Source organism: Scyliorhinus torazame, chromosome 16 (assembly GCF_047496885.1).
Source record: "Scyliorhinus torazame isolate Kashiwa2021f chromosome 16, sScyTor2.1, whole genome shotgun sequence".
Lineage (NCBI taxonomy): Eukaryota > Metazoa > Chordata > Chondrichthyes > Carcharhiniformes > Scyliorhinidae > Scyliorhinus > Scyliorhinus torazame.
Window position 1 is genome coordinate 143,999,142 of NC_092722.1, and position 72,089 is coordinate 144,071,230.

The following is a 72,089-nucleotide window of genomic DNA, read 5'->3' on the forward strand; positions in this document are numbered from 1 at the left end:
CCAACAGGGTGACCTCTCCTCTCCTGTTTCTAACTTCAGCCCATACTACCTCGGAAGAAGTGTCCCCATCTAGCATCCTCTCCGCCACCGTAATACTGCTCTTGACTAGCAGCGCCACACCTCCCCCTCTTTTGCCTCCTTCTCTGAGCTTACTAAAACACCTAAACCCCGGAACCTGCAACATCCATTCCTGTCCCTGCTCTATCCATGTCTCCGAAATGGCCACAACATCGAAGTCCCAGGTACCAACCCATGCTGCCAGTTCCCCTACCTTGTTTCGTATACTCCTGGCATTGAAGTAGACACACTTCAAACCACCTACCTGAACACTGGCCCCCTCCTGCGACGTCAAATCTGTGCTCCTGACCTCTATACTCTCATTCTCCCTTACCCTAAAACTACAATCCAGGTTCCCATGCCCCTGCTGCATTAGTTTAAACCCCCCCAAAGAGCACTAACAAATCTCCCCCCCAGGATATTTGTGTCCCTCAGGTTCAGATGTAGACCATCCTGTCTGTAGAGGTCCCACCTTCCCCAGAAAGAGCCCCAGTTATCCAAAAATCTGAATCCCTCCCGCCTGCACCATCCCTGCAGCCACGTGTTTAAATGCTCTCTCTCCCTATTCCTCATCTCACTATCACGTGGCACGGGCAACAACCCAGAGATAACAACTCTGTTTGTTCTAGTTCTGAGCTTCCATCCTAGCTCCCTGAAAGCCTGCCTGACATCCTTGTCCCCTTTCCTACCTATGTCGTTGGTGCCAATGTGGACCACGACTTGGGGCTGCTCCCCCTCCCCCCTAAGGACCCGGAAAACAAGATCCGAGACATCACGTACCCTTGCACCTGGGAGGCAACATACCAAACGTGAGTCTCTCACGCTCCCACAAAATCTCCTATCTGTGCCCCTGACTATAGAGTCCCCAATTACTAATGCTCTGCTCCTCTCCCCTCTTCCCTTCTGAGCAACAGGGACAGACTCCGTGCCAGAGGCCCGTACCCCATGGCTTACCCCTGGTAAGTCGTCGTCCCCACAAGTATCCAAAGCGGTATACTTGTTTCTCAGGGGAACGACCGCAGGGGATCCCTGCACTGACTGTTTTTTCCCAGTCCCTCTTACAGTTACCCACCTATCTCCAATCTTTGGTGTAACTAATTCCCTGAAGCTGCTATCTATGACCCCTTCTGCCTCCCGAATGATCCGAAGTTCTTCCAACTCCAGCTCCAGTTCCCTAACTCGGTCTTGGAGGAGCTGGAGATGGCAGCACTTCCTGCAGGTAAAATCAGCAGGGACACTAACTGCATCCCTCACCTCAAACATCCTGCAGGAGGAACATTGCACTCCCTTCCCTGCCATTCCTCTAACTTTCTACCAAGATCTGGCTAACAACTAAATTAAATTTTTATAAAAAATAATAATAATATAATAAAATATGGTACTTACCTCAGACCAATGGGTTTTATTATTAGGTTAGAGGAGGAGGGCGGGTGGGAGACACTACACGTGTAGTGTCTCGGGTTTCCTCTCCACCAGAATTTATTGGTGAGGGTCTTCCCAGACGTCCGCGGGTCGACTTCCTGTTCCCGCCTAAAAAACTAATTTAAAAAAAAAGAAAAATTCTCAGCTCCTGCTGAAATTGACTAACCAGCCAGCTCCACTCCCGCCGAAATCGACTGGCCTGCCCCTGCAAAGACAAGTGCTTTTAAAGGTTGACTTACCTCCCAGCAACCTCCTTCCGCAATGCTCCCGTTGAAACTGACTCACCAGCTGTTCTCACGCCGCCGAAATCGACTGGCCTGCCCCTGCAAAGACAAGTGCTTTTAAAGGTTGACTTACCTCCCAGCAACCTCCTTCCGCAATGCTCCCGCTGAAACTGACTCACCAGCTGTTCTCACGCCGCCGAAATCGACTGGCCTGCCCCTGCAAAGACAAGTGCTTTTAAAGGTTGACTTACCTCCCAGCAACCTCCTTCCGCAATGCTCCCGCTGAAACTGACTCACCAGCTGTTCTCCCGCCGAAATCGACTGGCCTGCCCCTGCAAAGACAAGTGCTTTTAAAGGTTGACTTACCTCCCAGCAACCTCCTTCCGCAATGCTCCCGCTGAAACTGACTCACCAGCTGTTCTCACGCCGCCGAAATCGACTGGCCTGCCCCTGCAAAGACAAGTGCTTTTAAAGGTTGACTTACCTCCCAGCAACCTCCTTCCGCAATGCTCCCGCTGAAACTGACTCACCAGCTGTTCTCCCGCCGAAATCGACTGGCCTGCCCCTGCAAAGACAAGTGCTTTTAAAGGTTGACTTACCTCCCAGCAACCTCCTTCCGCAATGCTCCCGCTGAAACTGACTCACCAGCTGTTCTCACGACGCCGAAATCGACTGGCCTGCCCCTGCAAAGACAAGTGCTTTTAAAGGTTGACTTACCGCCCAGCAACCTCCTTCCGCAATGCTCCCGCTGAAACTGACTCACCAGCTGTTCTCCCGCCGAAATCGACTTTCTGGAAACAGGCAGTCCAGCACGTCATCTGCAAAGGCTGCTAATTGCTCAACAAATGTATCATGCAGGTTTGCATCGAATACCTCGGAAGCGTCCACATTTGTACATTCTCAATAGGTCTCAGATTTCTGACATCTTCGAGGGACCACAGAGGATTCAGGAACAAACACAGAAAATACTGGATAATCTCAGCAGGTCTGACAGCACCTGTGGAGAAAAAAGTTTCAAGTCTGGGTGACTCTTTGTCAAAGCTAGGATTCAGGGTTCGCTCCTCGAGGACTAGGGCTGCTTGTAAAGGATGTGGACGTGGCCCATGTTCTGGCCCTGACTCATGCCGAGAGAAGCAATAGCAAGGCCTATACTGCAACCTGAACATTGGTGGAAAGCATCAGAGGGATACGGAAAATGTAGTTCAGATGCCTGGACCAATCTTCTTGAGTGCTCCAGCATACTCCCCAGAGGGTAACATGCATAATTGTGACTTGCTGTGCCCCACACAATCTAGCGGTGAAAAGGGGAAGGAGGACTTGCCAGATGACGAGATTGAGGAGCTGCACATCTCCTCCGATGAAGAGGACCTTGAAGGAGAAGTAATGATGAGTTCCTGGAATCTGAGGATGCCATTGCAAGGGCCAGATGAGACAGGCATGCTTGTGAGGCCCTCATTGTCAGAACATTCCAGGAGGAGAATGACAAGATGCACAGAGGATTACCCCGAACAACTGTCTGCTATCATGCGCCAGCATGAACAGCAATATTGTTACAAGCAATGATCACCAGCATGACCAGCATCATTGCTACCAGCAATGACCACCAGAATGACCAGCAACATTGCTATCAGCAATGACCACCAACACACCCAGCAACATTGCGACCAGCAATGACCATCAGCAATGACCAACAGCATTGCTATCAGCAATGACCACCAGCGTGAGCAGCAGGATTTTTTTATTCAATAGGACAGCATTTGTTGCCCATCCCAATTGCCCTTGAGAAGGTGGTGGTGAGCTGCCTTCTTGAACCGCTGCAGTCCATGTGACCTACTGTGCTGCTAGTAAGAAAGTTCCAGGATTTTGACCCAGCGTCAATGAACAGAGATATGTTTTCAATCAGGATGGTGAGTGATTGGAGGGGAATCTCCGGGTGGTGGTGTTCCCATGTATCTGCTGCCATTGTCCTTCCAGATGATAGTGGTCGTGGGCTTGGAATGCGCTGCCTAAGGAGCCTTGGGGAGTTCCTGTATTGCATCTTGTAGATGGTACACACTGCTGCTACTGCGCATTGATGGTGGAGAGAGTGAATGTTTTTGGAAGGGGTGCCAATCAAGTGGCTGAGGGTGAGCCACAGGGCAGCCAGTGCTGCCTGGGACAAAGTGGCAGCGGTGGTCAGCTTGGGAAATGTGACCAGGAGGACTGGCCTCCAGTGGCACAAGAAGGTCAATGACCTACACCAGGGCGAGTTGACACCAACGCTGCCCTCCCCCTTCCCCTGAGACCTTTCCGCCCACGCGAGCATCCACCCCCGACTTTCCATGCGGCCCCCAACTCACCTTCATATCCCCTCTCCCACAACCCGCCCCCCCCGAACCCGTCCTTGGAAACCCCACCCCACCACTGGGAACCAAGCGTGCAGCTAACGATGCCTTCTCGGTGTCTGCAGGAAAAGCTCTCCCACAATCGCTGGGACAGAGTCCAGACTGGTGGAGTGGTGCCGGACATAAGAATCCTCACGATCTCTGAGGAACGAACCCTGATGGTGATGGGGTGCCTGAGTGCAGAGCGGCCAACAATGTAGAGGTCGGGGCAAGTTGCAGAGGTGAGGATCCACCGGACCCTACCCAGATGGACTGTCACACGTGAGTTGTCTTTGCCATACTGAATGACCATCCCTCCCACTGAACACATGTTCATTCTCCTACAGGTCCTCCAGCCAACCGCAATGGCCCATCTGGGAGGGCTCCCTCCCCTGCCTCCTATGAGACCACCTCGGGAACGCCAAGATCGACAAGTTACAGTTATAGTCCCCACCCTCCACCAATGCAGAGACACGCACCTCGGTGGGAGACGTTAGTCAGGTTTCTGGGGCAATAAGGTGAGCACCACACAGTTGCTGATGGACATCAGGTGGAGGCAGTAACACCTAAGCGAGACAACAGTCTCTGGGTCCCAGCCAGATGCTGAACCTATAGAATATTCTATCCCAGAGCTGCTGGAAACATTAGGGTGTGACCAGGACATTTCGAGGAAGATGGCAGCGACACTCCAACAGGTCCATAGCCAATTGGAGAAGTCCCAGATGCTACTGGCGCAGGAGATGTCACCGGCAATGTGTGGCACCGAGACCAACACTGCGAGGGTGGCGACCGCAGTGGAGAGCCTGGTTCACGACATCAGCAGCAGTGGAGGTGTCCAAGGCTTCACGCATTCGGTGAGAGTCATGGCTGAGGGCTTCGGCAGAATGTCTGACTCGCTGGAGGATGTTGCCCAGTATCAGGCTGACCTTGATGAAGTGCTCTGGTAGATGTCCCGCTCTCAGATGGGAATTGTCAGCGTTGCGGAGTTTTTCCTAGTCGAGGTGTGTGTTGCCAAGGCCCCGCAGAGCATGGCCCAATCACTGAGCAGCAGCGCCAAGGGCATCGACATTGGGTAGCTGTGAGGGCTGGCAGAGCCGGATGGCGCGGGGCAGCCGGGGCTCAAACCAGCTGCCCCATCATCCCGAGGTGAACCCCAGGGCCCTGTGGGCACCGAGCAGGAGGAGGGGGCGCCGGGTGCCAAACCGGACCCGTTCTATGGAGTGGGGACGGTGGCCACCAGCTCCCCCGAGTTGCACCCCTCTGATGAGACCACATCTCACAGCCGGCACATGGGACAGGGTGGCACGGCTGTGCATGTGCTGCCAACAAGGGCCCCAGAATCCCCAGAGAACACTTGCCAGGGGCAGCTGGCTGCTTCCACCTATGATCTGCATCCTGGGGGCACATGTAGACATAGCGGTAGAGCAAGGAAGGCTACGCATGTTGAGGATCACTGAGGGCACTGGAGGGGGGAGATAAGTGGGGTGAGGGGGCTGTAGGTATGGGGTTAGGGGGGTGAGGGGGTGGTGTGGAAAGTGGGGTTGCACCATCGGGAGAGTGGGGCATTGTTGGACACCTGTGAAACATTGAAAACCTCCACCACAATCAGTATGATGCCTCTGTCACCTTTTTCCGCAACGCGGGCTGCCTGCCGAACCCCTGGCCTATCTAACTGGCACCTTTTTCCGCAACGTGGGCTGCCTGCCGAACCCCTGGCCTATCTAACTGGCATCTCACAACCCACTCCAGGTGAATGATTTGAGCGAGCACTCAGCAGACAAGCAGTGGTCAGACTATGGCACAGATTGAGGAGAACCTGGCTCTCAGCTCTCTGGGTTATTATCACCACCCCTGCCCTCGACAGTGACCTGCTGATGGTGCCGACGCAATTCCATCACCCTGGAGTGATGTCACACATACCCTGGGAGGTGGGGACGGTAGCGATTACAGACCAGGCCATGTTCTAAGTGAAGTGGGTGAGTATGAGGGCTTCCCTAATCCTCCGTGCTTGCCGGACCTTCGCCACTTCCCCTGTCCTGCAGCCTCCAGCTCCATCTGGGTCAACCCCGGAATCGTCCTCCAGTACTTGCTGGTCGGGAGCTTCCCCATCCTCATCCTTGTCCTCCTCCCCCTCCTCGGAGGTGGGCACGTGTTCCTCATCCCCAACCTCCAGCACGGCATACCGCTGCTGTGTCAGGTTGTGTAGGATGTAGCAGACCACCACAAAGCAGGCGGCTCTCCGGGTATAGACACCGCATTTTCAGCAGTCCGATGCACCACTCAATGACAGCAGGATGGTCACATGGGCCTCATTGAATCGGGTCTCCACTTTGGTCTCTGGCCTCCATACTGGAGTCTTTAGCCAGGTCCTCAGCGGGTACCCCTTATCCGCTAAGAGCCATCCTGGGGTTGTCCTTGAAGAGGCCGGGGATGTCTGACTGCCCCAGCATGTAGCTGTCGTACACACTCCCTGGGAAGTGTGAACATATGCGCATGATCTTCATGTAGTGGTCACACTTGAGCTGAATGTTCAGAGAGTGGACACAGCCTCCTGTTAACGTAGGGCACTCCCAGATGGCCTGGTGAGTGCGAGGCAACATGCTTTCAGTCTATCAACCTCTGGACCTGGGGCATCCTGGCGATGGCAGAGAATCGAGCTCCGCGAGCATCTTGTTGGGCTTGGTCCATGCCAAAACATATAATTTTCTGCCTGGGAAAACAGGGCATCCATGACCTGTCGTATGCACCTGTGGGCTGTGGCCTGCGAGATTTCCGCACGGGTCCCCGCTCGAGCCCTGGAATGATCCTAAGGCGGATTCAAAGCTGCGGTGACCTTGACGGCCATCGGGAGCAGGTGTTCTCCTCCACATGGTGCCAGGTCCCCAAGGATATAGCACAGATGCCGTCCATCATCTTGTTGAGGCAGACCCTCCTGCGGCACATGCTGTCCTTCATTTGTTCAAAGGACGATCGATGCTTCTACATCCTGGGATGTCGCAAGCCTCCCTTTCAAGGTCACTCCCTGGCCCGATGGGCCGGCGGGTCCTCAGGATGTGAAGCGGGGTCCGACACATGGGCGGCTGCCTTAGCCTCTGCAGAAGCTGCTGCTGCCGCTGTCTCCGGCGTCTAGTCAACCGGCCTACAAGCAGCTCCACTATGGCCTGTTCTGCGGAGTCCAAAATACCGTCCTTACTGTTCAACTCTCTGTAAGGAATTGGGAGAGGTAGTCCCACCCCGAGATCCTCAATTTCCCAATTAATCTCCCCTCCCCCTCTCCCCCCATACCCGGAATGCCCTGGCCATGATTCTCGCCACAGTGCCCCCCCCCCCATCAACGGACGTCAGACCTTATACCCCAAACACACGCACATATCTTCACCTGGTCCCCTCCCGTAGCACTCACCCAACCCCCAGCCCTAGACATGTGAAATCAATAAGTAGGCATCGTGAATACTCTTCAATCAAACTTTGTTGGCTTAAGCACAAGGAGAAGGGGCGGCAAGGTAGCACAGTAGTGAGCACTGTTGCTTCACAGATCCAGGGTGACAGGTTCGATTCCCAGCTTGCATCACTGTCTGTGCAGAGTCTACACGTTCTCCCCATTTCTGCGTGGGCTTCCTCTGGGTGCTCTGGTTTCCTACCACAGTCAACGATGTGCAGGTTAGGTGGATTGGCCATGATAAATTAACCCTTAGTATCCAAACAAAAAAGGTTGGGTGGGGTTACTGGGATAGGGTGGAGGTGTGGGCTTAAGTAGGGTGCTCTTCCCAAGGGCCGGTGAAGACTCCTTTTGCACTGTAAATTCTATAATTCTGTGAGAACACAGTGGGATTCTGCCGAATCCAGCAAAACAATGATACTTATAACATTTTCAAACAATAGGTTTACAGTCGCAGTCTAATCGCTTATTTGCATGTCAACATGCCAATAATATCATAATTAAATTTTCATTTTAAATCAATGAAAGGACAGCATTTCTAGCCAATAGAAAACAGGGTAAGTGCACCAATAGAAAATGAGTATGTATGGAAGTGCGGCTTAAGTGGTGATAATTGGCTTCTGGCCACGCTAATGCGGGATCCCGATTTCACCTATGGAAGCGGGCCGGTTGCATCACAAACTGTTTGGCATCTGGAATGGTTCTCGATTTCGGCCTCTGCCGCTATTCACCAGCCTTGTTTCTCTCGAGCGAGTGCGCAATGATGCAGGATAATCGTGCCCTTTGTTTCTTGTGAATATAAATTTGCTGATAGTTATTAAATATCTCCTTAATTATCTGTTACTGCTGATCTGCCCTCTTATCCATTAACCCACTTTCACAGTTAAGTTCAAGACACTAGTTTTAGATCTAGGTTTCTTACTGTCAAACTGAATCTGAAATTCAATCATGTTGTGATCAATTTTGACTAGAGGATGGTTTATTATGAGATTATTAATGAATCTTATCTGTGACAGAGTATCAGGTCCAAAATATGTTGTTCCTGGCTGGTTCCACAAAATATTGTTTGAGAAAAGCTAACTCAAATACACCCTGCAAACTCATTGTTAAGGCTACTTTTGCCAATTTGATTTGTCCAAACTATCTGAAGAATTAAATTGCTTACATTTATTGCAGAACAGGCCAAACAATTAGGGGGGAAGGTTGAGATATGACTTAGTACTCAGGACTACGGAAAAATCATGGCTGTTTGGAGAGTGCAACTTATGGAATATCCAGGCAGGGTACTTTGCTGAGGGAAAAGCACCTTTAGCCATTTTTTGTCAATGCCAGGATCTTAGTAGATTCATTCATGATGCAATTATAGTAAACGATGAAAGCAGTGTGAAGTGGAAGGAGAAAATGGGCAAGGAACATTGAGAAGTGGAGAAGGAATGATCAGAACATGACTCAGAAACTTGTGAAAATTCAACTTCTATTTTTCCTTCCAACTATTGTTCTACAGCAAATTCATTATAGGAAAATATATTAAAGAAGATAGCAATGATAAAGGGCTAATTTGTCCACTGCAGCCCATTTTCGAGGATCATTTATGCCATCTTTATATTACAGCTTTGGCATTCTCTAGTCCCTGTAGCTTTCCCAGATTTCTAGGCACATGAGGATTTCCATTTGTCTAGGGTTCCAGTGGTATGGTAATGACATTTCTAACTACCATTCTCAACCATACAACATTTGTATATATGTTTATACACACTTCCTCACAGCAGTGGCATTGGTCATGCCTTCTTCACCCTGGCCTGAACCCACAGGGGTGGGCCGCTATAGAATGGGGTAGGGAGTCCGCTAGAGGGAGGGGGGTCAACCGCACGTGGCTCCACCATGCCAACCCCTGACGGCATGGTAGCACAGTGGGTAGCACTGTTTCTTCACACCAGAGTCCCAGGTTCGATTCCCGGCTTGGCTCACTGTCTGTGCGGAGTCTGCACATTCTCCCTGTGCCTGCGTGGGTGTCCTCTGGGTGCTCGGGTTCTTCCTGCATCCAAAGATGTGCAGGTTAGGTGGATTGGCCATGCTAAATTGCCCTTAGTTCCTAAAAACATTAGGTGTGGTTAAATAGATACATAGAAGATAGGAGCAGAAGGAGGCCTTTTGGCCCTTCGAACCTGCTCCATTCATCACGATCATGGCTGATCATCCAACTCAATAGCCTAATCCTGCTTTCTCCCGATAGCCTTTGATCCCATTCTCCCCAAGTGCTATATCTAGCCGCCTCTTGAATATATTCAAAGTTTTAGCATCAACTACTTCCTGTGGTAATGAATTCCACAGGCTCACCATTCTTTGTATAAAGAAATGTCTCCTTATATCTGTCCGAAATGGTTTACCCTGAATCCTCAGATTGTGACCCCTAGTTCTGGACACATTGGTAACATCTTCCCTGCATCTACCCTGTCTAGTCCTGTTAAAATTTTCTAAGTCTCTATGAGATCCCCCCTCATTCTTCTGAACTCCAGCGAGAACAATCCCAACCTAATCAATCGCTCCTCATGTGACAGTCCCGCCATCCCTGGAATCAGTCTATTAAACCTTTGCTGTACTCCCTCGAGAGCAAGAACATCCTTCCTCAGAGAAGGAGTCCAAAACTGCACACAATACTCCAGGTGTGGCCTCACCAAGGCCCTGTAGAATTGCAGCAACACATCCCTGCTTCTATACTCGAAACCTCTCGCAATGAAGGCCAACATACCATTAGCCTTCTTTACCGCCTGCTCCACCTTCATGCTTACCTTAAGCGACTGGTGCACAAGGACACCCAGGTCCCACTGCACACTCCCCTCTCCCAATTTACAACCATTCAGGTAGTAATCTGCCTTCCTGTTTTTCTTCCATAGTGAATAAACTCACACTTATTCAAATTATACTGCATCTGCCATTGATTTGCCCACTCACTCAACCTGTCCAGATCATGCTATAGGATCCCTGCATCGTTGTCACAATTCACCCTCCCACCTAACTTGGTATCTTCTGCAAACTTTGAGATGTTACATTTTGTTCCCTCATCCAAATCATTAATATATATTGTGAATAGCTGGGGTCCCAGCGCCGATCCCTGTGGTAGCCCATTAATTACTGCCTGCCAATTTGAAAAGAACCCATTAATCCTTACTCTTTGTTTCCTCTCTGCCAACCAGCTTTTTATCCACCTCAATACATTTCCCCCAATCCCATGCGCTTTAATTTTGCACAATAATCTCTTATGCGGGACTTTGTCAAACGCCTTCGGAAAGTCCAAATATACCACATCGACTGGCTCCCCCCTGTCAACTGTACTGGTTACATCTTCAAAGAATTCCAACAGATTTGGCAAGCATGATTTTCCCTTCATAAAACCATGCGGACTCTGGCTGATCCTACCACTGCTTTCTAAATGTTCCGCTATAAAGTCCGTGATAATGGATTCAAGCATTTTCCCCACTACCGATGTTAGGCTTACTGGTCTATAATTCCCTGCTTTCTCTGTACCTCCCTTTTTGAATATCGGAGTGACGTGAGCTACCCTCCAATCGGCAGGGACAGTTTCAGAGTCTATAGAATCCCGGAAGATGACCACCAATGCACCCACTATTTCCAGAGCCACCTCCTTAAGCACTGTGGGATGCAGATTCTCAGGCAGATTTATCCGCCTTCAACCCCATCAATTTTCCCAGCACCATTTCTCTACTAATGTTGACCTCCCTCAGTTCTTCCCTCTTACTAAACCTTTAATTCTCCAGCATTTCAGGTATCTGATTTGTGTCCTCTTTTGTGAAGACAGAACCAAAGTATGTATTCAGTTGCTCAGCCATTTCTTTGTCCCTTATTATGCATTCCTCTGTTTCTGTCTGTAGGAGGCCTACATTTCTCTTTACCAATCTCTTTCTATTCATATATCTATAGAAACTCTTAGTGTCAGTCTTTATGTTCCCCGCAAGCTTCCTTTCATACTGTATTTTCCCCTTCTTAATCAATCCATTTGTCCTTCTTTGATGAATTCTAAACTGCTCCTAATCCTCAGACCTATTATTTTTCTTGGCCAATCTGTATGCTTCTTCCTTGGATCGGATACTGTTTCTAATTTCCTTTGCAAGCCAAGGATTGGCCCACTTACCCCCTTTGATTTTCTGCCAGACAGGAATGAACAGTTGCTGTAGTTCCCCATGCATCCCTTGAATGTTTGCCATTGTCTATTGTTGTTGAAAACTCACCACTATTCTTAGAAGTCCCCCTATACCAAAAAGGGCCGACATTCTAAATGGTGAACAGGGATTCTCACTCCCTGACTCCGATGCAGGCTTCAGTGGGTGCTATTCAGGTCAAACTATGTTTTCAAGTTATCCCCCGGTATAACCCATACATTCACTGAAGATTTCATCTACTTACCACTTAGTAGCATCGATCCTGGGTCCCGAATTGCTAAGTAAGTAAAGTAGACTTTGGAATAACCACTATTTCAGGTTAAATTAAGTTATTTTATTATTATATTTTTTCTTTTAAAAGCTGCAATTACTGTCTTTACCGAAAGGTACAAAGATCTTGCTTCTGGTCTTCTTTAGATGTATTCGCAGATGAGCTCGGTTGCTGTGTCCTATCTTTCCCACAAACCGAGCTGTGAGAGCTGGCTCTGTTGGCTGTCTCTGAGCTGACTCTGCCTACTCTTTAAATTCTAGTCTTCCTTATATGTATTAGCTGTTTTAGCTCGGCTGCTATGCCCTGTCCCTTCCCCATGGCCGAGCTGACTGTAATCTGACTCTGAGCTGCTTGTTCCTTCCCTGCTCCACCTCTCTGCCTCTGAGTTCTGGTTCTGGTAGTTCCTGCTTTGGTCTCTAGGTTTATAATCTCTTTCTAACAGTTGTTAAGTTTTTATAACTTTATTGTAAAGTAACTCTTATCACTTTGATTGTAAAAAGTATCTTTGATCTAAACATTCTAATCCAACTAAGTATTCATTTTGACATGACCTGACCTCTCAGGTCTCTGATTACATTGTTTCCTTTGTGATGTTCAAAGTTCCTTGTGATATTCAAAAATGCTTTGGTTTCAAGAGGTGTGAATTTTGGTTTGATTCCTGTCATTTCTATAGTTTTATTTTCCCATTGTGTCCTCAGCTCATAATTTTGACGTTGATTTTGGCTTTGAATTATGTTTCTCATAAACTGATAGTCTCCAGTTTTCTTTAATTTACCTGGTATTAGCAAAATTTCACACCTAGAATTGTCACCAAATTAAACTGAACCTCATCCTTTCCTTTCCAGCTTCTTACTAAGATAGTTACTTTCAATGAAGGTGTGAGCCATTGTTTTTGGCTTCATTCAAAATCCTGTGTGTTTGCTAAGCCTGCTTGACCAAGGATATCTGCATTTTACAATCCTGCTCTTTGCAGCTGCTGTTAACCCTTTGTGGGATCTTTCCCTGTATCCTCTCATGTTTCTCTCAGACCAGATATTGCCAGACTTCCATGTTTCAAATTACACATTTTTCCATATTTTCCATTACACTATCCATTGTCATCCCTTTAAGTAACTCTCCCCAATCTATCAAGGCCAACTCACGCCTCACATCTTCATAGTTGCATTTATTAAGATTCAGCACCTTAGTCTCCGAATGAACTACTTCGCTCTCCATCTCGATAAAAAATGCTATCATATTACGGTCGCGCATCCCCAAGGGGTCTCATCCAGCCAGATTGGCAATGATTCCCTTCTCATTACACAGTACCCAGTCTAAGATGGCCTGCTCTCTAGTTGGTTCCTCCACATATTGGTCAAGAAAACAATCCTGTATACACTCCAGGAATTCCTTCTCTACGGCATTGTTGCTAATTTAATTTGCCCAATCTATGTGAAGATTAAAATCACCCATGATCACCGATATTCCCTTATTACATGCATCTCTAATTTTGTATTTAATGCCATTCCCAACCTCACCACTGCAGCTTGGGGGTCTATATATGACACCCACTAATGTCTTTTGCCCCTGGTATTTCTCAACTCTACCCATACGGATTCCACATTGTCAGAGCTATTACACTTTCTCACTACTGTCATAATTTCCTCTTTAACAAGCAGTGCTCCGCCACCAGCTTTTCTTTTATGCCTGACCTTCCTAAATACTGAAAACCTGGGACATTCAGTTCCCATCCCTGGTCACCCTCCAGCCATGTCTCCGTAAGCCCAATTATATCATACCCATTTATATGCGTGATTAGTTCATCCACTTTACTGCAAATGCTCCATGCATTAAGGCACAGAGCCTTTAAGTTTGTCTTTTTCACATTGTCTTGCTCCCAATATTTTTCTCTATTTCCCTGTTTGAATTTTGCCCTTGGTTTCTCCACCTATCACTTTTCTTATTCACTTTTCTACCTTTGTTTTTGTCTTTGCCCCCTCTTTCTCTGACTCTGCATAGGTTCCCATCCCCCTGGCACATTAGTTTAAATCCTCCCCAACTGCTCCAGCAAATAACCCCCCTAGGACATCAGTTCCAGTCCTGCCCAGGTGTAACCCATTCAGTTTGTACAGGTCCCACCTCCCCAGAACCGGTCCCAATGCCCCAGGAATCTGAAACCGTCCCCCTGACACCATCTCTTCAGCCATGTATTCGTCCTATTATTCCTGTCATTTCTACTCTGACTAGGGATAGGGTGGAGATGTGGCTTAAGTAGGGTGCTCTTTCCAAGGGCTAGTGCAGACTCGATGGGCCGAATGTCCTCCTTCTGCACTGTAGATTTTATGATCTATCTATGATTGACACACACCCTCAATAGTCCTGCCTCATGACAGCAATATTTGGGCTCATGTGCAACAAAACTATAAACTTACTTATAAACATTCTGCCACATACAAAGCATGAGTATATAAGACTGCCAGAATTGGTTGTACACACCTTGGTTTTTGTGCATTTCTGTCAGCAGCAGGACAGATGGCTTTGTTGATTTTGCTGAGGTAAGTTGTATTTTCCAAAAGCTCTCTGTAAAGTGCGCAGGGAGACAGACCTATCATGCGTTTGGTTAGGAGGTGCAGAATTGACCAAGGCAGCAGCTTCTAAAGCACTAAACATCATTGATGAGGAGCAGACTATTCTTTTGTAATTGAAGCTGGCTGTAGAGAATTATAATTGCAAGGAAGAAGCACATTGATTGTGCATAAATGTCCATCAACAGATAAGTTATGGAGGTGATTATTTTACTTTGGTACTCTTTAAGACCTGTGGGCTCAACAGATTTCCTATCCATGCAGTGACTATTAGAGCACCTGGGCTTGCTGTATTCATTGCACATGCACAAGAAACCTTATTAAAACTAGAAAGTAAACCAGTCACTTGCTTTAAAAAGTCTGGACTTCAAACCAGCTTATCTGATAGATGTTCCCAGTGGTGGACTGGAAGGATACTGCTGCAGAGAGGTTTGACTCTACCGTGACCTTCATAACCACAGAAAGAGCTGTCCCAGTCTTAGAAGTGATCTGTGAATCAGCCAACAGCAGGGTCCATAGCTTAATCATAGCCTCGTTCTGAAGTAGTGCCAGCAAAGATCGGTCTCCTTTGATGTACATTGGTAGGAGCAATAAGGTCTATAAATACAGATCCTTGGGTACTGATGAGAGAAAACATATCGCCAGAGATATTGTGGTCTACGATTTTGGCCCTAAAGGGAATTATCATTTTTATCTAATTCATTTAACATATTGACAACACCCAAAAGAATTTCCATCTTCATAACTTTTTTAGATACACTTATAATTATACAACAAATGTACAGAAGGATATTTCTAGCAAGGTGAAAGCTTTTGCAAAATGCAGTCACACAAGGAAATAAGGACCTACAAAATATTAAAGGCAGGATAGTGCAAAATTAAATACAATTCACCATTAATTTCAATAACTTTGCTTTAAAGATTATGTAAAGCATTCCTAGCCTGCAGAGATTTCATGTATCCATTTTAAATGGGTGAGGTGTATGCCTGGGCAGATCTTCACAGAAAGCACTTTAATTAAGTGTGCAACCTGATTCAATTGCACAATATAAATGAGGCTTCCACCCGCCTGACAATACCAGAAGTGGGCTAACTTTTTTTGACACCTTTTTTTGTCAGCGAAGCCACAGGAAATCAATGCTACAATACTGAATGAGAACTGTTCCTCTATGTTTTGCATAGTGTAGACAACTTTAAACTGCATATGCCTTATTATACCTAGCTGAAGAATGTCTGACACTGACAGTGAGCAGGAAGGTAAAAAAAATTGTTCCATCTATTTCTATCGGGGATGTCTTATTTTCTCTTTTATTTAATAGATTTAGAGTACCCAATCCATTTTTTCCAATTAAGGGGCAATTTAGCACGGCCAATTCACCTAGCCTGCACATTTTTGGGTTGTAGGGGCAAAACCCACGCAAACAAGGGGAGAATGTGCAAACTCCACACGGACAGTGACCCAGAGCCAGGATCGAACCTGGGACTTCGGCGCCATGAGGCAGGAGGGCTAGCCCACTGTGCCACCATGCTGTCCACAGGGATGTTTTTGACCTGACCACAGAAATACATTGTTGCAATTAAAGTCTAGAGCAACTTAAATTATTATTCTTGAGAATCTAACTGTGATAATTCACTCAATTAGTCAGTTTGATTGTCCTTAAAAAATGCTGCATTACCAAATGATCCATTATACTGATAGTTTTTCTGGTGCAAAGTTTGGGGTCAGTTCATGCATGCTGGGCATTTGTTGCTGGGATAAAGCTGTATCAATTGAACTCAACTGCGCATGCATGTCATAATTGCATATAATTTGCCTTGTCCTTTTAAAAATGCTCATTCTGAACTTTATCACATGCCTACTTTGCGAAATTCTTCTGACCATTTTTCATACAAATTAGTTTTTGTCACCTGTTGTTTAGTAATTGAATCAAATTTATAATAATTCAGGCTATTTAAAGAACAACTCACAAACTAATTAACAATGTGGAATTCATTATCTGCAACACAGGCTTACTTTATTAACCTCTATTTCTCAATTTAGAAACATGTTTAATGACACCTGATTAATACATTCCATTAAACAATCGATCAAAAAAATCATAATTTAGAGTGATCCTGTATCTGTCAGACTCAGGCCTTCAGTGCGGCATCAGCTTGATATGCAAAATATGTGTCATTTCTAAACCTGACTGACTCAATTTCTATTTGTTTAAAGGTAACTACTATTATAGTCATTTCATGCATAAAAATAGCTTTTAAAAAGTTAAATCCTTCCGTTTGAACGCTTTCCGTTGGAACCTTTGCAGACAATACTAGTTCCCTGGAGATCTTTGGTTTGTAGAAAGTAGAAAGTATGATGTTTATCCAGAGGAGCATAGAATTTGGGTTGGAATCCACGAATATCTCCCCATTTAATGCTCAATTGAAGGTAGCTAAACGTTTCTCTTTTGTGTAAATACATGTAAGCCAAAGTAAAGGCTGATTCTCTCAGGTAATTGGCTGGTAGTTTATGAATGCCAGCAGTAATACATTTTATGTACTGGCAGATTTCTCATGGCATTATGCATGAATAATCTGGGCTTCAAATGTCTTTCTGCTGTTGGTGTGATTTTCATAAACCTGGAAATGACATGGTGGGAAGAGGACAGAGAAAGGAGTGTATCAGGGACAGGGGAGTTGAGGAACAGAAGATAGTAGAGGGAAGACTGTGGAGATTGGGGAGCAACATCTAAGAGGGGTAAATAAGAGGCACTGCTGGGCCTATTGCAAGGAGACAAATGAGGAGTTAGGGTGGGTGGAGAAAGGGAGTGGGGCACAGCAGGGAAGCAAGATGTGAAGGCTAAGTGGAGGAGAGGCTAAAAAATAGAGTAAAGGCGTAGAGTTATAGAGTAGAGCACACCAGGAAAACAAGGAAACAGTGTGGAATACATAATTTGAAAATAAAAGCCACAAGTGGTCAAGAGGAACATTACTTTCTCTGCCAAATAGTACCTGATTCAGATGGAATGGCAATGTCACCTTTTGTGAAAATGTTATTTTCCTGGATCTAATTTTCAATTAGAAAGCAATATCTGAGGGAAAAACCAAAGGGTTGCCTTTTTAGGCCATGGTTCAGGAGTAAGAATGGAGAGGGGCTGGTGTGTAAATTCATGCTGCAGGTTTCCCAGCACCATCGTGCCCATGAGACATTTTCCGAGTCAGGATCATGGAGCTACTTGCCTTCCAGGTGCCAGGGGGCAGCTAATTCAGCTGGGTAAAGACCAATTTAAGATTTTCTACCTGCCCTGCTGTAACCTCTTTAATACCAGATTCTAGTATTTTTCCTATGATAGATGTTAAGCTAATGGGCCAGTTGTTTCTTGCTTTCTGTTGTCCCCCTTTCTTAAATAGAGGAATTATATTTGTTGTTTTCTATTTTCCAATTTAATGAGACAGGTCATGAAAAGTAGAGAGAGAATTATTGAAGGATAAAGAATAAGTAGAAGGATATTGTGATTGAGGTATACAAGAAGCAATTCATATGGGAAAAATATTCAGAAAGAGTGTGAAACCATTTGATGGAAAAGTGATAACAGAATAATGAAAAGAAAAATGCATTTAGTAGAAGCATATGCTTTGCTGGGTGGGTGCCAGGGTGGCAATGCCAGATTGACACCACCCTGTCCCAAGGGCATGCAGCCTGGTACCTCCGATCCCGTTGGAAAGCCCCACGGCTGCTGTTCCATCTGGTCCCCGTTTGTGGGGGTCAGTACCAAACAGTGCTCGCCCGAGATCTCTGAGGCAAAGCGATTGAATCCCAAAGCCTCAGGAACTTTGGAAATCTGCACATTAGAGTAAGGCTTACCACCTCGCTCTAATATGCAGATTTGTCAAATGGTGATTCTCCTTGCAACGACTCGCGAGATTGCGTTGAATCTTGCAAGCCATTGGTAGCCGGGTGGATCCTGGCAGTGAGGTCTCCCGTCTTTCACCAGCTACGCCGCACAGCAATGAGCTTCTTTTCCGGTGCAGCGTGGCCGGAAGATCGTGCCGTAAGTGTGGCCTAAACCAGTGAGAAACTCCCCAGGGCCAAAAAAAGTGACAAAGTGTCATTGAATAGCGGTGGGGAACTCCCTGAAAAACCTGCCACAAATTAACTTAGTAATTTGGGGGAGAATCGCACCCAAAGACTATTCTACCATAACATAGTAGAATTTAGCATTCAATTTGAGAGTGAGAACTGTGGGTCAGAAATAACTGTGCTACACTTAAATAAGGGTAATTATAAAAGAATGAGGGTAGAGGTGGCTGGAGTGGACTGGGAAAGGAGTTTATCAGCAATGGCAGATATTTTTAAAAATGGTTCCTGACTCACAGCAAATATATATCCCAGTGAGGAGGAAGGATGCTAAAAAGGTGAAAAAAATCAACCATGGTTGACCAAGGAAGTGAACGATTAAACTGAAAGAAAAAACATATAACATGGGAAAGATTAATAGTAAGCCAGAGGATTAGGACATTTTTAAAAAACAATAAAAGATGACCAAAAATAAAAAGGAGGAGGGTAAACTAGCAATCAAAATATAAACAGACAGCAAGAGTTTCTTTAAATATATAAAAAGGAAGAGAGAGGCCAAAGTGAACATAGGCTGCTTCGAGAATGAGACTGGGAAAATAATAATGGTGAGCCAGGAAACGGCAGAGGAATTAAACAAATGCTTTGCATCAGTCTTCACGTTGGAAGATACTAATAACATTCCAAAAATTAATAAGGGGCAGAGGGGGTGGAGGAAATAAATACAATAAAAATCACTCGGGAAGATGTACTGGGGAAACTAATGGGGTTAAAGGGTGGATTGATGCGTTGCATCCCAGTATATTAAAGGAAGTAGCTACAGAGATAGTGGATGCACTGATCGTTGTCGTGTTATGTACTCTGGGATAACACAGGCTGCAACTGGATGCAGCTTTAACCAAAAGATACTCCAGACCTTGAAGTTAGTTCAATCTGATTTATTGAACCAGTAGCACAGTTAGCACGGTTCTCTATGAGGTTGACTCTCTGCTAACCTAAGTGTGGTTACTCTGTCTGATTGAACCAGACTAGCTCTTAGCCACGTGCTGGAGGTATGATACTGTAAATACACCCTGACTCACTCTGTAGATGTTCATCAGTGGAAAGAGGTGGAGTGTGATTGCCTCATGCCTTTTATAGTGAGATACCACCCCTGAGTGTGCTGCCTGCAATTGGTTCATTAGCTGCTTGTCTGTGCCTGTCTGTATATCATTATCTGCATGTATGCATATCATGACAATCGTAACCTTCCAAGAATCCTTAAATTCTGGACAATTCCCAGAGGAAAACTGCCAATGTAACACCTTTATTCAAAAAGTAGGGAGACAAAAAATAAGTAACTGTAGGATGGTTTAGCTCAGTGGGCTAGACAGCTGGTTTGTGATGCAGAACAAAGCCAACAGCACGGGTTCAATTTCCGTAATAGCTTACCCAAACAAGCGCCGGAATGTGGCGACTAGGGGCTTTTCACAGTAACTTCATACTTGTGACAACAAAAGGTTATTATTATTAACTTTTGTCATTGGGAAAATGTTAGAGTCCATTGTAAAGGATGTATTGGCAGAGCATTTAAAAATGCACAATGTAATCAAGCATATTCAGCATGGCTTTATGAAGGGGAAATCATCTCTGTCAAATTCATTAGAATTCTTTGAGGTGGTAAAAAGCACAGTAGATTCAATATATTTGCATTTCCAAAAAGGGATTGAAAAGGTACCTCACAAAACGCTACTTAATAAGATAAGAGCCCATGTTTTGGGGGTTAGTATATTTGCATGGATAGAGGATTGGCCAACTGGTAGAAGACAAAGAATTGGGATAAGAGAAACATTTTCAGAATGTAACCAGTGGAGTGCCACAGGGATTGGTTCTGGGGCCACAAATATTCACAATATATATTAATGACTTGGACGAGGGAAGTGAATGCACTGGGCGCGATTTCCGGCCATGTTGTGCTCTCACTTGAGCGCAACGCGGCCGGAGAATGCCGGGAAGGGCCTCCAGCGAGCCACCCGATAGGCTCTGCGCCTCAAGGGATTCTACGAAGTCCCGCAAGACGTCGGAGTCGGTACCCCGGCCCAACTAAGACCATAAGACATAGGAGCAGAATTAGGCCACTCGGCCCATCGAGTCATGTCTGATCTCGTGTGGGATAGAATAACGCTAGCAGAAATACGTCGTAAAACTACTTAAGTCCTACCTGCGCGGGATTCACCGGCCTCCTTCGATTCTTCGGCCTCCCCAACAAGGCTACAGCCGGGTGCCGATCAGTGCTGGTCCACAAAAATGTGGACCAGATGGAATGGCACCTTGGGTGCGGTGTCTCCCGGGCCACCGGAGACCCAGGGTGGTCAGGGTTAGTGCAGGGTGGCCCTCCCCCCTGGAGCAAGGGAGGGGGTGCTGTAAGGGGGCTTGCTGGGGCCTGAAGAGGGGGAAACCCCATAGCTGGGTGACCTTACTTGGGGAGAGGGGGGGGTGTGAGGTAGTGTTAATATGTGTGGAGGGTGTGGGGGATCCACAAGCTCACCTAGAGATAGGGGCACCCTTTCAAAATGGCGGGCCGATCTCTGAGTTCAGCTCCCTAGTGCTAAAAAAAATTCTAAATGTGAGCGAAACCGGTGAGAAACCCCCTAGGGACCAAAAAAGTGACTAAGTGTCATTGGGGAACACGCTGGCAAAGCCAACAGGTAACTCCCTGCAAAAATACCCCACAAATTAACTGAGAAATCTGGGGGGGGGAAATTGCGTCCAAATATTTTCAAAGTTAATCGACGGGTAAACGTTCATAACAGGGCCAGGAAAATTATGAGAGAGACTTGCATTTTTTGCTTTATTTTATAAAATTGAAGAAACAGATTCTTGAAAAAGCAATTTTGTTATTCATAATGAAGAAATATCAGCCAATCAAGATGCAATAATCATCTTTTAACACTACTCAAGCACCTAATGAGCCACTTAAAATGTATAAATCTCCAAAATGCAATGCAGCTGTGGAGTATGGCACAGAAGGTTCAATACCTAGAATGATCTCATTTTAGTGATGATCCACTTCAAGCTTGTGCAAATGCTGTAATTCTGCAATTTGGGTGAGTGGGGAATCTTCAGAGGAGGATGCCTGCATGGGAGTACTTTACACGGATGGTAAACAATCATCTCAAGAACCTAATTACAGTGAGGGATACTTAACAGAAGTTATTGCTGAAAGTTAAACAGCACAGAGCATATAGACATCTGATGACAAATTACAGTTGCAAAGGATAGTTGTAAAGCATCTGCATTGGAAGTGCATTCTAAGAAAAACATAGCAAATGAACCTTTGCCGAATTGTGCAAATTACTTTATCCATATCTTGATGAGATAGAGAATGCACTTCAAGAAGCAATCACCATAGGTTCACCTTGCTTCAATCTTCTCTGATCTTGTATTTAAAGCCAAAACTCCACATAATAAAAGGATGCAAAATGCAATCGACTGAAAAGCTCCAGCATAAAAAGTCATTTTATTTTGGAGATTAGAGAAAAGTGAAAAACATAAGGGGCGAAATTCTCCTACCCGCCCCGCCACATTTCTGCGTCGACCGGCCGGCGGGAGTCTCCGTAACACCGGCCGGTCAATGGGGTTTCCCATTGTGGGGCAGCCCCACGCCGTTGGGAAATCCCCCGGTGCCGGCAGAACGGAGACTCCCGCCGGCGGAGAATGACGCCCCAGGTATGCACCATATTATTGAACTTTATATGATTTATACTGTATGGTGTATATCATAATTGTCAGTACTTGTAACAATGATGCACATTGGCTGATAGCTTCCACACATAATATAGTGTTGAATCCCAAGGCCTTTTATGCCCTGAATGTACAACAAAATTCATAACATAACTGTAATGACTTAGACCAGGCCTTTGAGATTGGCTAATTGGAATACGAGTTCCCTAATTAGTGGGCCAAACAGGGAACCTCTTCTTTGTATATAACAGGGAGTGTCAGATCCTCTGCACTTCCTGTGTAGGTAGCAAGCCGAATGCACCCAGTTGTACTGCTGTTTGTTTCGTTAATAAAAGGGTTTCTGGTGAAGGGACGTCTGCTTCCGTGGTCTTATTACAATAACCACAAACAACTCTGTTGTGTCAAGCCAGTGTATCCTTTGTGCACAAGGCTTGTTACTCTGTTTCATATGTTATTAATTAGGGATTCCCCAAAATGTATTTAATAATAATAATCTTTATTATTTAGAACACAGGACTGGCTTTCCAAATGTTTGGTTCCTAGAGAAAATGAGTGTGACATATGCATACTTCTTCACTTCAGTTATGTGCATTGTTATTAAATGGTAGAATAGCAATAATGTTACTGGACTAGTAATCTACTGAACTAATGCTGCAGAGACCTGGGGTGAAATTCTCCCCCAACGGCGCGATGTCCGCCGACTGGCGCCAAAAATGGCGCCAATCAGACGGGCATCCCGCCGGCCCAAAGGTGCGGAATGCTCCGCATCTTTGGCGGCCTAGCCCCAACATTGAGGGGCTAGGCCGGCGGCGGAGGGATTTCCGCCCCACCAGCTGGCGGAAATGGCGTTTGTTGCCCCGCCAGCTGGCGCGGAAATGCGGCGCATGCGCGGGCGCGTCAGCGGCCTCCGACAGTTTCCCGCACATGTGCAGTGGGGAGAGTCTCTTCCGCCTCCGCCATGGTGGAGGCCGTGGCGGAGGCGGAAGGGAAAGAGTGCCCCCACGGCACAGGCCCGCCCGCGGATCGGTGGGCCCCGATCGCGGGCCAGGCCACCGTGGGGGCACCCCCCAGGGTCAGATCGCCCCGCACCCCCCCCCCCAGGACCCGGGAGCTGCCTGGTCCCGCCGGTAAATACCCGCTTTGATTTACGCCGGCGGGACAGGCAATTTCTGGGCGGGACTTCGGCCCATCCGGGCCGGAGAATTGAGCAGGGTGTCCCGCCAACCGGCGTGGCCCGATTCCCACCCCCGCCCAATCTCCAGTACCGGAGACTTCGGCGGGGGCGGGATTCACGGCGGCCAACGGCCATTCTCCGACCCGGCGGGGGGTCGGACAATGACGCCCCTGAGTTCAAATCCTACCACAACAGCAAGGAGACATGTTCAATTAATTAAATAAATCTGGAATGAAAAGCTTAGTAATGTTTATTCATGTGAGGAATGTGTGCTTAGCTGGCTAGGCCAACATTCATTGCCATTCCTAATTTTCCTTGAGAAGGTAGGGTAAGCTGCCTTCTTGAACTGCTCCATATGGTGTACCCACAGTGCTGTGAGAGGGAGAGAGTATCAGGAATTTGACCCGGCGACTGAAGGAACAACAATATATCTCCAAGTCAGGAGTGGCTTAGATGGGAACCTCCACTTGGTGGCATTTCCAGGTATCTGCAGCTCTCGTCCTAGAAAGTAATAAGAATACTCTTTATTAGTGTAACAAGTAGGCTTACATTAACACTGCAATGAAGATACTGTGAAAATCCCCTAGTCGTCACACTATGTCTGTTCGGGTACACTGAGGGAGAATTCACAATACACCTAACAAGCACGTCTTTCAGGACTTCTGGGAGGAAACCGGAGCACCCGAAGGAAAAGCAATGCAGATATGGGGAGAAAGTGCAGACTCCACACAGGCAGTGGCCCAAGCCACAATTCGAAAAGTGGTTGTGGGTTTGGAAGGTGTTATCGAAGGAGCCTTACTACATTCTTGCAATACATCTTGTAGATGGTACACACTGCTGCTACTGTGCACTGGTGATGGAGGGAGTGAATGTTTGTGGAAGGGGTACCAATCAAGTGGGCTGCTTTGTCCTGGATGATGTCAAGCTTCTTGAGTGTTGTTGAAGCTGCACTCATCCAGGCAAGTGGGGATTATTCCATCACACTCCTGACTTGTGCCTTGTACATTATGGACAGGTTGGGGAAAATCCAAAGGTGAGTTACTGGCTGCAGGATTCATAGCCTCTCACCTGCTCTTGCAGCCATAGTATTTATATAGTTGGTACAATTGAGTTTCTGGTCAATGGTGAACCACCAGAATATTGATGGTGAGGAATTCAGTGATGATAATGCCGTTGAATGTCAAGGAGTGATAGTTAGATTCACTCCTGTAGGAGATCATTGCTTGGACTTGTGAGGTGCGAATGTTCCTTATCAGTTGCCAACCCAAGATTGGCTGTTGTCCAGGTCTTGTTGAATTTGGCATGGACTGCTTCAGGACCTGAACCTGAGCGGCATGGTGGCACAGTGGTTAGCGCTGCTGCCTCACAGCGCCATGGACCGGGGTTCAATTCCGGCCTGGGGTGACTGTCTTTATGGAGTTTGTACTGTCTCCCCGATAAAAAAACAGTTGTGGCTCAGTTGGTAGCACTCTCACCTCTGTCTTAGGTGTTTGTGCACTCAACGTGAATTCCAGGACATGTCAAGGCTGACATTCCAACATAGTACCGAATGAGTCTGGCATTGTATGAGATGCTGACTTTCTGATGAACAGGCAAGATTTTTGGGCTGTTCAGGGTTTCGGTATCTCCTGGTCTCGCCAACGGCGTGCCTCTGCCGCATCTTTCCTGGTGGCATGAGGTAGATTCAATGAGAAATCCCATTGAGAGAACCGTGACCAGAAGATCCCATCTTTGGACAATGGCAGGCCGCCTCCTGCCACCCGCAAACATTCCGCGGGGTAGACCAGAGAATCTCACCCAAAATATTAAACTGAAGCCATATCTGCTCTTTCATGTGGACCTAAGGGATCTCGAGAAATAGCAGGGGAGGCAACCTCAGTGCCCTGACTAATGTATTCCTTGCTTAACAACACAAAAAGAGAAGATTGTTATGTTGTCTTGTCATTATCACATTATTGTTTGTGGGAGCTTGTTTTGTGAAACCTTTGAAATGTCTTGCGGGACGGTAGCGATATATAAATGTGAATTTTTCTTTTATGCTGAGTAATAATTTCATATTTGACTGAAATTACCTGTGAGTTTATCTTATGTATCCCTTAGAGACCTGGGGCGGGATTCTCCGATATCGGCGCGATGTCCGCCGACCGGCGCCCATAACGGCGCAAATCCCACCTGCATCGCGCCTCCCCAAACATCGCAAAGTCTCCGGCCCGGAATAGGCTAGCAGCGACGTGACGCTATCCGCGCTGGCTCAGGTGGTTCACGCCGTGCGGCATCATGCACGCCGCTCGGCGTGACGGCTCATAAGACGCGCTGCTCCCCCCCACCCGACCAGAAGACCCGACCGGATGGCCGCCCGCCGCTCAGCCCCGAGGTTCCAGTCCCGCGACATTGAGGCATTCCTAGATGCAGTGGAGCAGAGGAGGGAGGCCCTGTATCCCGGACATGGCCGCAGAGTCGCCCCACGCCACAGCCGGCGTCTGTGGATGGAGGTGGCAGAGGCCGTCGCCGCTGTGGCCCTGACACCACGGACAGGCACCCAGTGCCACAAGAAGGTGAACGACCTCATCAGGGCAGCCAGGGTGAGTCCCCCCGCCCGATATCCATATCCCCCATATCCCCCCTCCCCCATATCCCCCATATCCCCTGTCCCCCATATCCCCCTCCCCCATATCCCCCTCCCCATATCCCTCTCCCCATATCCCCCTCCCCATATCCCCCATATCCCCCCTCCCCATATCATCCCTCCCCCATATCGCCCCATCCCTATATCCCCCCTCCCCCATATCCCCCCTCCTCCATATATCCCATATCCCCCTCCCCATATCCCCCATATCCCCCCTGCCCCATATCCCCCTCCCCCATATCCCCCATATTCCCCCTCCCCATATTCCCCTCCCCCAGATCCCCCTCCCCATATCCCCCCTCGCCCATATCCCCCATATCCCCCTCCCCCATATCCCCCATATCCCCCCTCCCCATATCCCCCATATCCCCCCTCCCCCATATCCCCCCTCCCCCATATCCCCAAGTGAATCCAGCCCTAACCTTAACCTCTGCAATACACGCGCAGCCGATGGCGTGCATTCATATACCTGTCTAACACTGTTGCCTTTTACCCCTGCCACCACCCCCCACAGGAGAAGCGCAGACAACACCAGGGAGCATGTGAGGACTAGAGGAGGCCCAGCTGATGAGAGGCCACTGACCGAACATGAAGAAAGGGCCCTGGAACTGGCTGACGAAACTGAGGACCGGGAGGTTGCTGATGCAGAGGTCGGGGGCCCACCAGCAAGTGAGCCACCGACAGCCCGTCCCCATATCCCCCCTCCCCCATATCCCCCCTCCCCCATATCACCTGATCACTGCCTGCGTGTCTAACCATGCATGCTTCATTGTGTATCGCAGGAGCAAACGTCGAGGCACCCATCCCCGCAGATGCAGACCGCCCGCACGATGCCCCTCGGAGACCACGGGAGACGGAGAGACCCGGACCCTCTGGCATGCGACGCCCGCACGATGCCCCTTGGAGGCCACGGGAGACGGAGAGACCTGGAGCAACAGGGAGACGGCGCCCCCGTCTCATGCGGGTGCGGTGACGCAGGCGTGTGCCACCCAGCGACGAGAGGGGCAGCCACAGGCCCCCGTCACAGCCGAGCCAGGACACCACTCCCCAGGACACCCCTACCCAGGAAACCCCTACCCAGGTAACTGAAATACAGGACAGTGACACAGATTGGATGGGTGGAGACGAACCGCCACCCCAAAGTGCCTTGGACTCAGAGTCGGACGATGCGCACGACACAACGCCACTGCTGTCACCAACACCCTCCACCATCGCAGAGACGCTCACCTTGGTTGGGCACTTTAGTGATGAGGCGTCTGGTACACTCACTGGTGCGCACAACACAGCTGTCCCGGTACAGCAGGTGGAGGTAGGAGCAGCAGAGGGACCGGGCGGTCGGAGGGCAGCCCAGCCCAAGCGAACATCTGCCGCCCAGATGGATCCCGGGTTCCTGGAGTTACCACACCCACCCATAGGTCCGATGCAACCACCGAACCTGGGACGAGCGAAGAGGGTGACGGCCCGCTTGCGGCGGCTGCAGTCGCAGGTGGAGGAGTCCACCCCCGTCCAGGAGCTGGCAGTGGTGCCGGTCATGCGTGCCACCCAGGCCGACACCGCACGGGTGGCGTCCGCGGTGGAGGCAATGGGTGCGACGGTGTCAGACATGGGGAGCGGTTTGCGAGGCCTGGGGCTTTCCGTGCAGGCGGCGTCTGTGGCCCAGGACATGGCTGCCCTCTCATAGGAGGCCATGAGCCAGCGCCAGCGGCAGATGGCAGAGGGGCTCAACTCCGTGGCACAGTCTCTGAAGGCCATGGCCCAGTCTCAGCAGGCCATGGCCCAGTCTCAGCAGTCCATAGCCCAGCCTCTGCAGGCCATGGCCCAGTCTCAGCAGGCCATGGCCCAGTCTCAGCAGGCCATCGCTGAGGGCATCGGCGCCATTGCCCATGTGCGAGCCGGCGTCGCACAGTCACAGACAGGGTTTGCCAACCCCCTGAACTCCATGGCTGCAAACCTGCAGACTCCTGTCGATACCAGCACGGGCCTCCAGGACTGGCAGCGGCAGATGTCAGGGGGGCGTCGGATGGCCAGTCCGTTCGCATCCCCCACCCATGTAGAGGCCTGGGGGCCATCGGGCACCCCGAGGGAGGAGGAGGTGCTGGGGATGTTCCGGGTCTCATTGTAGGGACCCCCCTCCCGTCCCAGGTGCATCGGGTGGGCAACGGGCTGGACAGGCTGGCAGCTCGCCATCCCAGTCGCCCGGGCCGCAGCCTGGCCCATCTAGGCCAGGACGCCCCAGGAAACGGCCGCCAAAGGGATCCCGTGTCAGAGGGCAGGAATCGCAGGAGTCCACCTCCAGCTCTGCTGTACCGTCTGCGGAACCACCTAGGCGTAGTCAAAGGGCCCGTAAGGCCAAACAATTAGATACTGAGTAAGTTGGCACGGGTGCAGGGCACAGATGAGTTTTAGGGGCTAGGGCACGTGCATGAACTCCTTTCGTTATTAAAGTCAATGTTACACCTACAGAAGCTGCCTTTATGCTCTGTCCAAAGCATGCGGGGGTATCATGTACGTTGAGCGCAAGTGTGTGTGTGAGGGGTGGTCTTACCTCAGCCCCAGGTGAGTCTGCCCCCTTCCCCCTGGGCCACCATCAACATCCCCCCGGGCAGAGGACGGGACAGTGCGCTGCAGTGTCACAGCCGCATGCAGGGATGGTCCGGGTGGATGGTGGTACTGTGGCCATGGGTCAGACATCGTCCAACGATGTGGAGCTAGGAGCTCATCGCAGAGCGGGTTGTCATCATCCTCCATGGCCTGCAATAGACACGCGTCCACTGGCAACTGTGTGAGCCCGACCGTTGTGCCGCAGGTGGATCGGCAATGGGGTGGTGGTGTGCATGCGGGTGGGTTGGGTGGGGTTGGGGAGGGGGGTGAGGGTGCTGGGTGGGTGGATGGGTGGGGGGTGTGCGTGGTCGGGTGTTGCCATGGTGTGCGGTCTGTGGCCATACTACCCGATTCCCACGCCCATCTAGTCAGTGAAGCGGGCGTCTATCAGCCTGTCCCTTGCCCGCTGGCCCAGCCGGTAACGGTGGACAGCCACTCGCCCATGTCTAGCCCATCTGCCGTGACCATCCCCCTCATCTGGGGAGGACTGCACGTCTTCCTGCTGCTCCTCCACTCCGCCGTCCTCTGCCTTCGGCACATCGCCCCTCTGCTGGGCTATATTGTGCAGGATGCAGCACACCACAATGATACGGCCGACCCTATCTGCCCGATACTGGTGGGCGCCCCCAGAGAGGTCCAGGCTCTTCAGCACGCCAAAGCACCTCTCTATCACTCCCCTTGTCGCTACATGGGCATCATTGTAGCAGTTCTCCTCCTCATTGCGTGGCCTCCGTACAGGCGTCATCAGCCACGATCGCAATGGGTAGCCCCTGTCGCCCAGCAACCAGCCCCTCAGCCGGGGATGGCGTCCCTCGTACATGGAGGGGATGTATGACCGCGACAACACTTATGAGTCGTGTACACTACCCGGGTAACGGGCGCAGACGTGCAGGATCATCATGCGGTGGTCGCAGACCACCTGTATGTTCATCGAATAGGTCCCCTTCCTATTGGTGAACACGGCCCTGTTATCTGCAGGTGGCCGCATGGCGACGTGCATCCCATCAATCGCACCCTGGACCATGGGGAACCCGGCCACGGCAGAGATGCCCACGGCCCGGGCACCTTGGCTGGCCCGGTTCACAGGGAAGCGGATGTAGCGGTGCGCCATGGCATATAGGGCATCTGTCACGGCCCTGATTCACCGGTGCACCGATGTCTGCGAGATGACGGACAGGTCCCCACTCGGTGCCTGGAATGACCCCGTTGCATAAAAGTTCAGGGCCACCATAACCTTGACGGACACGGGGAGAGGGTGTCCCCCGCCAGTGCCACGCGGTGACAGGTGTGCAGATGTGTGCCACGGTTTCCCGGCTCATCCGGAGTCTCCTCCTGCATTCCCGGTCCGTGAGGTCCTGGTACAACAGCCGGGGCCGGTACACACGGGGCGTCCTCGGGTGCCTCCGTTGCCGTGGGGCCCCGACGTCCTCCTCCCCGTCCTCGTCCTGTCGGGCGGGTGTCCCTTCAGCCTGGTCGGCTGCCGCCTGCCCCTCTGCGGCAGCCTGCGCCGCCTCTCTGGCACGCTCCTCCTCCTCCTCCTCATCCAGGGCAACATGGACATTAGCAGCTGCCGCCACGGTGGCCAACATCGCTGGCTGACCGGAAATCATGACGGCCTGTGGGTGGGGGGGGGGGAGGGGGGGGGGGGGGGGGGGGAGGGGAGGGGAGGGAGGAGGGGGAACGACGACATGTCATCATTGCCCATACCCCCCTCCTCTCCCCAGCCAGGTGGCATGGACCGCATGGGTCCGACTGTTGGAGGCTGGCACCTGGCCAGGTGGACCAACTCACTTGCCTTCGCATCCCCCTCCCTGGCACGCACCTCCCCATCCCCCTCCCCGGCACGGACCCCCCACCCCCCGGCACGCACCTCCCCGTCCACCTCCCTGGCACGGACCCGTCCCCCTCCCCGGCACGGACCCCGTCCCCCTCCCCGGCACGGACCCCCCCCCCCCATCCCCCTCCCCTGCACGGACCCCATCGCCCCCCCGTACCCCGGCCCCCCCTCCCCGGCACGCACCTCCCCGTCCACCTCCCCGGCACGGACCCCTCCCCATCCCACTCTCCGGCACGGACCCCCCCCGTCACCCTCCCCTGCACGGACCCCCGTCCCCCCGTCCCCCTCCCCGGCACGCACCTCCCTGTCCCCCTCCACCGCACGCACCTCCCCGTCCCCCTCCCCCGCACGCACCACCCCGTCCCCCCCCGGCACGCACCTCCCCGTCCCCCTCCCCGCACACACCTCCCCGTCCCCCCCCGGCACGCACCTCACCGTCCCCCTCACCCACACGCACCTCCCCGTCCACCCCCGGCACGCACCTACCCGTCCCCCTCCCCAGCACGCACCTCCCCGTCCCCCTCCCCTGCACGGACCCCCCCCCCCCCCCCCGTCCCCCTCCCCGGCACGCACCTCCCCGTCCACCTCCCCGGCACGGACCCCTCCCCATCCCACTCCCCGGCACGGACCCCCCATCCCGTCCCCCTCCCCGGCACGCACCTCCCCGTCCCCCCCCGGCACGCACCTCCCCGTCCCCCTCCACCGCACGCACCTCCCCGTCCCCCTCCCCCGCACGCACCACCCCGTCCCCCCCCGGCACGCACCTCCCCGTCCCCCTCCCCGCACACACCTCCCCGTCCCCCCCCGGCACGCACCTCCCCGTCCCCCTCCACCGCACGCACCTCCCCGTCCCCCTCCCCCGCACGCACCACCCCGTCCCCCCCCGGCACGCACCTCCCCGTCCCCCTCCCCGCACACACCTCCCCGTCCCCCCCCGGCACGCACCTCCCCGTCCCCCTCCCCGCACACACCTCCCCGTCCCCCCCCGGCACGCACCTCCCCGTCCCCCTCACCCACACGCACCTCCCCGTCCACCCCCGGCACGCACCTACCCGTCCCCCTCCCCAGCACGCACCTCCCCGTCCCCCTCCCCTGCACGGACCCCCCCCCCCGTCCCCCTCCTCGGCACGCACCTCCCCGTCACCCTCCCCGGCACGGACCCCCCGTCCCGTCCCCCTCCCCAGCACGCACCTCCCGCTCCCCTCCCCGGCACGCACCTCCCCGTCCCCCTCCCCTGCACGCACCTCCCCGTACCCCCCCAGCACGCACCTCCCCGCCCCCCTGCCCGGCACGCACCTCCCCATCCCCCTCCCCCGCACGCACATCCCCTTCCCCCCCCCCCAGCACACACCTCCCCGCCCCCCCTCCCCGGCACGCACCTCCCCGTCCCCCTCCCCCGCACGCACCTCCCCGTCCCCCCCGGCACGCACCTCCCCGTCCCCCTCCCCGGCACGCACCTCCCCGGCACGGAGCCCCGGCCCCCCCCCCCGTCCCCTTCCCCGGCACGCACCTCACCGCCCCCCCTCCCCGGCACGCACCTCCCCGCCCCCTCCCTGGCATGCACCTCCCCATCCCCCTCCCCGGCACGGATCCCCCCCGTCCCCCTCCCCGGCACGCACCTCCCCGCCCCCCCCCGGCATGCACCTTCCCGTTCCCCCTCCCTGGCACGCACCTCCCCATCCCCCTCCCCGGCACAGATCCCCCCCGTCCCCCTCCCCGGCACGCACCTCCCCGTCCCCCTCCCTGGCACGCACCTCCCCATCCCCCTCCCCGGCACGGATCCCCCCCCGGCCACCTCCCCGGCACGGAGCCCCCCCCCCTACCCCGGCAGTCATCGTCCCCTGCACCTACCCCCTCCCGGCACACCCCCGGAGCCCACCCCACTCTAACCCCCCCACCCCCCGCCGCACACACACACACACACACACACACACAACCCTACACACACCTCTCCCCCTGTGGTCCGTGGTCACGTCGGCGGGGACTGGGCCATGGCCTGCTGAGACTGGGCCATGGCCTGCAGAGACTGGGCCATGGTCTGCTGAGACTGGGCCATGGCCTGCAGAGACTGGGCTATGGCGTTGAGCGCCTCTGCCATCTGGCGCTGGCACTGGCTCATGGCCTCCTGTGAGAGGGCAGCCATGTCCTGGGCCACAGACGCCGCCTGCACGGAAAGCCCCAGGCCTCGCAAACCGTTCCCCATGTCTGACACCGTCGCACCCATTGCCTCCACCGCGGACGCCACCCGTGCGGTGTCGGCCTGGGTGGCACGCATGACCGGCACCACTCCCAGCTCCTGGACGCGGGTGGACTCCTCCACCTGCGACTGCAGCCGCCGCAAGCCGGCCGTCACCCTCTTCGCTCGTCTCCGGGTCGGTGGTTGCATCGGATCTATGTGTGGGTGTGGTAACTCCAGGAACCCGGGATCCATCTGGGCGGCAGATGTTCGCTTGGGCTGGGCTGCCCTCCGACCGCCCGGCCCCTCTGCTGCTCCTACCTCCGCCTGCTGTACCGGGACGGCTGTGTTGTGCGCACCAGTGTGTGTACCAGACGCCTCATCACTAAAGTGCCCAACCGAGGTGAGTGTTTCTGCGATGGTGGAGGGTGTTGGTGACAGCAGTGGCATTGTGTCGTGCTCTTCGTCCCACTCTGAGTCCATGACACTTTGAGGTGGGGGTTCGTCTCCACCTATCCACTCTGAGTCACTGTCCGGTATTTCGTCTTCCTGGGTAGTGCTGTCCCGGTTAGGGGTGTCCTGGGTGCCGGGTCTCTCCGTCTCCCGTGGCCTCCGAGGGGCATCCTGCGGGCATCGCATGCCGGAGGGTCCGGGTCTCTCCGTCTCCCATGGCCTCCGAGTGGCATCCTGCGGGCGGTCTGCATCTGCAGGGATGGGTGCCTCGACGTTTGCTCCTGCGATACACAATGAAGCATGCATGGTTAGACACGCAGGCAATGATCAGGTGATATGGGGGAGGGGGGATATGGGGGAGGGGGGATATGGGGATGGGCTGTCGGTGGCTCACTTGCTAGTACGCCCCTGACCTCTGCATCAGCAACCTCCCGGTCCTCAGGTCCGCCAGCCAGTTCCAGGGCCCTTTCCTCGTGTTCGGTCAGTGGCCTCTCATCAGCGGGGCCTTCTCCAGTTCTCACATGCTCCCTATTGTTGTGTGCGCGCTTCTCCTGTGGCGGGGGGAGGGGTGGTGGCAGGGGTAAAACGCAACAGTATTAGGAAGGTATATGAATGCACACCATCGGTTGCGCGTGTATTGCAGAGGTTAAGGTTAGGGCTGGATTCACTTGGGGATATGGGGGATATGGGGGAGGGGGGATATGGGGGAGGGGGATATGGGGGATATGGGGAGGGGGGGATATGGGGGATATGGGGGAGGGGGGATATGGGGGAGGGGGGATATGGGGGAGGGGGGATATGGGGGAGGGGGATATGGGGGAGGGGGGATATGGGGGAGGGGGGGGATATGGGGGAGGGGGGATATGGGGGGGGATATGGATATCGGGCGGGGGGGAGGCTCACCCTGCCTGCTCTGACGAGGTCGTTCACCGTCTTGTGGCACTGGGTGCCTGTCCGTGGTGTCAGGGCCGCAGCGGTGACGGCCTCTGCCACCTCCCTCCACAAACGCCGGCTGTGGCGTGGGGCAACTCTGCGGCCGTGCCCGGGATACAGGGCGTCCCTCCTCTGCTCCACCGCGTCCAGGAGCGCCTCCACATCGCGTGACTGGAACCTTGGGGCTGAGCGGCGGCCAGCCATCCAGTCGGGTGTTCCGGTCGGGTGTTCCGGTCGGGTGGGGGGGAGCAGCACGTCCTTATGAGCCGTCACACCATGCGGCGTGTATGACGCTGCACGGCGTGAACCATGTGCGCAAGCGCGGATCCCGTCACGTCGCTGCTAGCCCATTTCGGGCCGGAGACTTTTCAACCATTTGTCCGGCGTGACGCAAGTCGGATTTGCGCCGTTTTTTGCACCGATCGGCGGACTTTGCGCCGATAACGGAGAATTTCACCCCTCATATGTAGAACACAAAATATGGGCAGAATTCTCCATGTCTGAAACTAAGTGTTGACACCAATGCAGAACTCATGAACTCATGGACAGCGGGTCTCTGAGTCGGTCTGTGGCCTCCGGACAGATGTCATCAGCCACGACCACAGTTGCCCAGGAGTCAAAACCCCGGCTTGCGGGGGGGGGGCACCTCAAACATCAAACATCAAACATGTCAGGAATCTTCAGGAGGCCGAACAACAGTCGATCATGGACCTGGTCGCTGCATGACAGGGCCAGTGGTGCGGGGATTGTTTGGGGGGGGGGGGGACTTGTTCCCAGCAACCGTCAAGGTGACGGTTGCCCTGAACGTTTATGCCACAGGGTCCTTCCAGGGATTGAGTGGAGACCTGGATTGGATTGGATTTGGATTTGTTTATTGTCACGTGTACCGAGGTACAGTGAAAAGTATTTTTCTGCGAGCAAAATGTTACCTGGACTCCTTGAATGCTGAAAATCGTAACAAGGTTAAGGAATTTGAAAGCTCCACAGGTTTCAGGTTTGGGGATGATAATACTCTGAAGTCGCTGAAAAGAGTGGTGATCCCTTGCAATATTGCCGGAGTGAATCATTGGATTGGATGGATTAGATTTGTTTATTGACACGTGTACCGAGGTACAGTGAAAAGTATTTTTCTGCGAGCATCTCAACAGATCATTAAGTACATGAGAAAAAAAGGGAATAAAAGAAAATACATAATAAGGCAACACAAGGTATACAATGTAACTACATAAGCACCGGCATCGGATGAAGCATACAGGGTGTAGTGTTAATGAGGTCAGTCCATAAAAGGGTCATTTAGGAGTCTGGTAACAGCGGGAAAGAAGTTGTTTTTGAGTCTGTTTGTGCGTGTTCTCAGAATTCTGCATCTCCTGCCCGATGGAAGAAGTACTGTATCTCCTGCCGATGGAATCCCTGTGCGGGATTTCACAGACTTCGGTGCACAGATGCATCATGGATGCCCTATATGCCAAACGGCTCAATACATCCACTTCAATATGGACAGAGCCACCAGAGTGCCCGGGCAGCGCGGATCGCCACCATCGCTGGGATGCCCTGGGTCCCAGGGGTGATCGTCAGGATCCAGGTCCCCCTACGAGCACCTGCAGCTGACAGGTCACAAACCAAAATGGGTTCCACTTGTTAAAACGTGCAGCTGATATGTGACCATCAGCTGAGCATCTGCACCCGATACACAGGCTGCCCGGGCACTCTGGTGGCTCTGTCCACATTGAAGTGGATGTATTGAGCCGCTTTTCTTCCCATGTATTTAATGAGCTGTGAGCTGCTTGCAGAAAAATACTTTTCACTGTACCTCGGTACACGTGACAATAAACAAATCCAAGTCCAATCCAATCCAGGTCTCCACTCATTCCCTGGAAGGACCCCGTGATGTAAACGTTCAAGGCAACCGTCACCTTGACGGTTACTGGGAACAAGTGTCCCCCCCCCCCCTCAACAATCCCCGCACCACTGGCCCTGTCGGTGGGCGGCACCGTGCGCGACTCTGGCCCTGGCACCCATCCCTGATGCAATGGGTATCACCAGCTGGCACTGTCTTTGCCAGGGGTATGCACCGCGATTCTGTAGGAGCTACAGTGGGTGTTGCCCTGGGTGAACTGCCAGTGGGTGGCAGCCAGGTGGGGGGTTGTGGCGGTTGTGGAGGGTGTGACCGAGGGTGGGGTGTGGGCACCCATGCGGCCGGTGTCACTCTGCAGAACCAGGGGCCAAGGTGGGTGGTCAGTGGGGTGCGCAGCAAGATGGCCTCAGTAATGGCGGTCCGTGATTGGGCACCGCCCCAGTCCCATAGGAGTTACCCTGGCCACTCGGCCTGTGCCCCCATCATCTCCCCTCTCCCCCGGCCCTGGTACACACCCCCGCCGCAACCAGCCCAGCCAGTGTCCAGCCTGGCAGCCTGCAGTTGCTCCTCTCTGTGTCCTATCTCCTCTCTCTCTCCTTCACCAGCCACCACGCAGGTTTCACGATTTTTAAAAGCACTAGTGAACCGTATGCTCAATCAATCAAATCCTGAGACGAGATTGGAGACAATTGAAGGCTTCATTGCACTAGATGTTTCCCCCAGTAGCACAGGTACAGAATGCAGCTGCTGGGGAGACACGGGCTCTTATACTCCGCCTTACTGGGCGGAACCAGCGGGCTTCACCAATGAAAATAGCAGTCTCAGGTACCTCCCACACCAATGGTCCTACAGCATTATTCAAGGTACCGTAATACCCCTAATACCGACTACCACATTCAACCCCTGTTAAAAAAAGAGTCTGGCGGGGGTGGTGGTCTCACGTTATACAATGGTAGAGCTGTAGGTTATGGTGGTACCCAGTCTACATTAGCACAGTGTTTTGCCTCGTTATATGTCGCAACTATTACAGTAATTATTTACAGTCAGAGTGAACCAATTAGTCGTAGCTTCGGCGGTGATGCAGGCGCCGGCTCGGGCATCCGTGGCTCCGGGAGCTTGGCTTCAGCTTCTTCAGCAGCTTCATCACCCGTAGATGGGACCAGTGGAAGGACTGATGAACCTGGGAAGGTGGCGGCTGTGGGGTGCGGCGGTGGGAGGGAGGATGGGGTCAGTAGTGGAGGTGTGGGTGGGGATCCAGCGGGCGCCAGGTCCCGTAGGGAGACCGTTACCTGTCGGCCGTCAGGGTAAGCCACGTAAGCGTATTGAGGGTTAACGTGCAGGAGGTGGACCCTCTCGACTAATGGGTCCGACTTGTGCGCCCGCACGTGTTTGCAGAGCAGGATGGGTCCAGGAGCTGCCAGCCAGGTTGGGAGCAAGATCCCGGAGGAGGACTTCCTAGGGAAGACAAGGTGACGTTCGTGAGGGGTTTGGTTGGTCGTGGTACGCAGCAGTGATCGGAAGGAGTGGAGAACATCCGGGAGGATCTCCTGCTGCGGGAGATTGGGAGATTCCTGGACCGTAGGGCCAGAAGGACGGTCTTCCAGACCGTTCCTTTCTCCCTCTCCACCTGCCCGTTTCCCCGGGGGTTGTAACTGATCAGCCTGCTCGAGGCAATGTCCTTGCTAAGCAGGAATTGTCGCAGTTCGTCGCTCATGAAGGAGGACGCCTATCGCTGTGTATGTAGGCGGGGAAACCAAACAGCGTGAAGATACTGTGGAGGGCTTTTATGACGGTGGCTGCGGTCATGTCGGGGCAGGGAATGGCAAATGGGAACCGGGAGTACTCGTCAATCACGTTCAGGAAGTACGTGTTGCGGTCGGTGGAGGGGAGGGGCCCTTTGAAGTCCATACTGAGACGTTCAAAGGGATGGGAAGCCTTTATCAGTTGTGCTTTCTCGGGCCTGTAGAAGTGCGGCTTGCACTCCGCGCAAATTTGGCAATTCCTGGTGGCGGCCCTGACCTCATCGATGGAGTAGGGCAGGTTTTGGGTCTTAATGAAATGGAAGAATCGAGTGACCCCCAGGTGGCAGAGGTCCTCGTGGAGGGCCCGGAGGCGGTCCACTTGTGCATTGGCACATGTGCCGCAGGATAGAGCATCAGGAGGCTCGTTTAGCTTCTCGGGACGATACAAGATCGCATAGTTGTAGATGGAGAGCTCGATCCTCCACCGTAAGATCTTATCGTTTTTTATCTTGCCCCGCTGTGCATTATCGAACATGAAAGCAACCGACCGTTGGTCAGTGAGGAGAGTGAATCTCCTGCCGACCAGGTAATGCCTCCAGTGCCGCACAGCTTCTACTATGGCCTGGGCCTCCTTTTCGACTGAGAAATAGCGGATTTCTGAAGCATGGAGGGTACGTGAGAAGAAGGCCACGGGTCTGCCTGCTTGGTTGAGGGTGGCTGCTAGAGCTACGTCGGACGCGTCACTCTCGACTTGGAAGGGGAGGGATTCGTCGATTGCATGCATCGTGGCCTTTCCGATGTCCGCTTTGATGCGGCTGAAGGCCTGGCGAGCCTCTGCTGACAGGGGAAAAACTGTGGATTGAATTAGTGGGCGGGCCTTGTCCGCATAGTTGGGGACCCACTGGGCATAATACGAAAAAAATCCCAGGCAGCATTTCAGGGCCTTGGAGCAGTGGCGGAGGGGGAACTCCATGAGGAGGCGCATGCGTTCGGGATCTGAGCCTATAGCTCCATCATGCACTACGTAGCCGAGGATGGCTAGACGGTCAGTGCTAAACATGCATTTGTCCTTGTTATACGTTAGATTAAGGATTTTTGCGGTATGGAGGAATTTTCGGAGGTTGGTGTCGTGATCCTGCTGGTCGTGGCCGCAGATGGTGACGTTATCGAGGTACGGAAACGTGGCCCTCAAACCGTACCGGTCAACTATTCGGTCCATCTCCCGTTGGAAGATCGAGACTCCATTTGTGACACCGAAAGGAACCCTTAGGAAGTGGTAGAGCCACCCATCTGCTTCGAATGCAGTGTATTTGCGATGGGGAGCTGGTGGTAGGTGGATTTTAGATCCACCGTGGAAAAGACTTTGTATTGTGCAATCTGATTTACCAGATCAGATATGCGGGGGAGAGGATACGCATCGAGCTGCGTATACCTGTTGAAGGTCTGACTATAATCGATGACCATCCTATGCTTCTCCCCGGTCTTTACAACCACTACTTGAGCTCTGTAGGGACTGTTGCTAGCCTCAATAATACCTTCCTTCAGTAACCGCTGGACTTCCGACCTAATGAAGGTCCGGTCCTGGGAACTGTACCGTCTGCTCCTGGTGGCGACGGGTTTGCAATCCGGAGTGAGGTTTACTATCAGGGAAGGCAGATCGACTTTTGAGGGTCGCGAGGCTGCAGACAGTGAGGGGGATATAGGGACACCGAATTTAAAAGTTAAGCTCTGGAGGTTACATTGGAAGTCTAACCCTAGGAGCGTGGCAGCGCAGAGGTGAGGAAGGACGTAGAGCCCGTAATTTTTAAACTCCCTTCCCTAGACCGCGAGGTTCGTTATGCAGAACCGCTTTGATCTCTACCGAGTGAGACCCGGGGGCCAGGGAGATTTTTTGGTTGACTGGGTGGATGGGAAGAGAACAGCACCTTACCGTATTGGGGTGTATGAAGCTCTCTGTGCTCCCGGAGTCGATCAGGCAGGATGTTTTATGCCCGTTGATGCGCACGGCCATCGTCGCAGCCGAGAGTGTTCGGGGCCGAGACTGGTCCAGGGTCACGGAGGCAAGTCGTTGCAAAATTTGGATGTTTTCCTCGGGCGGTATTTGGTCATCCAAGTCAGGGTCCTGAGAGTCCAGCCAAGATTGCGGTGCCCACTGGTTGCACATGGCTGGAGGTGTACAAGATGGCGGCGCCCATCCGTCACACGTGGTCCCCAGAGGACAAGGTGGCGGCGCCCGGAGGCCGCATGTGGCCCTAGAGAAGGTGGATGGCGCCGCCCGCTGGCAGCACGCGGTTCGTGGAGAGAGTTGTGGTGGCGGTCCCAGTTCGCCCCCGGAGACCCCGGCGACCGCCCGGGCCTGGCATACTGCCACGAAATGGCCGTTTTTGCTGCACCCTTTGCAGATGGATGAGCGGGCCGGGCAGCGCTGCCGGGAGTGCTTGGCTTGCCCACATAAATAGCAGCGGGGCCCCCCGGGATTGCCTGGCAGTCTTGCAGCGCAAGCTTGTGGGGGATGGGGGATGCATCGGAGTCGGCTGCAGGGGGATTCCACGCTGCCCAAGGGGCTGCCGTGCGGTCAGGGACGTAAGCGCGGGCGTTTCGGGAGGCCACATCCAGGGAGCTAGCAAGGGCCCGTGCCTCCTTGAGGCTTAGTGTCTCTTTCTCCAGCAATCGCTGGCGGATTTGGGAGGACAGCATACCTGCAATGAAAGCGTCCCGGATCAAAAGTTCTGTGTGGTCACTGGCCGAAACTTGTGGGAAGTCACAGTTCCTCCCTAACACCAGGAGCGCACGGTAGAACTCCTCCAGTGATTCCCCGGGGATTTGTCGCTAGCAGATGTTGGCCATAGACCTGGTTTACAGGGCGAATATAGTGTCCTTTCAGCAGGGTCATTGCGGCCTCGAAATCGTCCGCATCCTCGATGAGGGTGTAGATCTCTGGGCTCACCCTCGAGTGGAGAGCTTGCAGTTTCTAGTTCTCCGTATGTTCAGTCGTGGCCATCCTGAGGTACCTTTGATGCACGCCAGCCAGTGTTTGAAGGTTGCCGCTGAGTTTGCCGCATGGGGGCTGAGTTGCAGACACTCCGGCTTAATTTGAAGCTCCATTCTTTAAAATCTAGTGCAATAAATTGATGCTCGATCAATACTCCTGAGACGAGATTGGAGACAATTGAAGGCTTTATTGGACTAGATGTTTCCCCCAGCAACGCAGGTACAGAATGCAGCTGCTGGGGAGACACAGGCCTTACTGGGCGGAACCAGCAGGCAGGCTTCACCAATGAAAACAGCAGTCTCAGGTACCTCCCACAATGGTCTTACAGCATTATTCAGAGTACCGTAATGCCCCTAATACCGACTACCACACCGTGCCGTCGAGAACGTGCCCCATCAGAGGTGGAGAATCGTGGAGGCCCCAGAGAATACCGGGTCGGGCCTGCTAATGGTATGAAACGGGGTTTACTGTACGTGCGTTCTGGTATGCCTTGACACTGCAGTCGAGGGGAAGGAGAATCGCAATTTGGCGTCAGATCGGCACCCGCCGCGATTTTGGAGTCGGCACCTATTCTCCGTTGGCAAATGGAGAATCCCGCTCACAGCATTTGGCTAATCTGTCTCTGCCAATGTTTGCGAGAACCATCTAATCTAATCCTGCTTCATTTGTTCTCTTTTATTTTCAGGGCTTGGTTTAGCTCAGATGGCTGGACAGCTGGTGTGTGATGCAAAGCAAGGCCAACAGCATGGGTTCAATCCCATACCAGCTGAGGTTATTATGAAGTTCCACCTTCTCAGCTTTAGCCTCACCTGAGGTGTAGTGATCCTCCGGTTAAATTACCACCAGTCAGCTCTCCCCCTCAAAGGGGAAAGCAGCCTATGGTCATCTAGGACTATGGTGACTTTACCTTTTTACTTTATCTTCATAGTGTTCTATTTTCTTCTACTTCAAATACTACCATATTAATAGTGAAGGTCATTAATTGGGCATTAATTGTCCACTTAAGGGGCCGATTGGTGGTGGAGCTCGAAGCTCATCCAAGGGCCTTCCAGCCATGGATTTAATCAGGGTGGAGGCAGGAAGGTGACTGTGTCCCCACCCACCATCATCCCACCTGACAAAATGCCGTCCTCATTTCCAAAGTCGCCGCAGGGCTCCTATTAAACATTGCCCATCAAATAGCAAACAAGCATTTGAGTAATTGTGTGTTACTCCAATTAGAGTAGGTTGGTGAGTGATTTGCACCAGAAGTGAATGCTAGAACTATGTCTCTCTCTGGATATAAACGATTGGGACTTGGATGTTGGGAGCATTATCTTAAAATTTCCTGGTAACACAAAAGTAGGAGGATTGGCAAGTAGCCAAGCTAAATGTAAAAGACTTCAGAAAAACAGAGAGGTTAGTGGAGCAAGCCAGCAGATGACAAGTGCAATTTCATGTGGATTAAAGTGAGATAATACAGTTTGTAAGGTAAAGCAAAAAATGGGAGTTTGTACTTAACAGAAAGGTATTGAAGGGATCAATAGTCTTGAGGGTCAAATGCATAATTCCATGAAAGTGTGAATGCCAACAGAATTTTGAGTTTTATGAATTGAGTAATGGAGAATAAGAGTGAAGAAGTCATGTACAGTGTTGGACACAACCTACAGATTACGTACAACATAATTTGCCAAGTAAAACGAGGGTGATAAGAAACTACATGTATGAGGAACAACTCAGTGTAATGGAGCTGCTGTCATTTAGTAGAAAAGTCCAACAGGACATTTAATGGAGGTTTCCTGAAGTGTTTGATAAAGTGAAGAGGGAAAATCATTTTTTTTCTGATTGGAGAGTCAGTGGTAAGGGGATTTCAATTTGAAATGGCTACAAAGAATGAGGTGAGATTGGCTGAAGTCTCAATGCAGAGAATTCTGTATTTGGAGCATGAAATGCTTTGCCATAAAGTCTGAATAAGGGAAAATTTGATAAATAGTTGAAACAAAGGAATATTCATGGGTATGGGAAAAGCACAGAGCAATGGGAAACCTTTGGATTGTTCTGCAATAAAACTGGCACAGACATGATAGATTGAATAAACTGTAAACCTCGATGAAGCTTTACTTCTAAACATGGTTATCTCACACACTGAAATACTGAATCAAATTTATTCAAATTCGCCATACTTTTCAATCCACTACATATTTATTCTGAAGAAAATAAAGCATTTATTTAATAAACGTAATGAATATATCTACAAATAGTAGCCAGTTAAAGCAAATGTTCATTCAATAATAAAATCACCGCCCAATTGCAGAATTTAGGGCAGCACGGTAGCACAAGTGGATAGCACTGTGGCTTCACAGCACCAGGGTCCCAGGTTCGATTCCCGGCTGTGTCAATGTCTGTGTGGAGTCTGCACGTTCTCCTCGTGTCTGCGTGGATTTCCCCCGGGTGCTCCGGTTTCCTCCCGCAGTCCAAAGACGTGCAGGTTAGGTGGATTGGCCATGATAAATTGCCCTTAGTGACCAAAAAGGTTAGGGGGGGTTATTTGGGTACGGGGATAGGGTGGATGTGAGGGCTTAAGTGGGTCGGTGCAGACTTGATGGCCGAATGGCCTCCTTCTGCACTGTATGTTCTATGTTCTATAATTAAATTGGAAAAAACTCGGCAGGCATTTGTTTCCCTGGCTCCAGTGCATAAAGCCTGATATCCATAATGGGCCTTCTTAGAACTGATCCTCATTCTATGTCTATCATGAGCTTACATTGCTATAATGTTACCAGTCCTCTGTGATCAATACTTTAGCATCCTTGCCTTTGACTAATTCAAGCATTTGAAAATTGCTCATGCAAAGAGATAATTAGAGCAAAGTCCAAACCATTCTTTTTGTTGTAGCTACTATAAGACCATAAGACATAGGAGCAGAATTAGGCCACATCGAGTCTGCTCCACCATTCAATCATGGCTGATATTTTTCTTATCCCCATTCTCCTGCCTTCTCCCCATAACCCCTGATCCCCTTATTAATCAAGAACCTATCTATCTCTGTCTTAAAGACACTCAGTGATTTGGCCTCCACAGCCTTCTGTGGCAAAGAGTTTCGCAGATTCACCACCCACTGGCTGAAGAAATTCCTCCTTATCTCTGTTTTAAAGGATCGTCCCTTCAGTCTGAGATTGTGTCCTCTCGTTCTAGTTTTCCCTACAAGTGGGAACATCCTCTCCACATCCACCCTATCCAGGGAATTATGCAGAGGTATTTATCCTCCATGGTGTCTGTACAGTTCACGTTTCAAGTAGACATCTTGCCCTCATTCTCTTTTAAGAGCTATATTATGGTAGAATGCCTCAAAATGAAAGTACTAACTATATGTGTAAGAGTGCAATAAGGGCATTATTTTCTATTAATGGACACTATTTGCATGTTCAATTATGCCATGAGAAAAATGGTGGGTGCACAAATCTAGCATTTTGGAAACCTTAAGTGATCTTTGATGCAGTTAATCACTATAAATTTGTCTCACTGGAACAGTGCACAGCTAAATAGCCGATTTCTATGGTGTTCCTTGTTGGAAATTGAAGGTTCCTGATGAAGTCTTGGAACACCAAAGTTGCTGATCCTGCTAAATTAGATCCACAGCCTGAGATGGCTCCTGGAGAGAATATTAAATCTCTAATAACCTTCTATTCTTCAATTAAGAGAAATTCAATAAAACCCTGCACCAATGTTGTAGAGTGAAAAAGTACATGACTGTAACTACTTTGTTAACAATTCCTTATTCAGCCAATTTACTGCTAAATATTCAACTTGCAAAGATTGTCAGTGCTTTATAATTGTGACTGGGTTTCAATAATTGTTCCTTGTAAAGAAAAAAATGGTGCAAATTAATTTTGAAAAGTGGGAGTCATTAGACAAACATCAACACAGCCAAATATAGAACTTTCTCCATAAATTACTCTATTCTGCACTTTTCAGTAAAATAGGGCAACACGGTAGCACAGGTGGATAGCACTGTGGCTTCACAGCGATTCCCGGCTGGGTCACTGTCTGTGCAGAATCTGCACGATCTACCCATGTCTGCGTGTGTTTCCTCCGGGTGCTCATGTTTCCTCCCACAGTCCAAAGACGTGCAGGTTAGGTGGATTGGTCATGACAAATTGCTCTTAGTGACCAAAAAGGTTAGGAGAGGTTATTGGGTTACGGGGATAGGGTGGAAGTGAGGGCTTAAGTGGGTCGGTGCAGACTCGATGGGCCGAATGGCCTCCTTCTGCACTGTATGTTCTATGTTCTGTGTTCTATTTGCAAAGGCAGGAATTTCAGCTCCACCGACCATGTGGGCACATCACGTCTGCTTATGACACTTCACCAACTATGTGAAGTCTAGGTGGCAGGTCTGTATCAAATACGTCAAAATAGTCAGCTAAGAAATCTTATCACCCACTTAAACATGCAAGATTCATCACCCTTAACTCTTAAAAAGCTTACCAAAACAATACCTTTCACACCAATAAAGAACAAAAAAGTGAACTTCCTCTGGTTTGAGCAACTGCTCGACTGTATTTTGCATCTCAACTTCAGTGTATCATAATATTTGCTGCTGTGCGAATGTGCACACTTTTGTATTCATTAATTACAAAATATTAAGTGTTTCTGATAATCCAAAGTGGTCCACAAAAGTGGATCCAGGAAGATCCAATCATCTGTCAGTAGCTTCGTAACTAAGGACATTCAGAGTGGAAGGGTGAGTGGATATCAGCTGAATCTCTGCAGGCTGCTGGGATCAATAAAGAAAGTACAGTGCAGCATGTAATATTTTCAATAGTGCTGATATTTTAAACCGTTGTCCTAATCTCCACGAGCTATCTGAACTACCCATTTGATTGAGGTTATTTTTAGCTTGCTCAGAAACAGCCCAGAGAGTAAGCGCTTGTGAGCGGGGGTGGAAAAACAAAACTTAACTTAGAATCCATTAAAAGGAAGAAAAAAAACACCACACATCTTCAGGCTCTTGTTTAAATAATCAATTGTTGCTGGCTGTTGTTGAGAAATACAATGCACTAAGCCACATAATCTAGAATGTGTGCACTTTACTCTTGCGTTTAATTTTTATAGGCAGCCTTCCTTTTCTAATTTAATGAATGACCTCAATGTTACTGAATAGGTGGAAGGTGACCTTATTTTGAAGACTGTCTCTTTTCCCCCCAGCACTTTATGCAAAGGTTAATGAGTATTGTACAGTTGAGACAATTTCATCTGTTTTTAGTAATTAATTTGTTGATTATTTATCCATGAGCAACATTTGAACTCACAGCAAAGGTTTTATTGTAGCACATGACTCCAAATGAAGGAGACAAGTAAAGTGCTCGATGCAAGTTAACTGTTCAAAATAACCTTTCCCAACAAGATTTCCAAAAATCCAGGGTGTCATTCATTGATTAAATGGCATACATATCTACATACAGTGAACTGCAAGGACTCTCAATCAGTCACTGTACAATATATATGTAATTGTTTGCATAGGATATTATAGATATTGCCAACTTCCCTGGCTGCTTATTATTTACACCTAATTAGGATGTTGGGTTGGATTGCAGGAGACAGTAGAGGAAGAAAGAAAAAAATGATTAAGGGAAAAGGAACAAGGAGAATAAAAATAGCCATTTTTAAAATCCCCAACAATTCATCTGAAGAGGTGAGACTGGAACATTTAATTGTTTACCTCAATTAAAAATAATCATATCGTTTGAAAAACATTTATGCTGTTTATTACTAGACTGAAATTTCTGTGATAAGCTTAATGGACAATTAATAAGCAAATATAGTAACTTCATGGGGTGATTATGGGGCCAAATGCAGTTTTCACAAAGCTGATGATGGAGGAGCACAAATCGGCCAGCAACTTGCGAAGATGCGCAAACCATGGGATATCTTGCTACAAGTCATTGGCTGATTTGTACATTGATAATGGCAGGCTGTTAGTCTTTCATCAAAACCTTAGCATAAATTTGTAGTTGCCCAGTTTCAATAGCAGTTACCAGCAATTTAACACCTAGGAGAAAGGTGAAGCCTCTAGGCCCCATTAACACTAGCTTTGACCTCCAGCTTTAAAAAATAAGCACTTTATCATAGATTATCATAGAATTTACAGTGCAGAAGGAGGCCATTCGGCCCATCGAGTCTGCGCAGGTTCTTGGAAAGAGCACCCTACCCAAGGTCCACACCTCCACCCTATCCCCATAACCCAGTAACCCCACCCTACACTAAGGGCAATTTTGGACACTATGGGCAATTTAGCATGGCCAATCCACCTAACCCGCACATCTTTGGACTGTGGGAGGAAACCGGAGCACCCGGAGGAAACCCACGCACACACGGGGAGGATGTGCAGACTCCGCACAGACAGTGACCCAAGCCGGAATCGAACCTGGGACCCTGGAGCTGTGAAGCATTTGTGCTATCCACAATGCTACCGTGCTGCCCTAGTGATCACTCTTAACCACATTCCCTATTGTGCTCTGCAAAGTTAAGGTTAATGGTTGCATTTTGTGTCCACTATTGTCATTTTGACAGTTTATCATTACACTTTTGGTCTATTTAGGATTTTAAAAACATTTATTTCATGGGATGTGGGCGTTGCTGGCAAGGTCAGCATTAATTGCCCAACCCAAATTGCCCTTGAATGAGCCTTGCTAGGCTCTGGAATCACATATCAACCAGACCAGGTAAGGATGTCAGATTTCCTTCCCTAACGGACATTAGAGAACCAGATGGGTTTTTAGGGCAGTCAATGATAATCCCAATACTGGGATTAGCTTTACAGTCAGGATTTATTACATTCGCTGCTGAGATGGGATTTGAACCCTTATCCCCGGATCATTAGTCTTGGTCACTGGATTACTAGTCCAGCAACATTATCATTATGCCACTGTTTCCTCTAATATTTATGCTACTTTACAAATTTCAACATAAAATTTAATTTTGTTCGACTTGACTAAAGCTCTCAGTTTGTCAATTTTTTGTGCACAGATTCAGTTAACTTAAATGTGCTATAAATTCCAAATCATTTTAGAGCACACTCTACAAAAGCTACAGATCACACTTAGCTAGGTCTTTAATCCATAACAGTGCACTAAAATCAAACCAAGTGAAATAGGATTTTTTAACGTAAGTAGTAATGGCATGATGCACAATATTAATAAGTATCTAACATTAATAAAGTACAATATTTACAACAATTGTTATCACCTCTCTCTCCTCATCTTGTAAAACCTCTTCAAAATCTTTCTGATCTTATTGTTTCTTAACTCCTTCACTAAGGATACATGTTCTCTCCAAAGGATGTTTTCCTATGATAATGGTGACATATAAATGTAAGTTGTTACCATTGGATTTTGAGAAATGAATCATCTAATGCTGATGTGTTACTGTTTAATGTGCCCGTAAGACTTGTTGGTTAATGAGTACTCCTTATGTGACAGCTTTGACATGCAATGGACAGCACTTTAGGAGAGCACCTGCAAGGAACACTCTTCTGAGTGTGGATTTAAGAAGGCAGCTGATTATTGAGTACATCCTCGTGAGTGTTTTTATTTTATTAAAGTCATTTAATATTTAACAGAGGGTTAGGCATGACAGTTGGTGGGGCTTGCTGTTCTGCCTGCAACATGCGGTCAATCATGAATGTTGACAACATCCCTCACTATTACATCTGTGGAAAATGTATATCCAGCTGCACATGTTGACTGAACAAATGGATCGGTTTGAACAGCAGCTGAAGGTACTAAGAAGTAATCAAATGGCGTAAAGCATCTTAGATAGAAGTTATAGAGACATGGCCACACACAAGGTACATGAAGATAGATGGGTGACCCCTAGATGGGGCAGGCAGTCAGTGCAGGAGTCCCCTGTGGCTGTGCCCCTCTCTAACAAGTATGCCTTATTGGATACTGATGAGGGGATGGCCCATCAGGTGACAGCAACAGCAATAGCCAGAGTGACACCATGGCTGGCCCTGCTGTACAGAGGAGGGGGAAAAAGCATAATAGAGCAATACTAATTGGGGATTCGATAGGGACACAGAGAGGCCCTTCTGTGGTCACGAAAGAGATGCTAGGATGGTGGGTTGCCTCACTGGTGCCAGGGTCATGGATGTCTTTGAGCGGGTACAGGACATCATGAAACAGGAGGGCAAGCAGGCAGATGTCATTGTCCACATTGGTACAAATTACATAGGCAGGAAAAGCAGCAAGGTCCTGCAAAGACATTACAGGAAGTTAGGTAGTATGCTAAGAAACAGGATCTCTTGGACAGTCATTTCAGGATTACTCCCTATGCCACGTGCTAATAAGGTTAGGAAGAGAGAGAGATTCTACAGTTGAACACATGACTAAATAGCTGGGGGGGGGGGGGGGGGGGGCTTCAGAAATGTGGATCATTGGGATGTCTTCCAGGGAAGGTGGAACCTACACAAGCATATCCTGGCTGGGTGGTTTGCTAATGTTGTTCAGGAGGGTTTAAACTAGTATGGCAGGGTGGTGGGAACTGGAGCAATAGGCCAGCAAGTGTAGAGGCTGGGGAAGAACTTGAGATTACGACAAATATAACTATGAGGGAAAGAAGGCAGAGGGAAGTTGTTGATCTCAGTGTGTCTGGAGTGCGTCTGCTTCAACGCAAGACGTCTAACAGGTAAGACAGATGAACCTAGAGCTTGGAGGATTTATAATATTGTTGCTATTATGGAGACATTTTTAAACAAGGGACAGGACGGGCAGCTTAACATTTTGAGATATCGATGTTTTAAATGAGACAGAGGTGGTAGCAGAAAGGGTGGGGAGTTGCATTACTGGTTAGGGAACATATCACAGCTGTGATGAGGGAGAATATTTTGGAGAGATCTTGCAGTGAGGTATTATTGGTAGAGCTCACGAATAGGAAGGGTGCAGTCTTAAAGTTGGGGTTGTACTATAGGCCTCACATCAACCAGTGGGATGTAGAGGAACAGATACGTAGTCAGATTCTGGAAAGATATGAAAATAGCAGGGTTATTGTGGTGAGTGATTTTAATTTCCCCCATTTTGTCTGGGACTCTCTTAGTGCCAGATGTTCGGATGGAGAGCAATTTGTTAGGTGTGTCCAAGGTTTTCTTTTGAAACAGTATGTTGTTAGTCCAACCAGGGAGCGGGAGGGCTTACTGGACCTAGTATTGGGGAATGTGCCCAACAGGTGACTAAAGTTTCAATAGGGGAAGAATTTGGGAATAGTGATCATAATTCTATAAGTTTTGAATACTCATGGATAAAGGCAAGAGTGATCCTTGAGTGAGGGCGCTAAACTGGGGGAAAGCTAACCACAACAGAATTCGACAAGAGCTAGAGAATGTGAATTGGAAGCGGCTGTTTGAGGGTAAATCCACATTTAATATGTGGGAGTCTTTTAAAGAGCAGTTGATTAGATGCAGGACAGGCATGTCCCTGCGAATATGAAGGACAGAAATGACACGATTAGGGAACCATGGATGACAGTGGAAACTGTGAGACTTGTTAAAAAGAAAAAGGAAGGGCAACACGGTGGTGCAGTGGTTAGCACTGCTGCATCACGGCGCCGAGGTCCCAGGTTCGATCCCGGCCCTGGGTCACTGTCTGTGTGGAGTTTGCACATTCTCCCCGTATTTGCATGGGTTTCACCCCCACAACCCAAAGATGTGCAGGGTAGGTGAATTGGCCACGCTAAATTGCCCTTTAATTGGAAAAAATGAATTGGGTACTCTAAATTTATTTTTAAAAAAGGAAAAGGAAGCATACATAAAGTCTATGAACTAAAAACAGATGAAGCTTTTGAGGAATATAGGGAAAGTAGGAACAAACTCAAACGGGGAGTTAGAAGGGCTAAAGAGGCAATGAGTCAAGGAAAATCTCAAGGCCTTTTACACATATACAAGGAGCAAGAGGGTAGCTAGGGAAAGCATAGGCCCACTCAAGGACAAAGGAGGGAAGTTATGCCTGCTGTCAGAAGAAGTGGGTGAGATCCTTAATGAGTACTTTGCATCAGTATTCATCAAGGGTGATGTTGAGGTTAGGTATGGGTGTGTGAATACTCTAGGACATGTCAGCATAATGAAGGAGGAAGTGTTAAATATCTTAAAATGCATTAAGGTAGACAAGTGCCCTGGGCCAGGTTACTGTGGGAGGCGAGAGGAAATAGCTGGGGCCTTAACAGATATCTTTTGATCATCTTTGATCACAGACGAGGTTCCAGAGGACTGGAGAGTAGCCAATGTTGTCCCTTTGTTTAAGAAGAGAGGCAGGGATTATCCAGCTAATTATAGGCTGGTGAGCCTGACGTCAGTGGTGGGGAAGCTGTTGGAGAAGATACTGAGGATTTATCCACATCTGGAAGAGAATGGACGTGTTAGTGATGGGCAAGATGGTATTGTTCAGGGAAGGTCATGTCTTACCAACTTGTTAGAGTTTTTTGAGGAGATGACAAAATTAATTGATGAGGGTAAGGCTGTGGATGTCGTCTACATGGACTTTAGTAAGGCATTTGACAAGATCCCTCATGGTACAAAAGGTAAAGACGCATGGGATTTAGGGTGTGCTAGCTAGATGGATAAAGAACTGGCTTGGCAACAGGAGACAGAGAGTAACAGTGGAAGGGAGTTTTTCAGAATGGAGATCTGTAACTAGTGGTGTTCCACGTGGATCAGTGCTGTTTGTAGTATATATAAATGATCTGGAGGAATATTTGGGTGGCCTGATTAGCAAGTATGTAGATAGCACTAAGATAGATGGAGCTGCAGATAGTGAAGGGGACTGTCAGAGAATACAGCAGAAGATAGATAGATTGGAGAGTTGGGCAGAGAAATGGCAGATGGAGTTCAATCCGGACAAATGCGAGGTGATGCATTTTGGAAGATCAAATTCAGGTGTGAATTCTACAGTAAATGGCAGAACTCTTAGGAGCATTGACATACAGAGGAATCTGGGCGTTCAGGTCCATAGTTCCATGAAAGTGGCAATGCAGGTGGATAAGGTGGTCAAGAAGGCATATGGCATGCTTGTCTTCATTGGCCGGGGTATTGAGTACAAGAGTTGGCAGGTCATGTTACAGTTGTATAAAACTTTAGTTCAGCCACATTTGGAATAATGCTTGCAGTTCTAGGTGCCACACTGCCAGAAGGATGTGGATGCGTTGGAGAGAATGCAAAGCAGGTTTACCAGGATGTTGCCTGGTCTGGAGTGTGTTAGCTATGATGAGAGGTTGAATGAAGTCAGATTGTTTTTGTTGGAAATACGGAGGCTGAGGGGAGACCTGATTGAAGTCTACAAAATTGTGAGAGGTATAGACAGGGTGAATAGACAGAAGCTTTTACCCAGGGTGGAAGACTCTATTACAAGGGGGCACAGGTTCAAGGTAAGAGGTGGGAATGTTTGGGGAGACGTGTGGAGAAAGTATTTTACACAGAGGGTAGTGGATGCCTGGAACGCGTTGCCAGTGGATGTGTTACAGCCAGGCACGATAGCAACATTTAAGATGTATCTTGCTGGACACACGAACGGGCGGGGAATGGAGGGATACAGATCGTCTGGGCAATAAGTAGTGGGTCTAAATAAGGAATCTGGATTGAGGTGGGCTTGGTGGGTCGAAGGGACTGTTCCTGTGCTGTAAAACTTTTTGTTCTTTCCAACCCTCAAAATGTGGGCTGTGCACAAAAGTTAATTATATAGATGTACAAGCATGTACATGCAAAATCTAAAATGTCACGATGATTTTGTGTTACTGCAACAATAGAGAAGATATTAAAAAGCAAAGTAAAACATGCAGAAAGAAATATACGCAGATGAGCTTTTTTAAACAAGATGTTATTTTGTTGTGCTACTTGCAGGTTTAACACCAAGAGATAAATTAACAACATAGCTTAAAATAATGCGGAGAATTATGCTGCAGCTATCGAGCTGCTAGAAGGACATTACATCCGTCCCATGAACCAGGTCTACGCCCATCACCTGCTGGCAACCAGAAGGCAGAGCCCTGCAGAAACACTGGAAGACTTCTATCGGGCTCTACTAGTACTAGGCCGGAACTGTGGCTGTCCAGCAGTCACGGGGAACGAGCACACGGAACTTTTAATTCGGGACGCTTTTGTAGCAGGTATGACTTCCCGCGACATCCGCAGAAGGCTCCTTGAAATGGACACACTGGGCCTCACTGAGGCATGGGCCCTGGCAGGGTCCATGGACGTTGCATACAAAAACGCACTGGCTTTTCCCGTTAACCCCGCAGACCTGCGCCGCTAGACGGCCCGTTTTCACCGCCGGCCAACGCTGCTTCTTCTGCGGCAAAGCGAATCATCCCCACGCGTGCTGCCCGGCCCGCACCGCCACCTGCAAAGGGTGCGGCAAGAAAGGCCACTATGTCGCGGTCTGCCAGGCCCGCGCCGTGGCAGCGATCGCCGGCGACTATCAGCAGCCTTTGTTCCAGGTCCCGGCCGTCCAAGGCCCACCGCCGCCCTTCTATCCCCAGACAACGTGCGACCCACGGGCTCGGCCATTTTGCCCCCCCGGCTACCACGCTGGATGGGTGGGCGCCATTTTGTCCATCGCCGACGCCATCTTCTGCATTCCCGGACTCCATGTGCGACCCGTGGCTGACGCCATCTTGGATGGGGCCTCGAGCCCACAGCACTGCCGACTCCATGCTGCCTGACCAGAACTCCCCCTTGCTGCAGCTGGCCTCCGTAACCCTGGACCAGAGTCGGCCCCGGACGCTAGCGAAAGCCACCACAACGATCGCCATCAACGGCCACGTGACGTCGTGCCTGATCGACTCCGGGAGCACGGAAAGCTTTGTCCACCCCGACACGGTAAGGCGCTGTTTGCTTGTCACCCACCCCGTAAACCAACGGATCTCCCTGACCTCCGGGTCACACGCAGTGGAGATAAAGGGGTTCTGCCTAGCGAACCTCACTATCCAAGGCAGGGAATTCCGTAATTTCCGCCTGTACGTTCTGCCGCACCTATGCGCAGCCACCCTTCTTGGACTGGATTTCCAGTGACACCTACAAAGCCTGACCTTTATATTTGTCGGCCCTATACCCCCCCCCTTACTGTCTGCAGCCTCGCGACCCTTAAGGTCGACCCGCCTTCCCTGTTTGCGAACCTCACCCCGGATTGCAAACCCGTCGCCACCAGGAGCAGACGGTACAGTGCCCAGGATCGGACCTTCATCAGGTCTGAGGTCCAACAGCTGCTGAAGGGGTCATCGAAGCAAGCAACAGCCCCTGGAGGGCTCAAGTAGTGGTGGTAAAGACCGGGGAGAAACATAGGATGGTCATCGATTATAGCCAGACCATAAACCGGTTTACGCAGCTGGACACGTACCCTTTCCCCCGTATAGCCGACCTGGTCAACAGGATTGCACAATACAAGGTTTTTTCCACGGTGGATCTCAAGTCTGCCTACCACCAGCTGCCCCTCCGTCATGGCGACCGCCAGTACACTGCCTTCGAAGCAGATGGGCGGCTCTATCATTTTTTAAGGTTTCCCTTCGGTGTCACGAACGGGGTCTCGGTCTTCCAGCGTGAGATGGACTGAATGGTTGACCGGTACGGCTTACGTGCAACGTTCCAGTATCTTGATAACGTCACCATCTGCGGCCATGACCAGCAGGACCGCGACACCAACCTCCAAAAATTTCTCCAGACCGGGAATATCCTTAATCTGACCTACAATAAGGATAAATGCGTGTTTAGCACCGACCGTCTAGCCATCCTGGGCTATGTAGTGCAAAATGGAGTCATAGACCCCGACCCTGAACGCATGCGCCCCCTCATGGAGTTCTCCCTCCCTCACTGCCCCAATGCCCTAAAGCGCTGCCTCGGCTTCTTTAGCTATTATGCACAATGGGTCCCTAATTACGCAGACAAGGCTCCATCCCTGATCCAGTCCACAACCTTCCCCCTGTCGACGGAGGCCCGCCAGGCCTTCTGCCGCATCAAAGCGGACATCGCAAAAGCCACGATGCGCACCATCGACGAGTCCCTCTCCTTCCAGGTCGAGAGCGACGCGTCCGACATAGCTCTGGCGGCCACCCTCAACCAAACAGGCAGGCCAATGGCTTTCTTCTCGCGCACTCTCCATGCTTCCGAAATTAGCCACTCCTCGGTCGAAAAGGAGGCCCAGGCCATAGTAGAAGCTGTGCGACACTGGAGGCATAACCTGGCCGGCAGGAGATTCACTCTCCTCACGGACCAACGGTCGGTGGCCTTCATGTTCGATAATGCACAGCGGGGCAAGATTAAGAACGACAAGATCTTGCGGTGGAGGATAGAACTCTCCACCTACAATTACGAGATCTTGTCCCGTCCGGGGAAGCTAAACGAGCCTCCTGATGCCCTGTCCCGCGGCACTTGCGCCACCGTGCAAGTGGACCACCTCCGAGCCCTCCACGAGGACCTCTGCCACCCGGGGGTCACTCGTTTCTTCCATTTCGTTAAGACCCGCAACCTGCCCTACTCCATCGAGGAGGTCAGGACAATCACCAGGGACTGGCGAATCTGCGCGGAGTGCAAACCGCACTTCTACAGGCCAGAGAGAGCGCATCTGATAAAGGCTTTCCGTCCCTTTGAACGCCTCAGCATGGATTTCAAGGGCCCCCTCCCCTCCACCGACCACTTCACGTATTTCCTGAACGTGATTGACGAATACTCCCGGTTCCCATTCGCCATCCCCTGCCCGGACATGACCACGACCACCGTCATCAAGGCCCTTCAGGGTATTTTTATACTGTTCGGTTTCCCCGCCTACATACATAGTGATAGGGGGTCCTCCTTTATGAGCGGCGAACTATGTCTATTCCTGCTCAGCATAGGCATCGCCTCCAGCAGGACGACCAGGTACAATCCCCGGGGAAACGGGCAGGTAGAGAGGAAGAACGGAACGGTCTGGAAGACCGTCCTGCTGGCCCTTCGGTTCAGGAATCTCGCGGTCTCCTGCTGGCAAGAAGGCCTCCCAGTGGCCCTTCACTCCATTCGGTCGCTGCTCTGTACTACCACAAACCAGACATCTCACGAACGTCTCCTTGTTTTCCCCAGGAAGTCCTCCTCAGGGACCTCGCTCCCAACCTGGCTAGCGACACCCGGACCCGTCCTGATGCGGAAACCTGTGAGGGCGCACAAGTCGGACCCGTTGGTCGAGAGGGTCCACCTGCTGCATGCCAACACCCAGTACGCCTACGTAGTGTTCCCCGACGGCCGCCAAGACACGGTCTCCCTTCGGGACCTGGCGCCCGCCGGAGCCCCACGCGCACCCGCACCATTGCCCCCACCCTCCCCGCAGCACCTGACCGGAGGGTCAGTACTGCCGCCGCCCCTACCCAGCGCCGAACAGGCACAGACAGGCTCGAACTTGACGCCCGCGCATCCGAAGCCATGGAGATATTCGAACATTGGCTTTGATGCTTCGAGGCCTACCTCGACTCCTCCACAACGCCTCCCACGGAGACCCTCAAGCTGCAACTCCTCCACGCTCGGGCGAGCCATCGAATCTCAGTAATGATTGAGAAAGTGGCCACATACGAGGCGGTGGTCGCAAACCTCAAGGCACACTTCGCGAAGCCTGTAAATGAAGTATTTGCCTCCTCACTACTCGCCGTCAACGCGCCGGAGAATCGCTGGACGAGTATCTGGAAACCCTGACTCTACTCGCAAGGAACTGCAGCTATCGAGATAGGACGGCGGAGGAACACATGAACTCACAGATCCGGGACACCTATGTGGCGGGGGTCTGCTCGAACTACATCAGGCAGCGCCTGCTGGAAAACGGGACCTCCGACCTGCGGGACACGGTAGAGCTAGCTACATCGATAAAGGTGGTCGACCAGAATCTCAGTACATTCCCCGCGGGCCTGGCAAACACCTTGTGGACACCCTCGTCGCAGCCCCCGTCGGACCCGACTACGTCGCGGGGCTGCGCCGCGCGTCTGCCAGCCCAGCCCGGGGAACCGCAGTGCTACCTCTGTGGCCAGGGGCAACACCTCCGGCAGTGTTGCCCAGCCCGCACAGCGACTGTGGGAAAAAGGGGCACTTCGCTCTCGTCTGTCTGGGCCGACCTAAGGCTCAGAAATCGAAAACGCATCAGGCCCGACCCATGGACTCACAGCCCCACAGACCCCGCAATGTGGCTGCGTGCCCCCTTCAGATGTGTCATCAGCATTGTGCGACTCGTGGGGGTCACCGGCCCCAACACAGACCGACACGTGCGACTAATGGGGGCCGCCATCTTGGCCGTCGGCTCCGGCACCGACCAACACATGCGACCGATGGGGCAGCCATCTTGGTCACCATCTATGCCCCAGCCCGACACAGGCGACTCATGGGGGCCGCCATCTTGTGATTCCACCGGCCACACAGGCTACCCGCAGCTGGACTCAGTCACTCTCGACCAGTCGCAGCCGAAACAGCTGAAGAACTCCTAACTGGTCGTCCGGGTCAACGGGCACGAGACCCCCTGTCTTTTCGACTCTGGGAGCACAGAGAGCTTTGTCCACCCCAACACAGTAATGCACTGCTCCCTCCACACCTACCCAGCCTCCCAAACAATCTCCCTTGCCTCTGGGTCCCATTCGGTTCCGATCCGGGGGTACTGTATCGCCAATCTCGCGATGCAGGGCGTAGAGTCGGCTCGTTTTAAGCTCTATGTCCTCTCCCACCTCTGCACCCCCCCTACGGCTCAGATTGGACTTTCAATGGAATCACCGAATCCTGACCTTACAGTTCGGCGGACACTTGCCCCCCCCTCACGTTGTGCAGCCTCGCGACCTTCAAGGTCTCCCCCCCTTTACTCTTTGCGAACCTCACTGGAAGCCCATCGCCACCAGGAGCAGGTGGTACAGTTCGTTAGACATGACTTTTATCAAGTCGGAGGTCCAGCGACTGTTGAGTGAAGGGATCATCGAGGCCAGCAATGGCCCCTGGAGAGCACAAGTGGTGGTCGTCCAGACCGGGGAAAAGAACAGGATGGTTGTGGACTACAGCCAGACAATTAACCGGTTCACGCAACTGGATGCGTACCCCCTCCCCCGCATAACGCTGGTCAAGGAGACACAGCCTGAGTGAGTGAGACACAGACAGAGTGAGAATTTGGTAATTTGGTGCAGTGAGGTAACCAGGAAAGGTAAGTGGTTAATCTGTGCTGTTTTTCAGTTAAAAGTGCAGTGTAGATTAGTGTCTGATTGGCTGAAGCTGCCCCCACCCTAATTGCTGAGAGGCAGTTATCTGGCAGTCACCTGAGGCCTGTTAAGGGGCACAAAGGTACACATTGTATTCTTCTCTTTGCAGTTTTAGTGTGAGTCATCCTAAAGTCTGTATAAAAGACAGACAGAAAGCGCACTTAGTAAGCATTGCGCTGGTCAAGGAGACACAGCCTGAGTGAGTGAGACACAGACAGAGTGAGAATTTGGTAATTTGGTGCAGTGAGGTAATTCGGTGAAGAGTGGGAGAAGGTGCTTTTTCCCGACTGTTTTGTTCTCTCTTTCTTCGGGCCTAATTTCAGGAGCCGTTCGGAGGAGGAGGAGCAGTCTCTGTGAGTATAAAAAACCTAACGGTAACTTCCTGTTTTCCAGTTTTTTTTTCCAAAGGTAACATCAGAGGGAAGCTGTGATCTGATTGGTTGATAGCAAATCTGCCCCAATTTTTAAAAAAAACACAGCTAAACTCGTAAACTTAAATTAAACTAATTAATTAATTAGTGATGACTGGTCAGGTGATGTGCTTGAGCTGCTTGATGTGGGAGCTGGCAGATCCCATTGCGAGCTGCAGCGACCACATCTGCAGTAAGTGTTGGCTGCTCGAAGAGCTCCGGCTCAAAGTTGATGAGCTGGAGTCTGAGCTTCAAACACTGAGGCACATCTGGGAGGAGGAGACTTACCAGGACAATGTGTTTCAGGAGGCAGTCACACCTGTCAGAGTAAGTAGTTTAAATCCTGCCAGTGGCCAGGGACAGCAGGGTGTGACTGCAAGTCAGGCAGGTAAAGGGAACCAGCAGTCAGGAACTCAGGAGCCTCAGCCCTTGACCCTGTCCAACAGGTATGAGGCACTTGCTCCCTGTGTGGATGGCGAACAGGGCTGCAGGAAGGATGAGTCAGCTGACCAAGGCACCATGGTTCAGTAGGCCATTCAAGGGGAGGGAGTAAATAGGCAAGTTGTAGTTGTAGGGGATTCTATTATCAGGGGGATAGATAGTATCCTTTGTGAGCAGGATAAAGAGTCCCACATGGTATGTTGCCTGCCCGGTGCTAGGGTGCGGGACATCTCTGAAAGGGTACTGGAGAGGGAGGGGGAGGATCCAGTTGTTGTGGTCCATGTCGGTACCAACGACATAGGCAAGTCTAGAAAAGAGGACCTGTTTAGAGATTATAAGGAGCTAGGATTCAAATTAAAAAACAGGTCCTCAAGGGTCATAATCTCCGGATTACTGCCCGAGCCACGTGCAAATTGACATAGGGAGGCAAGAATAAGGGAAGTTAACACGTGGCTGAAAGAGTGGTGTGGGAAAGAGGGGTTCCTTTTCATGGGACACTGGCATCAGTTTTGGGACAGGGGGGGACCTATACCGTTGGGATGGCCTCCACCTGAACCGAGCTGGGACCAGTGTTCTGGCGAAAAGAGTACATAGGGTGGTCAATAGGACTTTAAACTAGAGATTGGGGGGGAAGGGAAAGTCAGGGAACCAAGAAGTGAAGTAATCAGTGGGAAGCGTAGCTGCTTAGGAATACAAAAAAATCACGAAAAGACAGAACTCAGGAGAGGTTACGATAGTCCCCATCCCACAAAATATGACACAGTGTATGGAAAGGCTCAGTAAACCAAGGTCCACCACACTAAGAAAACAAAAAGGGACGGTCAATAGAGAATTAAAGGTGCTATATTTAAATGCGCGCAGTGTACGGAACAAGGTAGATGAGCTTGTGGCCCAGATTGTGACTGGCAGGTATGATGTGGTAGGCATCACAGAGACGTGGTTGCAGGGGGTTCAGGACTGGCATTTAAACATCCAGGGATTCACAACCTATCGAAAAGACAGAGAGGTGGGCAGAGGGGGCGGGGTTGCCTTGTTAATTAGGAATGAAATTAAATCAATAGCACTAAACGACATAGGGTCAGATGATGTGGAGTCTGTGTGGGTCGAGTTGAGGAACCACAAAGGCAAAAAAACCATAATGGGAGTTATGTATAGGCCTCCTAACAGTGGTCAGGACCAGGGGCACAAAATGCACCACGAAATAGAAAGTGCATGTCAGAAAGGCAAGGTCACAGTGATCATGGGGGACTTCAATATGCAGGTGGACTGGGTAAATAATGCTGCCAGTGGACCCAAGGAAAGGGAATTCATTGAATGTTTACAGGAGGGCTTTTTGGAACAGCTTGTGATGGAGCCCACGAGGGAACAGGCCATTCTGGACTTAGTGTTATGTAATGAGCCAGACTTGATTAAAGATCTAAAAGTAAGGGAACACTTAGGAGGCAGTGATCATAATATGGTAGAATTCAATCTCCAATTTGAAAGAAAGAAGGTAGAATCAGATGTAAAGGTGTCACAGTTAAATAAAGGTAACTACAGGGGCATGAGGGAGGAACTGACAAAAATCGACTGGGAGCAGCGCCTAGTGGGAAAGACAGTAGAACAGCAATGGCAGGAGTTTCTGGGAGTAATTGAGGACACAGTTCATCCCAAAGAAAAGAAAGGTTATCAGAGGGGGGATTAGGCAGCCATGGCTGACAAAGGAAGTTAGGGAATGCATCAAAGCAAAAGAGAAAGCCTATAATGTGGCAAAGAATAGTGGGAAGTCAGAAGATTGGGAAGGCTACAAAAACAAACAGAGGATAACAAAGAGAGAAATAAGGAAAGAGAGGGTAAACTATGAAGGTAGGCTTGCCAGTAACATTAGGAATGATAGTAAAAGATTCTTTAAATACATTAAAAACAAACGGGAGGCAAAAGTAGACATTGGGCCGCTCCAAAATGACACTGGTAATCTAGTGATGGGAGACAAGGAAATAGCTGAGGAACTAAATAAGTACTTTGCGTCAGTCTTCACAGTAGAAGACATGAGTAATATCCCAACAATTCAGGAGAGTCAGGGGGCAGAGTTGAATATGGTAGCCATCACAAAGGAGAAAGTGCTAGAGAAACTAAGAGGTCTAAAAATTGATAAATCTCCAGGCCCAGATGGGCTACATCCTAGAGTTCTAAAGGAGATAGCTGAAGAAATAGTGGAGGCGTTAGTTATGATCTTTCAAAAGTCACTGGAATCAGGGAAAGTCCCAGAGGATTGGAAAATCGCTGTTGTAACCCCCTCTGTTCAGGAAGGGAACAAGGAAAAAGATGGAAAATTATAGGCCAATTAGCCTAACCTCGGTTGTTGGCAAGATTCTAGAATCCATTGTTAAGGATGAGGTTTCTAAATTCTTGGAAGTGCAGGGTCGGATTAGGACAAGTCAGCATGGATTTAGTAACGGGAGGTCGTGCCTGACAAACCTGTTAGAGTTCTTTGAAGAGATAACAAATAGGTTAGACAAAGGAGAGCCAATGGATGTTATCTATCTTGACTTCCAAAAGGCCTTTGATAAGGTGCCTCATGGGAGACTGCTGAGTAAAATAAGGGTCCATGGTATTCGAAGCAAGGTACTAACATGGATTGACGATTGGCTGTCAGGCAGAAATCAGAGAATTGGGATAAAAGGTTCTTTTTCGGAATGGCAACCGGTGACGAGTGGTGTCCCGCAGGGTTCAGTGTTGGGGCCACAGCTGTTCTCTTTATATATTAACGATCTAGATGACGGGACTGGGGGCATTCTGGCTAAGTTTGCCGATGATATAAAGATAGGTGGAGGGGCAGGTAGTATGGAGGAGGTGGGGAGGCTGCAGAAAGATTTAGACAGTTTAGGAGAGTGGTCCAAGAAATGGCTGATGAAATTCAACGTGGGCAAGTGCGAGGTCTTGCACTTTGGAAAAAAGAATAGAGGCATGGACTATTTTCTAAACGGTGACAAAATTCATAATGCTGAAGTGCAAAGGGACTTGGGAGTCCTAGTCCAGGATTCTCTAAAGGTAAACTTGAAGGTTGAGTCCGTAATTAAGAAAGCAAATGCAATGTTGTCATTTATCTCAAGAGGCTTGGAATATAAAAGCAGGAATGTACTTCTGAAGCTTTATAAAGCATTAGTTAGGCACCATTTAGAATACTGTGAGCAATTTTGGGCCCCACACCTCAGGAAGGACATACTGGCACTGGAGCGGGTCCAGCAGAGATTCACACGGATGATCCCAGGAATGGTAGGCTTAACATACGATGAACGTCTGAGGATCCTGGGATTATATTCATTGGAGTTTAGGAGGTTGAGGGAAGATCTAATAGAAACTTACTAGATAATGAATGGCTCAGATAGGGTGGACGTAGGGAAGTTGTTTCCATTAGCAGGGGAGACTAGGACCCGGGGCACAGCCTTAGAATAAAAGGGAGTCACTTTAGAACAGAAATGAGGAGAAATTTATTCAGCCAGAGAGTGGTGGGTCTCTGGAATTCATTGCCACAGAGGGCGGTGGAGGCCGGGACGTTGAGTGTCTTTAAGACAGAAGTTGATAAATTCTTGATTTCTCGAGGAATTAAGGGCTATGGAGAGAGAGCGGGTAAATGGAGTTGAAATTAGCATGATTGAATGGTGGAGTGGACTCGATGGGCTGAATGGCCTTACTTCCGCTCCTATGTCTTATGGTCTTATGGTCTTATAGCGGAGATGGTCAACCAGATTGCGCAGTACCGTGTGTTCTCAACAGTCGATCTTAGGTTGTCCTACCACCAGCTCCCAAACCGCCCGGATGAGCGCCACTACACAGCCTTTGAAGCAGCGGGCCGACTCTTCCACTTCCTCAGAGTCCCCTTCGGTGTTACTAACGGGGTCTTGGTCTTTCAGAGAACGATGGAATGAATGGTGGACCAGTACGGTTTGCGGGCTACATACCCGTACTTGGACAATGTGACCATCTGCGGCCATGATCAGCAGGACCATAACACCAACCTTCAGAGGTTCCTCCAGGCCGCCCAATCCGTCAATCTCACATACAACAAAGAAAAATGCGTCTTCCGTACTACCCGACTAGCCGTCCTCGGCTACGTCGTGGAGAACGGAGTCCTAGGGCCTGACCCTGACCGTATGCGCCCCCTCACAGAACTCCCCCCTCCCAACAGCCTCAAGGCCCTAAAACGATGCCTGGGGCTGTTCTCATACTACGCCCAGTGGGTCCCCAACTATGCGGACAAAGCCCGCCCACTTAATCAAACCACCAGTTTTCCCCTGACAGATGAGGCCCGCTTGGCCTTTAGCCGCATCGAGGCCCGCTTGGCTTTCAGCCGCCTCAAGGTCGACATCACCAAGGCCGCAATGCATGTGGTGGATGAGTCCATCCCCTTTCAGGTAGAGAGCGATGCATCAGACGTCGCACTGGCCGCCACACTCAACCAGGCGGGCAGGCCAGTAGCATTCTTCTCTAGGAACCTCCACGCTTCCGAAATTCGACACTCCTCGGTCGATAAGGAAGCACAAGCCAAGTGGAAGCCGTGCGGCACTGGAGGCACTACCTAGCTGGTAGGAGGTTCGCCCTCGTCACCGACCAGCGGACGGTAGCCTTTATGTTTGACAACGCACAGCGGGGCAAAGTAAAAAATGACAAAATCTTAAGGTGGAGGATCGAACTCTCCACCTACAATTACGATATCAAGTATCGTTCTGGGAAGTTCAACGAGCCCCCAGATGCCCTGCACATGCGCCAGCGCGCAAGTTGACCGACTTAGGGTGATCCACAATGACCTCTGTCACCCGGGGGTCACCCGGTTTACCCACTTCATTAAGGCCCGCAGTCTGCCTTTCTCTACCGAGGAGGTCAAGGCAATGACCAGGGACTGCCAAGTCTGCGTGGAGTGCAAACCGCACTTCTACCGGGCAGACAAGACTCGCTTGGCAAAGGCCTCCTGGCCGTTTGAGCGCCTAAGCATTGACTTCAAAGGGCCCCTCCCCTCCACCAACTGTAATATATACTTCCTCACCATCATCGATGATACTCCAGCTTCCCCTTCGCTGTCGCCTGCCCCGACATGACCTCGGCCACTGTAATAAAGGCACTGCACAGCATCTTCACACTGTTTGGTTTCCCTGCCTATGTCCATAGCGACCGGAGCACATCGTTCATGAGCGATGAGCTATGTCAGTACCTGCTCAACAAAGGCATCGCCTTGAGCAGGACTACGAGCTACAACCTGCAGGGAAATGGGCAGGTGGAGAGGGAGAACGCAACGGTATGGAAGGCCGTTCTTCTGGCCCTCAGGTCTAGAAGTCTCCCGATCCCCCGCTGGCAGGAGATCCTCCCCGACGCCCTCCACTCCATCAGATCACTCCTCTGCACAGCCACGAATGAGACCGCTCACAATCGTTTTTTTATCTTCCCCAGGAAGTCCATCTCCGGGGTCTCGCTTCCATCTTGGCTGACAACTCCGGGACCAGTCCTCCTCCGGAGGCACATGAGGAGCCATAAAACCGACCCCCTGGTCGAGAGGGTCCAGCTGCTCCATGCCAACCTCCAGTACGCCTACATCGCGCACCAGGACGGATGGCAAGATACGGTCTCCCTACGGGACCTGGCGCCCACTGGTTCTGCTACCAACGCGCCCCGCTGCCCGCCACCACCCCCAGCGCCCGTACGCTCCCCTGGGTCTCCAGTATTGTCCCACGCCGACACTGCCGCCACCCATCACCCCACTGCCTACTCCCACACCCCAACCGTCTCCGACACGCCAGACTGAGGCTCAAGCTCCCGACACAACGCCCCTGGAGTCACCACCTGCAACAACCATGCCTGCCGCACCACTAGAGCTGAGGAGGTCGAAGAGAACGATCTGGCCTCCAGATAGACTGAATATGTAATGACTCCACGTCACCCCCTCTGGACTTGATTTTGTAACAGGGGTGAATGTATTCACCTAATGCATGCATGATACTGTAACCTATGACCTGGAAGTGGTGTTACGAGCTGCTTCCAGGTACTGTACCATAACCCCGGTGGACTCTGCCTCTGGCTGCGCCCTCACCGGGGCTATATATAGGCCTATGGGCGGCATTCATCTGTACATCCGACTCTGGCTAGGCAAGTTCATGACTAATAAAGCCTAATGTTCACTCGCTCCCTCTGCCTCTCAGTGAATTGAAGGTATATCAGTAAGGTTAAAAGATCGTTTGCAGGCTTTAACCAACTCATTCAGATATGCTGGCAGCTGAAAAAAGGGAATTTGTGTTTGCTAAGTTGCTGAATGGCTGAGTGTGTGTGTGTGTGTTTAATAAGGATTTGTGAATTTCCTTTTGTGTTTCTCATTTTTAAATTCTTTTTTTTTGTAAAACCGAGTTTCACATCAATTGGGAGTTGTAAACAGGATTTAAGGTGTGATTTCAAATGGGGTAAGTATTTGAAAGCTCTTTAGAAAATCAGTAATAATGATTAACATTGTGGAAGTTACTTAGAAAACAATTCTCAGGAAGTAAACAAAAATCAAAATGTATAAATTGGGATTTCTAAATGATTAGTTTGAACTCGGCATAGACTTGGGTGCTTTTAGGTCAAGGTGAAAAAAGGGAGAACGAAGGAATCTAAATTGGAATGCGACGACTAGGCATTCTTTGTTTGCTCAGCCCTTGTGCCTCTATGTTAGAGGCAACCTTGATGTACCTACATTTATATGTTTTGTTCTGTTTGTTCCCAAACTGGTAGAGATTTCATTATTTTCTCTGTAAACTCATGACACATCAAATTTACTATTGGGAATTTTCATATAGCGAAGACTATGGATTTTTAAACTTTCCTTTAAGATCATAAAGGGGGAAAGGTGATGCGACCATCAATTCACTGGAGACGGGAGTAGAAGTAAACTGTGGCTTTAATCAACTTAGAACAGTGCCTGCCTGCGACTGATCTAATACTGAGAAACATCTACAGGTCGACTGCTCTTTATACCTCCCTTCAAGGGGAGGAGCCATGGGCAGAGCCCATACAGGCCCCAACATGTTCCCCTATGGATAATGCCATACAATGGCCCATAGGAGGAGCCCACAAGGGCAACAGCATAGCACAGATACAAATACAAGGGCAACAGCACAGATACAAATACAATGGTGGATTATTGGCATAATACATTCACCCCCTGTTAAAAAAATGAAGTCCGGCAGGGGTGGCGGGTTCATAAGTTCAACCGGTCCGGTGCACAGATAGTGCGCTGTGATCGCCTAAGCTCTGGCTTTGTTGCTGGCCCGGGTGTCAAGCTCGTCTGTACTGGCATCGGTAGTGAGGGCGCCGGTGCGGGTACAGACGTGGACTCCGGGAGTGTTTCTTTTGGAGCTTCATTCCTGTGGATCGGTGAAGGGGGAATGGCAGGAGGGAGTGCGGGAGCCATTTGGGGTGGGTACGCTGGTCATGGTAGGTTGGGTGGGATGGGGTGGAGGGGCGGTGGTGGTAGTGGTGGTGGAACCGGCGGACGCCAGGTCCCGGAGGGAGACCGTTTCCTGTCGGCCATCGGGGTGTTTGATATATGCGTACTGGGGGTTGGAGTGCAGGAGCTGGACCCTCACTACCAGAGGATCGGACTTATGGCTCCTGATCTGTTTCCTGAGTAGGACTGGCCCCGGTGTCTTCAGCCAGGACGGAAGCGAGGCCCCTGAGGTGGAGCTCCTAGGGAACACAAATAGGCGGTCATGAGGGGTCTCGTTTGTGGACGTGAAAAGTAGGGACCTAATAGATTGGAGCGCATTGGGGAGGACCTCCTGCCAGTGAGAAACTGGGAGACTCCTGGACCGCAGGGTCAGTAGGATGGTCTTCCAGACCGTCGAGTTCTCCCTCTCCACCTGCCCATTTCCCCTGGGGTTATAACTGGTAGTCCTGCTTGAGGCGATGCCCTTCCTGAGCAGGTACTGACGCAGTTCATCGCTCATGAACGACGAGCCCTGGTCACTGTGGACATAATTGGGGAAACGTAACAGGGTGAAGACACTATGTAGGGCTTTAATGATGGTGGACGTGGTCATGTCGGGGCAAGGGATTGCAAAGGGGAAGCAGGAGAACTCATAAATAATATTGAGGAAATGTGTACTGCGGTTATTGGAGGGGAGGGGCCCTTTGAAATAGATACTGAGGTGCTCAAAGGGCCGGGATGCCTTTACCAGGTGGCCTTATCTGGTCGATAGAAGTGCGGTTTACACGCCGCACAGATCTGGCAGTCCCTGGTCATGGCTCTGACCTCCTCGGTGGAGTAGGGCAGGTTGCGGGCCTTGATATAGTGGATAAGCCGGGTGACCCCCGGGTGGCAGAGGTCATCGTGGATAGCTCGTAGTCGGTCATCTTGCGCGCTGGCGTATGTGCCGTGGGACAGGACATCTGGGGGCTCGTTGAGCTTCCCAGGACAATATACTATATCGTAATTATAGGTGGAGAGTTCGATCCTCCACCTCAAGATTTTATTGTTCTTGATTTAGCCCCGCTGCGTATTATCGAACATGAAGGCTACTGATCGTTGGTCGGTGACGAGGGTAAACCTCCTACCAGCGAGGTAGTGCCTCCAGTGCCGTACGGCTTCCACGATGGCTTGGGCCTCTTTTTCGACTGAGGGGTGCCGAATTTCGGAGGTGGTGAGGGTGCGCAAAAAAAACCGCTACCCGTCTGCCTGCTTGTTTGAGGGTAGCGGCGAGAGGTCTGATGCGTTACTCTCCACCTGGAAGGGGACGGACTCGTCCACCATGCGCATCGTGGCTTTGGCGATGTCCGCCTTGATGAAGCTGAAGGCCTGGCGGGCCTCAGTCACCAGTGGGAAGATGGTGGCCTTGATTAGTGGGCGGGCTTTGTCCGCATAGTTGGGGACCCATTGGGCATAATATGAAAAGAAGCCAAGGCACCTCTTCAGGGCCTTGGGGAAGTGGGGGAGGGGAAGTTGCAGGAGGGGACGCATACAGTCGGGGTCGGGTCCTAGAACCCCGTTTTCCACGACGTAGCCGAGGATGGCTAGTCTGGCTGTGCGGAAAACGCATTTCTCCTTATTGTACGTGAGGTTTAGGGTTTGGGCGGTTTGGAGGTTGGCGTCGTGGTTCTGCTGATCATGGCTGCAGATGGTGACATTGTCCAAGTACGGAAATGTGGCCCGCAGCCCGTACCGGTCCACCATTCGGCCCATTGTTCTTTGGAACACCAAAACCCCATTCGTGATGCCGAAGGGGACCCGGAGGAAGTAGAAAAGGCGGCCGTCTGCCTCAAAAGCCATGTAGTGCCGGTCCTCCGGGCGGATTGGGAGCTGGTGTTATGCAGACTTCAGATCCACCGTGGAGAACACCCAGTAGTGTGCGATCTGGTTTACCATGTCTGCAATCCGGGGAAGGGGGTACGCATCGAGTTGCGTGTACCGGTTTATGATTTGTCTGTAATCTACAACCATCCGGTTCTTTTCCCCGGTCTTGACGACCACCACCTGAGCTCTCCCGGGGCTATTGCTGGCCTCGATGACTCCCTCCCGCAAGAGTCGCTGGACCTCGGACCTGATAAAAGTCCTGTCCTGTTTGCTATACCGTCTGCTTCTTGTGGCGACTGGTTTGCAGTCGGCGGTGAGGTTTGTGAAGAGTGGGGGAGGGTCGACTTTTAGGGTCGCGAGGCTGCATAGGGTGAGTGGGGGTAGGGGCCCCCCGAACTACAGGGTTAGGCTCCTATGGTTGCATTGGAAATCTAGTCCCAATAGGAGAGGAGCGCAGAGGTCTGGGAACACATATAATTCAAAATTGGCGTACTCGGTGCCCTGTATTGCTAGGGTTGCGGTAGTGCACCCTCGGATTTGCAGCGAGTGCGGCCCAGAGGTGAGGGAGATAGTTTGGTGCGCCGGGAAAATTGGGAGCAAGCAGCGTCTTACCATGTCCGGGTGAATGAAGCTCCTTGTGCTCCCGGAGTCGAAAAGGCAAGGCGTCTCGTGCCCATTTACCCGGACGGTCATCATGGAACTCCGGATGTGCTTGGGTTACGACTAGCCCAGGGTGACCGCGCTGAGTTGCGGGTCGCAGGCGTGGTCAGAGGTGCTGGGCCAGTTCCGCGATCGCTGCCCTTGTTGATCGTACGCGTCGAGCGGCGTAGCAGATGGCGGCCAAGATGGCGGCCCCGTTGGTTGAGCGTGGCAGGCGGTGAGGAAGATGGCGTCCAAGATGGCCGCCCCCATAGATCGCACGTGGCCGGCCGCGTGGGGGAGGATGGCCAAGATAGCGGCCCCCGTGAGTCGCACGTGCTGTGAGGGTTGGAAGATGGCTGCCTCCACGGATAGCACAAAGCTGATGATACGTCTACAGGGGGCGGAGTCGGCAGACACGCTGCCACACTGCGGGCCTGTGAGTCTGAGGATCGGGCCTGTGAGTTGAGTTCTTGGACCTGGCAAGGCAAACTTTGGCGAAATGTCCTTTTCTCCCGCAGCTGCTGCAGTTCGTGTTACGGGCCGGGCAGTGCTGCCGGGGGTGTTGGGACTGGCCGCAGAAATAGTAGGGTAGCCCCCCATGGTGGGCGGGCGGCCGCGCGGCACAGGTCTGGGATAGTCTTTGGTCGGGGGTCCATGAGGTCGCGTGGTCAGCCGGGGACGCGTTGAGACTCTGGAACGCTACTTCCAGAGAGGAGACTAACTTTAACGTCTGATCCAGGTCCAGGGCCCCCTTTTCGAGTAGGCTCTGTCTCACCTAGTTGGACCGGACTCCCGCCACGTAGACGTCTTGGACAGCGAGTTCCATATGTTGAGTGGCCGTAACGGCCTGGTAGTTGCAGCTGCGTGTGTGGACTTTGAGGTCGCGTAGGTAGACTTCTAACGATTCCCCGGGGTGCTGGTCGCGAATGGAGAGGAATGTGTCGCCCGTAGACCTTGTTCACAGGCCGTACATAGAGGCGTTAGAGCATCGCGAGGGCGCCTACATAGGAGGAGGCCTCATCGAGTTGAACAGAGATTCGATGGCTCACCCGTGCGTGGAGGAGGCTCAGCTTCTGTTCGTCGGTGATGGAAGCCGTGGAGGAGTCTGCGAGATAGGCCTTGAAGCAGCGGAGCCAGTGCAAAAACATTTATTTCGCCTCCGCGGCCTGCGGATCGAGTTCCAGTCGGTCAGGTTTGGGTGCCGAAACCATAGTTGCGTTTAAGTTGATAAAATTGATGCGACCATCAATTCACTGGAGACGGGAGTAGAAGTAAACTGTGGCTTTAATCAACTTAGAACAGTGCCTGCCTGTGACTGATCCAATACTGATAACCGCCTACAAGTCGACTGCTCTTTATACCTCCCTTCAAGGGGTGGAGCCATGGGCAGAGCCCATACAGGCCCCAACATGTTCCCCTATGGATAATGCCATACAATCATAGATTATCATAGAATTCACAGTGCAGAAGGAGGCCATTCGGCCCATCGAGTCTGCACCGGCTCTTGGAAAGAGCACCCTACCCAAGGTCAACACCTCCATTCTATCCCCATAATCCAGTAACCTCACTCAACACTAAGGGCAATTTTGGACACTAAGGGCAATTTATCATGGCCAATCCACCTAACCTGCACATCTTTGGACTGTGGGAGGAAACCGGAGCACCCGGAGGAAACCCACGCACACACGGGGAGGATGTGCAGACTCCACACAGACAGCGACCCAAGCCGATATCGAACCTGGAACCCTGGAGCTGTGAAGTAATTGTGCTATCCACAATGCTACCGTACAATGGACCATAGGAGGAGCCCACAAGGGCAACAGCATAGCACAGATTCAAATACAAGGGCAGCAGCACAGTTACAAATACAATGGTGGATTATTGGCATAATACATTCACCACAAAAGGATGATCCCAGTAGAAAGGAAGAAAGCCATTTTAGTGATGCCCAAATCCCAGACTGTAAGAGGGATAAGGCAAGCACTGGGGCTATTCAACTATATGTAGGAATTACTCTGAACTCGCTGAGCCGTTGCAAGTACTGACCAGGGGTGGGGAGGGGGGGCGGTGGGGGGGGGGGGGGGGGGGGTAAACAGTCCCGAAAGGGTGCAGAGTGAGGAAAGAGCAGGACACAGCCTTTCAATGGATAAAACAGACCCTCACCTCCACCCCAGTTTTGGGGACACGAGGTTTAGCCATGCCCTTCCACTTGTATTGCGACAATCAGGGGAACATTACACAGCAGTAGTGGGTCAGAAACATGGGGATAGGATGTGGTCAGTAGCATATTATTCCATAAAACGGAGTCCCGTAGTGGCAGGATTACACCGGTGCGCACAGGCTTTAGACTGCGCAACGTGGGCCATAGAGGTGTCCGAACCCATAGTGCTTTTTGAAACCATTATCCTCCACTCCCCTCACTCCATAGTGCAGTTATTAGAAGCAGGAAAGCTGAGGGCAGTTTCAGACAGCCGTCGGGCCAAATGGGAAAGTGTGCTACTTCCGGCGGATAAACACATACGGACAGTGAAAGACTCAACCCTTAACCCCACAGCCATGATAGTTAAAGAAGATACGGAACACAGTTGTTCAAAGGAAGTTGATGAGGGCAAGAGTGGCGGGATAGCAGAAGAACCATCAGAAGGAAAGAATGAAGTAGAGTTATGTAGATGGGTCTAGGAGACACCATGAGTGGGTCCCATGGAGCGCATAGGTAGTAGTGGACAGAACCGACACAGCACTAAGAGGGAGCCTGATCCCAGTCAGCTCAAGTGGCAGAATTAATAGCCCTCACCAAAGCATTGCGCTTAGCAGCGGGAAAGAGGGCGAACATTTATACCGACAGCCGGTATGTATCGGGGTAGTGCATGACTATATGATAGCTTGGGCTCGGCAGGAGTACATAACCTACTCAGGGGGCATGTGCAGCATGAGACCCAAGCAAGGGAACTGGTGGAGGCAGCCAAAGCCCCAGCGGAGGCTGCAGTAATTAAGATAAGTGCCCACAGAAAAATCCAGACCCTCGATCAGCGGGGCAATGATTATGCAAATAAGGTGCAAAAACTCTTACCGAACAAACCCCGGAGGTGCAGGAGATACCTGTGCACTAATAGATATGAAAGGCTCACCGAGATGGAAGCATTGTACTCAAGTAAAATTATATAATGAACCAAAAGATGCCGAACTTCCCTCCAGCTGGTGGGGCTAATCTTACTATTTTCCAAATTCCTGCTTCCATTGATGGCCACCACGAGGGCCTGGGAGGCGCCGACCGTACACGTGAACGGAAATACTTGCTTGCGCCCAGGGCAGTATGTCCAGCTTCCCCTGGGAGGAACAGGGGAATGGGATCAAGAAGCCCAGCACTTGGATATCGGAGCGGGTGGCTCCCGCCAGCCATCGGAATCAAGTCATA

At 50.9% G+C, this 72,089-nt stretch overlaps 1 long non-coding RNA gene across 1 annotated transcript; it reads right to left on the bottom strand.

Moving 5' to 3' along the window:
• Positions 1-23,708: 23,708 nt before the first annotated feature.
• On the bottom strand, positions 23,709-48,012 carry LOC140392429 (uncharacterized). Its single transcript, XR_011935347.1, has 2 exons — positions 47,909-48,012; positions 23,709-23,970 (listed from the first exon to the last, which is right to left on the bottom strand). It is a non-coding gene; the product is annotated as an uncharacterized lncRNA (long non-coding RNA).
• Positions 48,013-72,089: the final 24,077 nt, after the last annotated feature.